The sequence below is a fragment of the Chenopodium quinoa genome, unplaced genomic scaffold (assembly GCF_001683475.1).
Source record: "Chenopodium quinoa cultivar QQ74 unplaced genomic scaffold, ASM168347v1, whole genome shotgun sequence".
Lineage (NCBI taxonomy): Eukaryota > Viridiplantae > Streptophyta > Magnoliopsida > Caryophyllales > Amaranthaceae > Chenopodium > Chenopodium quinoa.
This window is the reverse complement of record NW_018745174.1, coordinates 1730900-1800965: the sequence shown is the minus strand read 5'-3', so window position 1 is coordinate 1800965 and position 70066 is coordinate 1730900. Positions and strand designations below refer to the sequence as shown.

General features: G+C 36.2%; 10 protein-coding genes across 10 annotated transcripts; 2 read left to right on the top strand and 8 right to left on the bottom strand.

The window, feature by feature from the left end:
* Positions 1–12899: 12899 nt before the first annotated feature.
* On the bottom strand, positions 12900–13343 carry LOC110710643. Its single transcript, XM_021888967.1, has one exon. The coding sequence runs from the start codon at positions 13341–13343 to the stop codon at positions 12900–12902; it is 444 nt and encodes a 147-aa protein (XP_021744659.1).
* A 4631-nt stretch (positions 13344–17974) lies between these two features.
* LOC110710584 (thioredoxin-like 3-3) lies at positions 17975–20332 on the top strand. The gene is made up of 3 exons (XM_021888910.1): positions 17975–18702; positions 18849–18874; positions 19893–20332. Exons 1-3 carry the CDS (start codon positions 18601–18603, stop codon positions 20110–20112), a joined length of 348 nt encoding a protein of 115 aa, XP_021744602.1. The 5' UTR covers positions 17975–18600; the 3' UTR covers positions 20113–20332.
* A 1182-nt stretch (positions 20333–21514) lies between these two features.
* On the bottom strand, positions 21515–27465 carry LOC110710509 (L-galactono-1,4-lactone dehydrogenase, mitochondrial-like). The gene is made up of 6 exons (XM_021888829.1): positions 26821–27465; positions 24985–25235; positions 24085–24270; positions 22942–23344; positions 22072–22212; positions 21515–21937 (listed from the first exon to the last, which is right to left on the bottom strand). Exons 1-6 carry the CDS (start codon positions 27463–27465, stop codon positions 21779–21781), a joined length of 1785 nt encoding a protein of 594 aa, XP_021744521.1. The 3' UTR covers positions 21515–21778.
* A 7503-nt stretch (positions 27466–34968) lies between these two features.
* On the bottom strand, positions 34969–38689 carry LOC110710642 (protein NRT1/ PTR FAMILY 7.1-like). Its single transcript, XM_021888965.1, has 5 exons — positions 38678–38689; positions 38165–38348; positions 37797–38014; positions 36934–37493; positions 34969–36471 (listed from the first exon to the last, which is right to left on the bottom strand). Exons 1-5 carry the CDS (start codon positions 38687–38689, stop codon positions 35607–35609), a joined length of 1839 nt encoding a protein of 612 aa, XP_021744657.1. The 3' UTR covers positions 34969–35606.
* Positions 38690–40111: 1422 nt separating this feature from the next.
* LOC110710528 (ganglioside-induced differentiation-associated protein 2-like) lies at positions 40112–42853 on the bottom strand. Its single transcript, XM_021888849.1, has 3 exons — positions 42438–42853; positions 41492–41756; positions 40112–40684 (listed from the first exon to the last, which is right to left on the bottom strand). Exons 1-3 carry the CDS (start codon positions 42679–42681, stop codon positions 40441–40443), a joined length of 753 nt encoding a protein of 250 aa, XP_021744541.1. The 5' UTR covers positions 42682–42853; the 3' UTR covers positions 40112–40440.
* Positions 42854–43470: 617 nt separating this feature from the next.
* LOC110710641 lies at positions 43471–45473 on the bottom strand. Its single transcript, XM_021888964.1, has 3 exons — positions 44680–45473; positions 43673–44241; positions 43471–43590 (listed from the first exon to the last, which is right to left on the bottom strand). Coding segments are annotated over exons 1-3 (690 nt in total). The 5' UTR covers positions 44681–45473.
* A 786-nt stretch (positions 45474–46259) lies between these two features.
* On the bottom strand, positions 46260–48397 carry LOC110710527 (lycopene beta cyclase, chloroplastic-like). Its single transcript, XM_021888848.1, has one exon. It carries the CDS (start codon positions 47913–47915, stop codon positions 46410–46412), a length of 1506 nt encoding a protein of 501 aa, XP_021744540.1. The 5' UTR covers positions 47916–48397; the 3' UTR covers positions 46260–46409.
* Positions 48398–54781: 6384 nt separating this feature from the next.
* Positions 54782–59804, bottom strand: LOC110710563 (pyrroline-5-carboxylate reductase-like). The gene is made up of 7 exons (XM_021888891.1): positions 59440–59804; positions 59038–59086; positions 58587–58678; positions 58218–58290; positions 56340–56460; positions 56078–56183; positions 54782–55208 (listed from the first exon to the last, which is right to left on the bottom strand). The coding sequence occupies exons 1-7, from the start codon at positions 59635–59637 to the stop codon at positions 55020–55022; spliced, it is 828 nt and encodes a 275-aa protein (XP_021744583.1). The 5' UTR covers positions 59638–59804; the 3' UTR covers positions 54782–55019.
* A 2724-nt stretch (positions 59805–62528) lies between these two features.
* LOC110710557 (putative methyltransferase DDB_G0268948) lies at positions 62529–64086 on the top strand. The gene is made up of 2 exons (XM_021888884.1): positions 62529–62772; positions 63238–64086. Exons 1-2 carry the CDS (start codon positions 62623–62625, stop codon positions 63886–63888), a joined length of 801 nt encoding a protein of 266 aa, XP_021744576.1. The 5' UTR covers positions 62529–62622; the 3' UTR covers positions 63889–64086.
* A 225-nt stretch (positions 64087–64311) lies between these two features.
* LOC110710556 (sorbitol dehydrogenase-like) lies at positions 64312–66214 on the bottom strand. Its single transcript, XM_021888882.1, has 6 exons — positions 66040–66214; positions 65878–65945; positions 65525–65761; positions 65119–65409; positions 64804–64991; positions 64312–64684 (listed from the first exon to the last, which is right to left on the bottom strand). Exons 1-6 carry the CDS (start codon positions 66149–66151, stop codon positions 64492–64494), a joined length of 1089 nt encoding a protein of 362 aa, XP_021744574.1. The 5' UTR covers positions 66152–66214; the 3' UTR covers positions 64312–64491.
* Positions 66215–70066: the final 3852 nt, after the last annotated feature.

Below are 70066 nucleotides of genomic sequence, written 5' to 3'. Positions count from 1 at the left end.
TCGTCTCGGGGCGCACTGGCGGCCCTGGCAAGAATGCTTTTGTCCCGGCTCTCGTCGGTGACTTTATCGAGATTCCTCATGTCAGAATCCCGGCAGAAGTCGCTGACGAGTTGGCTGTGCCCTTTGGTGCTGCCGGTGACCCATGGCACCCCAGGATCAACGTTAATCGCGGGGAGTATGTTCTCTGTGACGACCCTGCGACTGGCGGAAGCATGGGGTGGAGGGTACTCAAGGACTTGGCGACGCCAGCCGACAGGCCTGCTAATCGCGTTGCTGCTCCCTGCGGTCAGCTGATGAACAATATACTCCGGGTAAGACAACATTCTTACCTGTAAATACATATCATTTCTATGTTATATGTGAAGGAATTGTGTCTTCGATAAGTGCAATTACTAGATATATCAAGGATCACTATTATGGAGATAATAAGTTCATCCTATTGGGGCGTCATCCTCTGTTGCTAGACTATGAGAGATGATCTTTGGGCTAGTTAAATAGTCCAAAGCCCTTTAGAATGGATCCTATAAGGTCACACACAAGGGTAATGGGTTAATCAAGTTAGAGGCCCATTAATGGGCCTCATGAGCATTTAATTAGTCATAAGTATGATTGGGCTAAGTGTAGTTTGAGTGGGATTAGGAATTGGGCTTTGACTTGGACTATTATTTAGAGATATGATCTATAAACAATAGTCATGCCTAGGGTTGATTAATTAAGTCACAATTAACATACAGTGAATTGTGAATCTAAGCAACCATCATCCAAAGTCCTCTCCCCTCTCAAACTCACGGCCCTCTCTCTCCCCTCTCACCCACGGTCGGCCACCCTAGTGGTCCTCGTGGTGTTGCCGGTGGTCCTTGGCTAGTTCGTTGTTCGTTCATCTCCGTAGAAGGTCAATTGAAGGTTTCAATTGCAACTAACTAGCATTAGTGGAGGTCTTAATCTGTGCCCGTGGACCAAGTAGAGGAATCACACTTGAGGTTCTTTATCTCCCTAGTTCTTGCTCGATCACCGGTGGAATCACGCTTCAAAGGTATTATTCTTACTCTTTATGTGTTATGCATGAGATCCTTGGTTAGGTGCTATATGAATATGATTCATGATTATTTCCGCTGCGTAGTACCTATAAACTCCTACAGTGGTATCAGTTAGCCTCTTGCAATTACATATATTGAGTAATAATTCTTTGATAATCCACAATTTTAATTCAATTAGGAGGGAGAGTAATTTAATTATGGGTCAATTGTTATTTTAAATGTGATTTAACAATATAGAATCATTAAAGGTGTTTAATTTTCTCCATATTAACCTTGAATTGATCCGAATTTTTTGCCCTAATAGCTTCGAAAATTTCGAACCCCAAGAACCCTATATTTCGAAAATTTCGAAAATTTAAACCTAATTTGTGAAATTTTGTGTTTAATTTTTGATTTATTTCTATTGTAATATGTTTGAAGAATTTAATCTATTTGATTACATGTTAAAATTATGAATTTTCATGATCAAATTATTTATTTTAAGTGTTAAATTAAGTTGGGGATTAATTTCATTAAGAACCCTAATTTCAAAATTGAATGTGATTTAGTTTTGGAATTAATTGGACCACATAAAGTTTAATTCAATTTTACAAAATCTGTTTTGTTTTATTTAATTGAAAATAAAAATAAATAAATAAATTCAGCAGCAGCAACCGCGGCTAGGTGGCGCTGCCACGGGGGCTGCTGCTTCTGGTGGTCCGGAAGGAGGGGCGGGGAGGGGCAGCAGCACGGGTCAGAACAACAGCACCGTGCACCTGCAGCGCGGCACTGCTGCTGCTGCCTTATGCCGCTGCATAGCAGCGTACACCTTATGGTGTACGGCCACCGTGGCTGGCCACACCACGGTGGCTGGCGACACTTTTTTCAAAAAAAAAAAAACTTTATTTTATTTTGGATAAAATCAGATTTTCAAATTTTAAAAGGATAAGTTTTAATTTTAAAAAGATAACTAACAAAATTAAAGTTGTTAATTTTGTTAAGTTTGGATAATTATGGAGCAAAAGATTCTATTTGAATAATGATTGATTAAATAATGTGATTATCCCATAATTTTTTATGGATAATAATTGATTTAAAATATGTGATTGGTTAGTAATTAGGATAGAATTTCCTAAATTAATTAGGATAATCATGGAAAATAAATATGATTTATCTTCCATAATTCAAATAAGATTTGATTCTATCTCATACCTAAATTAAAATATATGATATTTTATAGGAAAAATGGAAAACAAAAATCCAACCTTTGCACTTTTCATTACAAAAATCCAACCTTCATTTTATTCCTCAAAAATCCAACCTTTATACCCCTCCTTCTCCCACAGATCCGTTACCGGTTGATGACCGTTTTTTCTAAGTTATATGCCACGTGTCCGCAATTAAGAGGTTAATTATTTTTTAATTATTAAAAAACAAAAATAATTAAAAGAAAAAAAACAAAAAAAAATAAAAATCAGAAATTCCCTTTTCCACCACCTCCACCACCTTCCTCTGCCACCTTCACCACCTTCCCCTTCCACACCACTCCCTCTCTTCCTCCCTCCCCTTCACGCCCACCGCCCATCAGGACCAACGCACACACCACCAAAATGCACAACCACCGAAACCCAACTCACACCACCACCACCTTCCCCTGCCACCAACACACACACCCAACCAACAACAAAAACGCACAACCACCAACTCCACAACCCATCTACCAACACGCACGCCCAGTCACCATCTCCACCACCGAGCAACCAACAAAAACGCACACCCCGCAAACCGCCTAGCAGCCAAAAAAATTCAAAAAAAAACCCCTTTTCCGTCATGTCAGCCACCCAAATCAAACCCCCATCGATTCCTTTAACCCCGAAACCCTCCCCACCTGAAATCTAGCCCCTAAAAACCTCCCCGATCTACCTATAACACAGCCCAAAAAAAGCCCTTTTCCCGAACGACCACCACTAGCTTGCCCATCCCACCCTTCGCAAGCCCCATGGAGACGAGGGTGAGAGAGAAATAGAGAGGAAGAATGAGAGTGAGGGAAGGGAGGAGAGGTTACCACAACGGTGATGAGTGGTGGTGGTGGTGGCGGAGGTGGGGTGGGTGGTTTCAGTGTTTGAGGTGAGAGGAGGGAAAGAAGAGGAGTTAAAAGGGAAAATAAGACAATAAAAAAAAAATTAACCTGTTTATCAGGTCACAGGTAAAATGGACCTGTTGGAGAAGGAGGGGTATAAAGGTTGGATTTTTCAGGAATAAAATGAAGGTTGGATTTTTGTAAGGAAAAAGTACAAAGGTTGGATTTTTCTTTTCCATTTTTCCTATTTTATAATTGGTAATGAATAATATATGATATTATCTAATTACAGTAATAAATTAAAAATATGAGATATTTTATGTCATGTTTCCTCAATTATGATCATTCGATGTTATAGTTTAGGAAAGCATGATGAGTGATTAATTATGTGGCACTTTATAATATATGATATTATTTATTGCTATATATAAAGACAAGTATGGCCCATAGATTCTAAATACGATCTGCGCATCGTTTCATATTTTTGTAATCTAAATACGGTCTGCGTACCGTTAAGTATTTTTGTAATTTATTTTATTTATTTAAGTAGTAAATAGAATAGAATAGTATTACAGGTTGCAGTTAATCCAAGAAATCCATGGAGTGAAGGCCCAAAGGAGCAAGATGGATGAGATCCATGAAGGTTCAAGTGGGAGCCTTTTGCTTTATTAGTTTTTCTTAGGATTAAGGGGCCATACTATGTCATGTTTTATTTATGCATTAGTAGATTATGCATGTTAGATTTTATTTATGTTGATTGATGATGCGTTAGAGTTCACTAAATAATCACAACATAATAAATCTAGGTCCCAGTAATATTGAGGTAGCTTTTCCAATCAAAAACCCGATGAAACCTTCGATATTTATGATGGGTCATGCTAAAGCTGGGTGTCATATTATATCTTAGGGGGGTGGGGGTAAAACAAATTTTACACTTTTAATTGGTTATACTCAACGAGGTTACCTAAAGAGTTTAGAACCTTGAAGCTAAGGGTAATAATTAAACATGTGATGGGTAATTATTCAACCAAGAATTACAAAGAGTTGTAATCAGTAAAGAGTTTACTCACCTTGAAAATGTAATGGTTGATGGTAGGGCTAAAGTCCGGTCAATTATTGCACAATTAAAGGATCTTGGAATCATTTTATTCAATAGGGATCAATTAACATTGAATAAATGTTTTAAAGTTACCAACTATTAACATCGCTTATGGTACTTTAAGATTTTTAAACATAATTATTGAACTTTGCCTTGTTTTGTTTTTGTTTGTAGATGAATAACCATAACGACAACGCTATTTTGCCAACGAAACTTAATTTAAGGCTTAATCTCAGAAACTTCAGGGAATGGGAAAGCGAGTTGAGAAGAGTTCTTACAAGCCATAGGCTTGAATCTCGTTTATATATATCTGTTGAGAGCGATTATACTAAGGGTTATACAGCTGAAAGGCATGCTGAAATTGTTTCAGATGCAGAGAAAATCAGACAACTCATTTTAGAATCTATTCCAAGTTGTTGGAGAAGAAGATTCAGGCACTATGAGGTAACCAACTTGTATCAATGTCTTCGTGCTATCTGTCGAGGTGGCATTGGGGCATTAGGAAGTGGAGGCTTCAGAGATCATAATGTAAGAGAGATCGTTAATTCGATCCCTCAGATTTACTATTCCTGGACTGACAGCATTAGGTATGAGGCTTACAATGTTCATTGTAAGATTATGGCTAAGAAACTCATGCCTGGTCAGTTAGTGAGGACCCATGTCCTTGAAATGATTGATTTGTTCAATCAAATGGACGTCCTTGGGAAACCGTTCGATGATGACTCCGAGCATGATATAATCTTGTTCTCACTCCACAATGGTTTTGATATAGTTAGGCTCACTCATAATGATGAGGGCTCGACTGTGACATTAGTCAACCTTTTACTCAACCATGCTGAGGAGTACCTGAAGAGGAGACAAAGAGAATGCTTCTATTGTGGTGATTGGCTTCGCCACACACCAGGGTGTCCCCATTATACACCAGTGAAAATAGAAGGTAAAGAGTTACTTGATGTTTTTGTTGTAGAAATTAATCTTACTTCATCTTCCACTTGGGTATTTGATATCGGTTGTGGTGCTCACACCGTTAATAACGTGTAGGGCTTGAGAGAAAGTAAGAAGTTAGCAAAAGGGGAAGTAACGCTTCGAGTAGGAAATGGAGCAAAAGTTGCTGCACTTGCTATTGGAAGTTATCACTTGAGACTTCCCTCTGGGCTTATTTTGGTGCTTAATAACTGTTATTATGTACCAACAATAACTAAAAACATTATTTCAGTTCCTGTTTTAGATTCTGAAGGATTTTCATTTGAAATAAGAGACAAATGTTGTTTTATTTCTAAAGAAAATATGTTATATGCTAACGTAAAATTAATTAATGGTTTGTATGTCTTAGAATATACAACTCATGTCTATAGCATTGATCATAAAAAGCAAAGAACAGATGATTCAAACCCATCTTACCTATGGCATTGTAGGCTTAGTCAAATCAACCAAAAGCGCATCCAGAAATTACAAAAGGATGGACTCCTTTCTTCCTTTGATTATGAATCATTTGAAAATTGTGAGTCATGCTTGCTTGGTAAAATGACTAAGTCACCCTTTACGGATGTAGGTGAAAGAGCAAGTGACCTTTTGGGACTCATACATACGGATGTATGTGGAACAATGAGTTCAAAAGCTAGGGGTCAATATAGATACTTCATTACTTTTACTGATGATTCAAGTAGATATGGATATGTTTACTTAATGAAGCAGAAGTTGGAAGCCTTTGAAAATTTCTAAGAATTCCAGAATGAGGTACAAAACCAACTTGGGAAAACAATCAAGGCATTACGATCTGATCGTGATGGTGAATATTTAACCCAAGAATTTGATGAACATCTAATTAATTGTGGAATAATTTCACAGGATCATTATTATGGAGATAATAAGTTCATCCTATTGGGGCGTCGTCCTCTGTTTCTAGACTATGAGAGATGATCTTTGGGCTAGTTAAATAGTCCAAAGCCCTTTAGAATGGATCCTATAAGGTCACACACAAGGGTAATGGGTTAAGCAAGTTAGAGGCCCATTAATGGGCCTCATGAGCATTTAATTAGTCATAAGTATGATTGGGCTAAGTGTAGTTTGAGCGGGATTAGGAATTGGGCTTTGACTTGGACTATTATTTAGAGATATGATCTATAAATAATAGTCATGCCTAGGGTTGATTAATTAAGTCACAATTAACATACAGTGAATTGTGAATCTAAGCAACCATCATCCAAAGTCCTCTCCCCTCTCAAACTCACGGCCCTCTTTCTCCCCTCTCACCCACGGCCGGCCACCCTAGTGGTCCTCGTGGTGTTGCGCGGTGGTCCTTGGCTAGTTCGTTGTTCGTTCATCTCCGTAGAAGGTCAATTGAAGGTTTCAATTGCAACTAACTAGCATTAGTGGAGGTCTTAATCTGTGCCCGTGGACCAAGTAGAGGAATCACACTTGAGGTTCTTTATCTCCCTAGTTCTTGCTCGATCACCGGTGGAATCACGCTTCAAAGGTATTATTCTTACTCTTTATGTGTTATGCATGAGATCCTTGGTTAGGTGCTATATGAATATGATTCATGATTATTTCCGCTGCGTAGTACCTATAAACTCCTATAATATGTCCGTGTTACTTATATTGTTGTTTATATTTATTATTATTGTTATATTATTATTGTTATTATTATTATTTTTTATTATTATTATTATTATTATTATTATTATTATTATTATTATTTTACTAACGAAAATTTCTGTTTATCGTCAACTACACCGTCAACTCTACTGTCGAAGTGGTACACATGTACCAGCATTATCAGCGCGCCGCCGATAACGCCGAGACCAAGCTGAAGAAGGCTGATGACGCTTGCAAACTCGTCATCAAGGAGCGCGATAAGGTTAAATCTGATATGAAGACCTTGCAAAAGCAAGTGTCTGAGCTAAACAAGAAGCTGACGAACTAGGAGCATTTACAAAAGAAGGTAGCCAGCCTCGAGCAAAGTCTGAAGGACGAGAGGGAGGCTAAGGCGAAGCTGGTCAGCAAAGTTGAGGAAATGGAGCGTGATAAGCCGGGAATCAGGCGCCGAGCCTTTAATCGGTTCCTGCAGACCGATCTTTATGCCAACTTGTTGGTTGACCGGTACACTTCCAGTTGGGTCTCTGCGCATCGCTGTGTGTGCAAAGCTGAGGGGTGGGACTCGACGAAATGGTAGGCCGTCGAGAAAGATTTTAATGAAGAAATGAACCACTCTCCTACCAGCTATGAGAGTGAATATTTTGACGAGCTCCCACCGCATGCTGTGATAACAAAATTAGACCCACGCGAATTGCCAGAAGTAGAGTTTGATGACGGCCTTATCAGTAGCCCTGTTACCACTCATGCTGGTAAAGATGGGTCTGCCGATCCCTCCAACAATGAAACTGTGAAAGAGCCCGTTAACGCGGCTGAAACAACAAAGGAAGCCGAAAAGAATTAACAAGGAGGGCGGTCATCGTTGGACTTTTATATTTGTCTGAATCTGTATCTGTGCTTCAAACAATTATATTTGTCTGTATTATGCAACATTTTTCTTTTAACCGTTGAATACTTATCTGCGTACTTCTGTATTTAAAACAATTATCTCTTAGTACTTAGTTTATTTATTTCTTTACCATAATTCTTACTAGCGTGCGTATTTTGTTTATACAATGGTCATTGCTTACCTTTTAACTAACACTTGATGAATCGTTTTTTAGCTATTCTCTCGGTTTTTAATACAAATTTACGCTTTTCAGCATTTTAAAGTTACACCTTTCGGCATTTTATTTGTAAATAAAATTTTGAAAAACCAAATAATGCCCGTACTCAACTCTGTTATCGGTATTTTCAAGTTACACCTTACCAATAATACTCCCCGAGTTTTTCGGCAAAATTTATTCATAAATAAATTTTGGGAAAACTCTGTAATGCCTGTATTGAATATCAGATGTGAAACATAGCGAGATAAAGTATCCAACCTTTGTCAGGCTGAGCAAAGGCAGTGGATCAAATCGCACCCCCTTGAGGTCCATTATTATTTCATGTCATTATTTATCCCTCACTTGAACGACCGAGTCAGCTAGCTAGGCTGTGATCAGATCGTATTGAAAGTAGGCAGAGTTACTGTATTTCATAGGTATTAAAATAGGTTACAATGCTAGTAAATGCCATAAACATACGTATGACAACATGTCATCAAAAATTATACTACACAAAATAGAACACATTTAAACTTCACATGAAATACTTCTTTAACACACTAGCGTTCCAGACATTCTTCAGGGGTACTCCTTCAAGGGTCATAAGCCGATAAGACCCTTGCCGGAGTGCTTCATATACTTGGTAAGGCCCTTCCCAGGTTACAGTAAATTTACCCTCTACGTTCCCTTTGCCGGTTGCGGCCGTTCTACGCAGAACTAAATCACCATCTTCCATGGGTCGATAATTGACGCGCCGATTATAAGCGTGGCTCATCTGGTTTTTTTATGCCGCAGATTTTATGGTGGCCGTCAGCCTCACTTCCGGTAGAAAATCCAATTGCTGTCGAAGCAACAAATCATTTTGACTTTCGTAGAAGTGTTGTACCCGGAAAGTAGGAAGTCCCACTTCCGCCGGAAACACTGCCTCTGAGCCAAAAGAAAGGTTGAAAGGTGATTCCCTTGTAGTTTCTCTTGTTGTCGTACGGTTCGCCCACAAAATCTCAGGTATCAGATCCGCCCACAAGCCTTTGACGTCTTTTACTTTTTTCTTAACTGCCCCTAGTATCTGCTTGTTAGCGGCCTCAGCCTGGCCATTTGACTGCGGGTGACATACCGCCACATACGCAAACTTCACTTTGTATATGCTTAAAAAGTTCTTTACCGGGCTACAGTCAAATTATGATCCGTGATCAAACACCATTGTTGTCGGCAATCCGAATCGTGTAAAGATGTTCTTCCAGATGAACTTTTTTACCTCAGTCGCTGTAATGTTTGCTATCGGTTCCACTTCTATCCATTTGGTGAAGTAGTCTATCCCTACAATAAAAAACTTGCGGCCACCTGTTGCCGATGTAAACGGCCCGATAATGTCCATTCCCCACTGAGCAAACGGAATTGGGTTAAGAATAGGTGTTAAATCATTTGGAGGTTGATTAATCACCGGCCCATACTTCTGGCATTTATAACATTTTTTAACGTACTCCATGGTATCTGCATTCATTGTCGGCCAATAGTAACCCCGCTTCATTGCTTCCAAGGACATCGACCGACCCCTCGCATGATTACCGCAATCACCCTCGTGTCTTTGTTCTATCAGCCTTGCCGACTCATATGCTGTTACACACCTTCGCAACGGTAGCAAAAACCCCCGTTTATACAGCAAGCCTCGGAACATAATAAACCACACGCTATCTTTCTGGATCTTTCTTGCCTTCGTCTTATCGGCAGGAAGGACGTTATGTACCTTGTAAGCCAAGATATCATCATACCATTCTCGACCTGCAGTCGTACAATTTACATCCTTAGGAGGCTGTTCATCAATACTCCTTTCTTTCAAGACCTCTACCATAACCTTCCTCTCTAAGTCGTTGAAGATTGAACTTGCAAGTTTAGCCAGTGCGTCTGCCTGCGTGTTCATTGCTCGAGGAACCAACTTGATTTCGAAATATTCCAGACCAGATGTAACACTCTTGAGTTTTGCCAAATATGCCGTCATGCTCGGCTCTCGAGTTTCGTAAGTGCCATTGAACTGATTTGCTACTAGTTGCGAGTCAGTTGTCATCTCAATACGCTTTGTTCAGCAGATATGCATAGCTGTATCCCTGCCAACGCTGCTTCATATTCTGCCTCATTATTCAAGGCTTTGAACTTGAACTTGACAGCATACTCGAACACATCTCCCTGGGGAGAGATCATAATTACTCCAGCCCCGGAGCCGGTTGAAGCAGACGAGCCGTCAACTGATACCTTCCATATGCCAGTACCATCCTTCTCTTCATAATAAGACGTTTCTACAATGAAGTCAGACAAAGCCAGGGCTTTGATTGATACCCTTGGTTTATACGCAATAACATATTCAGAGAATTCAATCGCCCATTTAAGCAAACGTCCAGACGTTTCCATCTTCTGCAAAGACTTCTCTAACTGCTGATTCGTTAAGATATCAATTGCATGTGCATCGAAGTAAGGACGCAACTTTCGTGCGGCCACAACTACTGCGTACGCGATCTTCTCTACTAACGGGTAACGTATCTTGGCAGCATTTAAAACGTGGCTCACAAAGTAGATTGACAGTTGGGTTTTTTGTCGTTCCACTAGGAGCACCGCTGCTGCCGTCTTTGCTGACGCGGAAATATAAAGCTGCAATGTTTCTCCTTGTTCCAGCCTTGCGACGGTGGGTAAGGACCTCAAGTGATTTTTCACAGCCTGGAACGCCTTGGATTGGTCCTTCCCCCGTTCAAACAGCTTGTTCTGACGCAAGATCACGAAGAATGGTAAGGCTTTGTCAGCTGACTTGCTGATGAATCTCGTTAATGCAACCATTCGACCAGTGAGCTTTTGTACATCTTTTATGCACTTTGGTTCTGGTAAACTAAGAATCGCCTCAATCTTATCGGGGTTAGCGTCTATCCCCCTTTCGCTCACCATGAACCCGAGAAACTTTCCTGACCGGACGCCAAACACACACTTCTCCGGGTTTAACTTCATCCGGTAGCGTCGAAGAGTTTCAAAAGTTTCTCTCAAATCAGTGACGTGATCTGTAGCCAAACGGCTTTTCACAATTGAATCATCCATATACACTTCCACATTCTTTCCTTTCTGATTCGCAAACACCTTGTCGACCAGCTTCTGATACGTAGCCCCTGCATTTCTCAATCCAAACGGCAATAGCCCTGTAACAGAAAACTCCGGAATCGGTAATGAATGCCGCCTTGGTTCGATCTGGCTCATATAAGCTGACCTGATGATACCCGAAGAAAGCGTCCATAAAACTCAATAGCGTGTGACCGGAAGTTGAATCTACCAATCTATCTATCCTCGGCAAGGGATAACAATCTTTCGGGCAGGCTATGTTCAAGTCCGTAAAGTCCACACACATTCTCCATTTCTCTGACGGCTTTTTTACCATAACCACATTTGCTAACCATTCTGGGTATGTGCAGGGTTCGATAAACCCTGCCGCTAGCAATTTATTCACCTCTGACTGAATAGCCTCCATTTTCTCTGTTGAGAAGTTCCTTTTCTTCTATCGAACAGGTCTCGCTCTTCTGTCGACATTTAGCTTATGCACAATGACGTCGGGATGTATCTCGGGCATCTCGTCTGCCGAGAAAGCAAACACATCAGCATTTTCTCGTAACAATTCCACCAAATGGAAACGCGTGTCGACATCCATATCGGACCCAATACGCACTACCCTCCCGGAAACCCCGGGCTGCAATTCGATCTCTACGGTCTCGCCTCCTAAGGAAGGACGTGGCGCGGTTAACGGTCGAGTATCGAAATTTTCCATGGCCAAATCGTGTGCGGAGGGAACTCGTTCTCGCTTGGATGGTGTCTGTTCACAAGTTGGATGTCGGCTAGACTGCTTTAGTGCTGAAACATAACACTCTCTTGCCATAGTTTGACTACCTCGTACGCGCTCTGTCGTTCCCGCGTTGGACACATATACCATTGTTAAATGGTACGTCGAGACCACAGCTTGCATGTCATGAATTAAATTCCTACCGACAATGGCGTTGTAAGCGGATGGCACATCAATCACCAAAAACTCCGCCATAACATCTCTCACTGTCGGCCCCTCTCCCATTCGAACCTGAAGAGCTATACTACCCTCAGGTCTTACCGTTGATCCGTTGAAGCCTATCACGGGATAGGACACTGGCGTTAAGTATTTTCGGCCAATTCTCATGGCGTCAAAAGCTCTAGAAAATAAGATATTGGCGGAACTCCCGCCATCAACGAGAGCCCGCTTGATATCTGCTCCATTTACCGTCAATATCAGCACCAATGGATCATCATGAGGGAAGACTATTCCCTTAGCATCTTCCTTAGAAAAAGATATAGAAGACATGGGAGAAGGTCGAGGTCGTTCCTCTACGCTCAATGCGTTCACTAGATGCCGGTATTCTGACAAACTTTTCTTCGCCCCACTTACAGAACCCCTGTATACCGGTCCTCCCGAAATAACATCGATTGTTATTTGTGCCCTGTCGGATTACCTCCCTTTCTGGATGTTTCCGCATGATTCTCCCTGTAAGCATCATCTTGCGTTGATGAATCTCCCTGCTTTCGGTACTTGGTTTGCCTAGGCTGTGAATTTTGCTGTCGGCTGGGACCCGCCTGAGTACGATACTGGGACAATCGCCCCTTCCTTATGAGATCTTCAATGTTCTCCTTTAATTGAACACAATCTTCGGTTTAATGACCAACATCTCTATGAAACATGCAATATTTCTTCACGTCCCGGCCCTTCCTTATCATCGGCGCCAGTCGACTCCAATCTTCTCTATTCTGGTTTATTGAATAAATTGCCGCTCTCGGGGTGTTTAACTGCGTATAACTGCTATAACGGCCCAATCCCCTTGTCGATTTTCCAGATCTCCGCTGGCCTTGCGGCAGTACCCTGCTTATCCCACCCATCTGGCGTTTGGGCTATTATCACTTTGGCTTCTGGAGGGTTCTGCTGAAGATATCTGACGGCTCGTTTTCAGCAGTTCCTCACTTTTTATGTATTCGTGAGCCTAGGCAAATGCTACCCCTAAGTTTGGGAAAGACTTCCGCGACATATATTTTTTGAAGTCGTTGTCACCCGGTCCATTCATCAACGCCATCACGGCAATTTCTTGCTGCAATTTTGGTATGGTGTTAGCCTCGTTATTGAAGCGCCTAATGAAATCTCTAAGCGATTGCTCTTTTCGTTGCTGAATAGCCATGAGCTCGCCAGATGTCCTTTGTCTCGCACTATTACTTATGTACTGACCCGTGAACAACTCCACCAAGGTCTCAAAGTAGTCGATTGATCCCGGCTCTAAATTGGAGAACCAATCCGAAGTTGCCTCGGTAAGAGTCGTAGGGAAAACTTTACACCACACAGCATCGGTGTCGGTATATAGCAACATGTGACTCTCAAAAGCAGCTACATACCGCTTAGGGTCCCCCTTACCGTCATACGTACAGGACGACATCTTTATTTTCTCCATTTGTTGGTCAAGTACCTCTTGTGTGAACGGAGATATCCTGGGCCTGATGATCGCCCTGGCTGCCCGCCTTTCCAAGCCACTGAAAACTTCATGCCGATAGGAACCTGAATCCCCCCCTGGGCGTCTTGCGTGATTTGGCGCTCAGCCGGTATGGTCTCTCGGCCCCGGCTCCTTGACGGTTGTTGCTGTCCCGCCTGATTGAACTGACTCTCTAGGTTCACTATTAGCGGCTTTTTCGGTACATCAGCCAGTACCTCCCCTGCCGCTAACTCGGCTTCCTTTCTTTTCTTAAACATAGCCCGCATGACCCTAGCTGTTATCTCTAGTTCCTCCGGGGTAAACCCTTCCAAGGGATCTGGGGTCACTGCTTTATTGCGGTCAGGCGTTAAGGGCATGTTCGTTGTGTTGCCGTGAAGGAGATGAGTTTCATCCTCGACCACGATTTCTGGTAGGCTGTTTACAGTTTTATTCGCGTTAGCATTTAAGATACTATTATCATACTACTGGTTATCAACCTCCGGTACCGGTACAGTAGTTTCCTTACTTCCTTCCATAACTGTGAGAGGTTCTATTGGACGATAGAAATTATTACTATCCCCTCCTTCTAGCGCCAATTGTTCCTGCTGATTTCTGCTTCCGTTGATGTCCGAGGGCTGGTAATGGTTTACCGTCCAATTGCTCACCTACACACCCAATACAGATTAGCTAACCCGGGGTTATCCGGGAATAACCACTCCGATGCTAAAGTCAGTACCTTTGTGAGAAGAAAGTGAAAGAAGAGAGAGAAAGTGTTTTAGAGAGAGAGAGAGAGATTCTACCCTTGAAGTGAGGATTTGCTTGAGTATTTATAGAAACACAACCAAGCAAGTGGCACCCCGACCTTGTAAATAGCAGGTGCCTACGCGGCACCAAGCGACTCTCCACGTGTCAGAGGGACATGCCACGTTCCGAGAAGCAACTCTTCACGTGGCAGAGACTGATGCCGGTAAGGACATGAATTATTCAATGATTAACGAGGACTTTAAACTACACAACACTCTTTTACCGGCATATTATAGATGCTACCGGTATATCCCGTACACTACCTTCTCGGACTTACATTAAGGAAGTTCAAATAATATTCAACCAAGCAACAAATACAAATTAAAATTATAACTGGGTACTTGTTTCATTGGTTGTATCTTAGACTTCAAGAGCTAAGTTTGACATTAACAAAAAGGTAGCATGTCATTGTACAACATTCTTTTCTCTTTAGTTGTAATTGAATCATTGTAATAATTTTTGTACAAATACAGCCTATTGCAAATTTGCAAGTCAAGAAATAGGTAGTATTTGGTACAAGTATTATATGAATTTTATTCGACATGAGCTTATATAATCCTATTTTATCGGAATGGTTACATTTTGAGATTGAGAATTCTCTTACTCCGTATCTTTCTTTTACTTTTAAATGATCTTGCTTGCTGCATCGGGTTCTATTGGCTTATACTATATTCCATCTTAATAAGGTAGTTTTGAAAGAAGAAGGAAATAAAAGCTGACCACCCTAATTAACCAAGGTTGAACTCATAGTGCATGAGAATTTAAGAACTAGGGCAAAATCTAATATTATTGTTGCTTTAACTTTTATACGACGAACAATTGTACTATTTTGAATATTATATATTTTGTAAATTATGGCAAGATTTTTGCATAGATCAAAGACAAAGTAATGGCTAAATATTTTTAATTTGCTTGATTATATAATACTTCACTGATGTCGATATTTGTATAATACTAATATTCCAAATGTGTTAATACAATAATAACTTTTTAAGTAATAAAAAGCGGCATTAAATTTAAATGTATGCTATGTAACGCTGTCATTCTTTTGTTGGTTCTCATTTTATATCATCCACTACGGATACACATAAACAAGAAACATATAGAGGCATACATAGAAGTATACAACCCATTGCAAACAGAAATAATATATTTTGACAATATAATGTATTACTAAATGAAAGTTAATTAAATCAAGGCTCAATCATAATTTTAAAAGTAATTACTGATTGTCAATAAATCTAAACATCGCCCAAACTAATAAAAAGTTGCTTCAAAAGAGTAGTAATTACTTGGAGAAAGTTACTAATTATTACTTTGGAGACTTAGTTGTATAAACTTAATAATGCACTTTTTTAAGGGTACAATTTACACACATGTTCTTCATTTTTGGTGATTATTATTGACTTCTCCAAAATTTATAAAACTATACGATAAACCAATGAATATCACAAAAGAAAAGCCCACCAACTTTTAATATCTAATCTACCCCAAAATCCAAAGTACGAATGGAAATGAGTCAAATGACTAAAGAAGACAGCTAATATGAACATTTGCTCGTGTTATATTTTATGTTCGACGTGTTACCAAAACTAATTGACCCAAAGATAAGCTTGTGAAGATCAGTTGCTGGTCCTTTTCCAACTGTCCAAAATTACTAAAGTGATGGAAATTCCACGAGCTAGTTTTAGTCAAGACAATTAGGCAATATAAACGTAATTACTACGGCGTGTGTATATATATATATATACATAATTATATACTCGAATGTATATATATATCATTCGAGTATATAATTATGTAAGGTAATGATTAAAATGGTTGAATGACTCGAATCCTACGTTCCCATCTTATGCACGGTATGTACAGATGTATAGAATATCATGGGAGTGTTGTGGCATAACATGGACGAATGGTGAGAATAATTCCAAATTTAATTTCTAATAGTACCTTAAATGGTTTAATACGCGGCTAAACACAAGGCACTTTGGCAAGAGTTAAAGAGTTAAGTAAACATGACAAAGATATTACAAGACAAAGTCATGTGTTGTCGTGGCAACTTCGTAATGGATAAATAATGATGACACACACAATGAACTAATGTTGAAGGTTACATCTTATGTATTGAAAGAAAGATATAGATAAACACACAATTTCTCTTTTTGAGGAAAATTAAACATAGATATAGTCATAGATAAACACTAGGTGATTTAATGTTAAGGTAATATGTTATATATTAATGAGGTTTTGTCTTGTTTACAGAAAATACAAATTCTTATATGCACCTGATCATATCGTGTGGCCAGTCATATTAAGGATTATTTCGTTCACAAGGTTTCATATGTGGTTGGCCACAACGTATGGTCATGGTTATTTATTCAGGGGTTGCTCGCAAGAATGGATCTAGGATTTATACATAGGGCGGAACATACAAAATATGAAGTAATAGAAATTGAAAGAATATATATAATAGATTAATTGATCAGGACTTACTTGGTTTGTCATGAATTATTCGATCAATCAGAGTTTGCCTGTTTAGTGTTTTTAGTGTGTATCGGCCGGCCACATAAAAGCTCGTTGTTAAGAAATAGTGAAAAGAATAAATAGTGAAAAAATAGGAAAAATTGACAAAAATAATCTCAACTTTTGTCCGTTAGCTCAAAATAATCCCAACTTTGGAGGTCATTTGCTCAAAGTGGACCCAACCGGTCATCGAACCTGATATAAATAGGGGTGTTCATAAACCGGTCTGGACTGAAAAAATGGACCGGACCGAGTTAAGCGGTCCAATCCAAAACCCTATATAAATCATTTTTAGACCAGACCAATTTTTTTTTATTAAAAATATGTGTGAAACCTTAAATAATGGTTAAAATTATTCTTAATAGGATTAGAAAACTTTGACATTATAAGTTTTTTTGTACTAAACATACAAAAAAGACGTAAAAATGATGTTACAATATAGTTTTTCCTTTACTGTTTTTTGTGTTTTCCATAACTATATTAAAAATTTAGTATTTTTTAAAAAATATTCTTAATTTGGTCCAATGCAGTCCGGTCAGGGTTTTGGACCGATTTTTTCGGTCCAAACTGGTTTCGGTCCTAGCTTAATCAGTTCGGTATTCGATTTTTAAAATTCTAATTTTCAGTTTTCATTTCAATCCGGGTCGGTCCGATCTTGGTCCGATGAACAACCCTAGTCGTAACAGGTTAAGGTGACACATGTCACAACGTAATTGGTTTTAAAAAAGATCAAATAAAAAATAGAAAAACTTAAAAAAAATTAGGAAAAAAAACCACCATCCCTCCCAAAACCCCCACCACCAATTCCTCTAGGAACCCCATTCACGCCGGCGACAGACAACCAATCACCCCTGAACATCGCCGGCTTTGTTGTAACCAACACCAGCACACAAACCTAGAGGTGATCAACATTGGTGCGACCCGCTAGCCCGGCCCAAAAATAGGGTGGGTTTGGACAAGCTTAAAAACGCAATTTTAGTTAAAAAGCCCGAACCCGGCTCGACAAGCCCGCTACTTCTTAACGGGTTTGGGCACGAGAAATCGTGGTATGGCCCGGCCCGGCCCGGCCTGAATTTTAATCACCTCTACACAAACCCCATCCCTCACGTAGGTGCTGCACCAATCCCGTGCCAAATAACCGAGGCTAAAAAGACAACCGAATTGACGGTCGATAAAATTGATCCGAGAAATTCGACGAGGCCGTCTTTAGGACATTATCAGGAAGATTGAGAAATTTAAGAGGTTCCGAGGGTGGGGGAGGCATGTTGGGGGGTTTTATGTGGTGGGGGAGGGGATTTTTATGGGTTTCGGGTTGGTGTATTTGGGTTTTGAGGTGGAGTTTTGGTGGGGGTATGGGCCTATGAGGAAAGCGGCTTTGGCTCCGGCTTAGAGAAGGGGGTCTCCAGCGCCGGAGAGGGCATGAGACGGGGGACCATGGCTGGGCTTTTAGGAGGTGGTTGTTGGATTGGTGGTACTGGGGTTGTGTGGCTGGGTGGGGCTTTTTTTTTTTTTGTAATAACCTTGGTGGGGCTTTTGAAATTTGTTTATTACATTATTATTCGATCACGGAGGGATTATTTTGAGTAAATAATTATTAAAATTTGAATTATTTAAAAATAATTTACAATTGTAATTAGTTTGGACGAACAAGCAAAAATTAGATGACTTTTTTTTTTTTTTTTTTTTTTTTCAATTTTTCCGAAAAAATACGAAGTCGTAACACTCAAAATATACGGAGGGATTATATGGACGGGGATCTTAAAAGAGTGTTTATGACCCAAGCCCACCAACAAAGAAAGGAACAAAAGGCTAAAAAAAACCGAGCCTCTCAAGTCTCAACTACTCTACTTGGTTCCAGTCAACATAATCTGGCGAGCCACGTCCTACTCCGGCGAAAATGGAAGGTGGGGTTAACAAAGATTTGAGCAACTTGAAAACGCCTTCCACTGATGAAGAATTCACTGATGTTCTTCTCCAAATTCGTGCTTCCAAAACCCCAGTAATCAATCTCCGTTACTTTCCCTTTTCTTCTATTTTTCTACTTAATTTTTATTTGGGATGAAGATGAGTGCATAAATTAGAAGTGGGTTTTTGTTATTTAATCGGAAATTCTTCGTCTAAAATTCTGTCTATGTTTAATTGCAGGCAGTAATCAATTATGGTGCTTCTTGGTAAGTTTGATTTTTTTTCCAAGACTATATTTTTGCATAAATTTTTTGTATTGAACAATGTAATACAGTACAATATTCTAACTTGCCTTTGATTATATTAAATTTATTCATTTGGGAAGCTAACTTGTACTCGTATGTGATTTGGGTTGATTATCATTTTATATACAAAGCACTAATTGTATACAAGTTTTTCTTTTCTAAGTTGGTCATTGTTATAAATTGAATAATAGTTGCCTTTGATTAAATTAAATTTTTAAATTTGCAAAGTTGACTTGTATATAATTTGGAGTGATTAAGTTTGTTGTATACGAAGTACTGTATAACCCGTCTTACACAAGATTTTGCCTTGTAAGTTGGTCATTGTTATAGACGGATTAATAGGCTAGAAGAATTTGAAACCAAGGGAATAATTGTTGCTTTCAAGTTTACTTTGGTGACCAATAATTGATGTAGCCGACCCTACAAAGTGGGAGGTGAGTGAGGTTTGGTATCTTGATGCAATGAACTATGTTTGGAGTATTGGACTTGTTGGTCAAATTGAACTATTGAAGATACCATTTTCTAGGTTGGATTTGGTGTAACTAATTAGGCTTTCATTACAAGTACATGTAATTTATGTCTAATTGAATGAAAGAAAGTGATTCTGAGAATAATGTGAGCAATAATTGACTTGAATTGGATACTTAATAGTTAACATATGGATTTGGATGTGCCATTCGTGGCGGATTCCATGAACGCCTTCTCAAGGATTTGTGCTTTGAATTGGCTAGTAATTGCTTTGATTGGTTTCAATCATTTGTTGTGTTTTAATGTCTTAAGATGAATATTTACTTTAAGTATCCCATTATAACTTCAAGCTGTTTGTAGCATCATATGCTTTCGGCATGTTTGCAGTCCTGTGATTTTTTCCTGTCAACGTAAACTATACATGGTCTACTCACTGGATGATTATTTATGTGAAGTTAGACGGTTTAATTTTAAGACGTTTCAGAGTAGACTAATAATTAATCTTTTTCAGGTGCCGAGTTTGCAATCAGATCCTGCCTGCATTTCAGAAGTTCAGCAAAGAGTTCTCAAAGCTTTCCTTTGTTTATGCTGATATAGATGAGTGCCCTGAAACCACTCAACAGATACGCTACACTCCTACATTTCAGTTCTACTGCGATGGTGAGAGGGTGGACGAGATGTTTGGAGCTGGAGAAGAACGGCTTCGTGACCGTCTTTGGTTGCATTCATGATTTTAGTTTTCCCCTCTACTGTACCTATGGCAAAGGACAAGCCTAACTCTGTAACCATGTATTAGCCAAAAAAATCAGCTTTCTTGGAAAATTTGAGAAGCATGTAAATGTAGTTGGATATTTAAATGTAGATGATGATTATTTACCCTGATGTTGCTTTACTCCTATAAACACCTGTATTTTTTTAGTTGTTACAGATAGATAGCTCATAGCTTGGATACATCATTGAGTAATTGTTTTTATCACTTATTAGATCACATATTTGACTGATTGAGGATCTATTCTGATATGGAAGTTGTGAAATACTGAAATTACTTGACAACTCGATCTATGTGATCCTTGCGACTTACAGATACAATAAACCTTTAATGAATAGTCTACCATTATCACAGTGAACTAGTGGTACTCCACAAACCAGTTATTTCTTATATGAATGGCATATTAGTTTTAGGACTTTGACAAGTGGAGGGTATCTGGTTTCACTGGCTATCAGTTGGGTTGACAGAAAAATAATTAGAGACTTGGACTTCTAACACTGTTTAACTGGTTAAGGAAAATAGGAGGCCTGAGCTCTAGCTTTAGATTCTCGTTCTAGCCCAGGCCAGCATTGGCTAAATATTGATCTGCACAAAGCCTTCCCATCTGATTGGTGTTTATAACTTGTTTCAGAGTCGGCAAGGATCCTGCTCAATGAATTTCATCAAATATGAAGCAGCAGTCTGAGGTGCTGATGATCCCTTCAGTGAAACATAACTGATAGAGTATAAAACATATTCCTGGGCCTCAACCATCAGCTTAAGCTTTTGGTTGAATTGGTTCTCTAACAATAACCTCGACATTGCTACTTAAAAATTGAAAAAAAAATAATTATTTTTGTTTGTGGTGCAGTAAACTTCATGGTGCAGAAGGTGCACAATTGGCTTATTTTACGGCAGAACCTAACAATTCATGTCAGCATTTATTAGTTTAAATTCGACAGCACATTAGATGAGACCCTGCTGCGATATCTAGAGATTGATTAAGCAAGTATATAGTCATCGTGAGAAGAAGTAGGCTGCAACATAAACTTGATCCACCCAACCCACCTTGACATCAAGAAGCCTCCTGAGAATAATGGGGAATTCGGTGATAATGCAATATCTGACATAGATCTCCAGCATATCTGCAGGTAGCTGAATATAATTCCTCTTTTCAGAGAAGTTCTTGAAAGGGAAACTGTTGACATTCATTTCGTCTTATGCTCCCATTTCCTAGAGGTTTCTGTTCATTATATGCATTGTTTGCTCTTGGAAAATTGACTCAGGAACTACAAGTTTCTCTCATTTTTTTCCCCCTCTTTTGTAAAGTGTTTCTTCTGGAATGTAAAGTAATAATGAGAAGATTCAGAACAAAATATGTGTAACTGAGCATAAGGCTGTCACCACCTTTGAAAGGACTTTTATTATATAATAGATATAAAAGATTATGGAATGACTGTTACATTCAAATGTCAAAATTCATCAACTACCTTTCTATGTTGTACATGTTAAAAGAGAAAGGCATCTTTTGTGGAGCAAAAAATTAAACTTATGAGAGGGGCGATCTAATCAAACCAGAAATTGAGTCAATAATTCACATTTTGGTATAGGAACAAACACCGACGTGATTGGTGTATGCTGAATGCTTTTCATACATCTTCTGACAAAGGGAAGAGCTTTTCAAGCATGTTATTAGACAGGATCCTGTTTGGGTCCAATTCCTTTCGTGCTTTGTTGTATGCATCCACAGGGAAACGCTTCTTTAACCTTGCTTGCAAATCTGGGAGCTCTTCCTTGTTCTTTGGAATCTAAGAATCACACAAAAGATAAGAAGTAAATGCCTATTCTCTGATGGATCATGAGAATTCTTCAATAGTTTTGATTATGGAGAATATGAGATCAAGAAACTTATCATTAGACAAGGTTAAATGTGCTCAAATACCTCAATCTTTGCCCAATGTTCATAAGCAGAGTAAGGATCCCACAGCTGATTTTGTGTCAAAGATCTGTAGTGAAAGAATTCATCTGTTATTATCTTCCTCTGGCGAGGATCCATTGTTGGGAGGTACATAATGATACCAACCTGAAACACAGGTCGAAATGTTTAGGAACTGCATTCAGAATAAGAAAATATAACTTACATTTCCATTCTGCCTTACACTATACATATCCGTCCAACTAAAATGATACTCCAAAGAAACATAATTACTCCCACTATTCCCATTTAAGTGATTAGCAAGGTTATGCACACAACTTAAGAACTATTTGTTGCGATATGAAAGGTGACAGGTATTGCACTGGTAAATAGGTACATTACATGGACAGATAATTGTGTACTGGTTTTCTAAAAGGGCAAAGTTGCCTGAGAAAATAAATGGAGGGAGTATTTGGTTGTTCAGCATGCTATTCTTTGGTTCTAGATGTAATGCTACTTTAACCTTCAAAACAAATCCTCTATATCTCCTCAGTTCTCCCAAACAGTAGTCTGTGCTGGAAAAACATAAAGATGTAATGGTTTAGCTTGCAATATACATCAATAAAGGCTCCAAAAAGGTCTATTAAACAAGTGAAATTAGCTGTGTCAATCAAATAAATATCATGCATTCAACTTCAACTATGACTTCATAATTTTCAGAAGAATTTACTGATGATTTTTAAAAAGTGTCTGAATCTATAAACTTTAAGAAGCAAATTCCAATATACAAGATCAGCCTTTAATGTTTATGATGAGCATTTCCAGATTAATAAAAATTTAATTAAGCAAAACGCAATCAGAAAAAATTAAACAAAAATAACAAACCAAAGAGATTACCCAAGAAAATATATCATCATCTGATGAGCTTGATGCTGGACTCATAGGACTCTTACTCCTAGCTGTCCATCGTTGTTCAATAGGAGAGGGTGCAGGAATTCCTTCCTTCTCTATCAGCTGCTTCAGTTTCTCAACGTACTCAAGGTCCTTCATGCTAGGCTTTGCTAGGGTGCCAGCAGGAAAACATGTCTCTGAGACCCACTGCTGACCACCACAATCAAAACCTAAGATTTCATCACTCCAGCCCACTCTATAACCCTCTGATTTCTTCCAGAATTCAGCTTCAGCTTGATTCACTTTGATGACATGCTCTTCATCCACAGGATCTAAAGCAATAAGTCTGTCTCTAAGCTCCGTAAATGAAAGCTCATTTATTTCTGGATCATTCTCTGCAGGAGATACTCTGCAGAAATCATGACTTCATGAGAGCTGTTGCATTGCTTTACAAAAAATTACCAACAGAACACAATGAACTGATGTAAGGGGGAGGGGCATATTAGGTAGTGCAATATAATTCAGTTTGTAGTGTCTTGAGGAGGAAGATAAGGGAGTGATTCAGAGGAGTAATACTAAACAAGAGACGATTAGAAAGGGATTAGCATGTTGAATATTGATCAAAATTGTAGGGTAAGCATAGTAAGATAAATAAGGAGAGAATCATCTCTCAAAAGTGGATTTATCATTTACTTGGCTATATTTACAATCATCTCTCAAAAGTGGATTTATCATTTACTTGGCTATGTTTACAGTTTATAATCAATCAAACTCCACAGCCTTGCTTTAGTTGCTTAATAATGCATCGCTAAATTCAGTCCATAGCTATGCTAACAAAGATGTAGGTGTCCATAGTTTAAAGTTTTCCGGTTAAAACTTTGATGTGAAATTATACAAATATAGAAGGAATCAAAAGCTGCAATATGTATGAAAGAAGTGCCAAGCCATAAAATAACAGAAAAAATTAGTTAATTTTCATATCCTGACAGCAAGGCAAACAAGAGAGACAACTTCCTGAGACATGTTAATCTGATAGCATCAAACAAGGCACTTGATAAAACTTCTTATCTGAGTAAATTTGAAATGACAAGAGAATAGGTGGCCGCCTTCTGATAAAGACTACAGTACTATGCATATAAAAAAAAATACCTATAATTCTCCAATGAATTCTTGTACAGATCTCGTACATGTTGAAGCGCTTCATCTTTAGTATATTTAGGTTTGAAATTCTTTGGACGTCTCCACTTTGATACAGGATTGCATGTCACAACAACAACAGAATCCGTGTATGGGATATACAGGTACTTTACGTGCTTATTTTCAGAGAGTAGTTTCCTGCAATGGGAAGCAAATACAAGTTTATTTCTAGTGAATGATAACACCATAGTCACTTTTACTTCGATAATATGTCATAGGCATAACAGAGTAAGCAAAGAATATTTTCTAAACTTTACAACTACAGCCAAAGCGAGCACTACCATAAGAAAGGGGTTGAAACTTGAAACCAATCATATACATCACTGCAGTTCATTGGTCAAGGTTTGTGTCTGCGTGCTCATATCTGTCCTTCCCATACCTAGCTTTGGTAATGTGAAAAAACTTATTGTTTTTAGCAACACCCCTTAGAGGCGTTGTTGGATGCTCTTACCAGTTTAAATGTCCACACACCTAGAAAAACAGCTAACAGTTTCACTATAAGGACCCCTACAATTCTACAACTTATTATATTGTAACAAATCAATGCATGCGTTTTAAGATGATGGATAGGTAGATCTATTTATAAACAGTAAAGTAGCTTCAGGTTGAGAAGCAACTTCATAGGAAATGGCAACAGCACTAACATGAATTAAAGAAGATACATTCACATGGACACCTTGGTAAACAACACTAAAGTAGTAAATAGATACTATATTCTTATCAGAATTGGCCATTAGACTTAAGAGAGAGAGGAAATGGGAAGAAAGAAGATTTTAAATGATTATAAAGATAATGATAAAGAATTTTTCTTTAGTGCAGTTGCAATAATAAATAAAATCTCAGAGAAATTACTTGTGATTTTTCTTTATCTCATCCATATTAGAGATGTAGGTGTGCTCCACAAGCTCCTGCCTATCAACACACTGAAGGGTGACTTCAACTACTACTCCGAGTCCTCCAAGACCAACACGAGCAAGATAAAAGAGCTCCGGGTCTTTCTCTTTTGAGAGCTCTATAATTCCCTTGGCAGGAGTGACCAATTTCATGGCAATAACTTGCTCATCAATAGGTGGCAATTTTGCACCAGTACCATGTGCACCAACCTATAACCACTTAGGTGTTAGAAAGTAGAAACAAAGCTAGTTAGGAGGGGAATGCTTACACTATATTATACCGTGTTTAAATTTTTATATTCTACAAATGACACTAATGAGATGAAGCAAACCTAGAGCACCCCAATTCCCACCCCCCCAAAAAAAAAAATATCACTATGATTTCCCCCACCCCTTGTATTCCAGAAATTTTCTATTTCTGTAAACCTGAAAATAGACCAATTCCTTGCCTTGTGTTTCACAATGACAGAATACATGAGAGCTGTACCGAGCAAGAACAAGACACCAGCAAGATAAAGAGGATACAGTGATACACACATTTCACATCATGAGACAGAAACATTGTCCAATAATTCACAGCCTCCTTGCAGCCAAACACATCATAGTTTCCATCTTGGTTTGTCTCTCTCTCTCTCTTTTTTTTTTTTTTTTTTTTTTTTGAAAGGAAGAAATAGGATTTCATTAATAAGAGATAGTCAATCGGCACTTACAAACAATTACTAAGAAATCTAAAATTCTAACTCAATTATATAACACCTTAGAACTAATTATACCGCAGATTCGGTCAACAATCACCTTAATAAAAAAGTTCCATCTTGGTTCTCCCTTCTTATCGTCTCCTTTCTTCAAGGAATGCATATTCACTCAATGTTTTTTTTTTTTTCAAACTCCCTTCATACAAATACACTATTAGTTAGTTCCTACTAAATATGCTCCTTATTATGTGTCAAAAGACATACACCACAACTAGGGTTTAATTTACAGCATATAAGCTATAAAGGCGAGTGTAGATTGGTATGACAGAGGTCTAATAAGTACACTGATCTTTAAGCATCCTGTACATAAAATTTGAAGATATATGCAGGCATTTACTTTCAACGCCAAAACTGAAGGTAGCTTAATCACCATAGAATCATACAGTCATAAAAACGGTTGAACTCGAGAACTAAGCCTGGTTTTGCCACATTCTATTACTGATCAGCTAGATATTCTCCTTCTCCAAAACACAAATGTTAACAATGCTAAATTCACAAAATTTGCCAATGTAGTACCAATTAGAACCAAACACTTTAAGCTTTCTTGCACATAATCCAATATTATATTCCCAGGCTCCACTCATAGCTACAACTTCTTTCCGCTATACACCTTAAGCTATAATAAAATCCAGTAAAGTTCAAACTTGCTCCTAGAATTCCCCTAGAGATTTGTATCACAGTTTTCCTGCTAAACCTTCTGCTAAGTCATAGTTTCATCACCTTAGAGCATATGTCTCACACCTAATTCCTAAATGGTTTATTATTAGGAAAACGGAATAGATAAGAGTCTCCATTAATCACACAAGCACATTTCAAAATAAGTTCAATACATCACCCAATATCTATGATCAAAACCCGTCTACATCATTGCCCTTCAAGAAGTATAGTCTCTAGTCTCTCTACACACTAAACCCAAAAGTAGAAACAAACAAAAATCGAAATCAAGCAAACCCAAACACTCAAACATAACAACAATACAACAAAATCAAATGACATTCAAAAAATTAATCAATCAATCAACCAAAAGTAAGAAGAAAAACCTGAAGAATGCCACCAATCTGCTGCTCCCTAATAGAAGCAAAATTCTGCAAAGTAAGCCCAAAATCCTTAATCTGATCAACAAGCTGCTGAACTCTAATCCCAGCTTCAACTCTAACAGTCTTCTTCTCTTTATCAACTTCAATCACCTTATCCATCAACCCCAAATTGACCATCCCAGCCCGAGAAAGCCCAACCCCATTTGGGGAAAGACCCGACCCAACAGGCCGAATCTTCTGGGACTTTTGATGGGCTTCATTAACAAGCTTTTCAAGGTCCGAAATCGATTCGGGTTGAAGGAAATTCCGGGTATGAACTTCATGGGTACCACTCCAATTAGAGACGGTATGAAGATCATCAGGAAGAGGGGCGTATTTGAAGAGTTGGGCTTTTTTGTGCTTGGTATTTTCAGGGAGAGGGAAGGAGTAGTAAGTTCCGACGCCGCAGCCGAGGAGGAGGAGTGCGTAGCCGATGTATTTGCGGGTTTCGGCGGCGGAAGAAGAGGAGGTTGGGTCGGAGGAGAGAGAAGAGAAATGGCGGGAGGTTAAGGAGGAGAGAGAATTGGTGTTGTGCCGGTGAAGGTGGTGGTGGTGGTGGTGGTGGAGGAGGTTGGAGATTGATCGCCGGAGATTGGTTGCTCGGTGCATATTGAGGGTGACGGAGAGACAAGTAGACCACTACAATTGAGTGTTGACACAAATGGTGAAGGTTAAAAATGTAGTTTTGGAGGAGTTTGGCAAATTTGATTTTTGTTTTTAGGAGTACGGACCCGGACCCCATTAGACCTTAATGCTTGTGGTTTTCTTAGTTCGGTATTTACGGGCGGAATACGGAGGATAAGACCTTTGGTTGTGGTAATATGGGTATAAAGTGAATAGCTAGCCAATTATAACAAACCAGACTTAGTTTTGTTGACCGTTAAAATGTAAATAGCTAAATGGAAAAGTGGTGTAGTATTAATTTTAAGGTTTAATTAGAAAATAACACCTGCTAAAGACCCCGATTTTGTTTTTAACACCTGTTAAAAAAAAAGTTTAATTATAACACCTCCAAAAATCCCAAAATTTTGGTTTCACCACCCACTAACAGATTTTTGGATGGAAACCGTTAGTGGGGCCACCATGTACACGTGTCAGTTGTTAATTAGTTTAAAAAAAAATTAAAAAAAAAAAAAAAAAACCTAACCCCCTAATCGAGCCAGCCACCGCACCGGCACCACCTGCGGCCAGTCGCCTCTTCCCTTCCCCTTCCCTATTTCCTACCCTGATTCCCAATTTCCGGCGCCAATCACCAATTTCCGACACCTCCCTTGCTTCCCCCACCCCAACCTAGCCCAGAAACCTTAGTCATCGGGAGCTTGGGACCGTTTTCGAAGGTGGGAAGGGAAGAGGTCGGTTTCTGGGTTGAGGGAAAGGAAGGGGAGCCGGTTTCAGTGGTGTGGGAAGGGAGGGGGCGCCGGTTTCGGCGGTGCGGGAAGGGAGGAGGTCCATTTAAGGGGGTTGCGTTGGGGAGGGGAACCGTACTTTGGCAGCTTTGTGAAGGATGATAGCGGTTTTCGAGGTGGGTTAAGGGTGGGGGAGCCGATTTCCGGTGTTAGAGGTGGTTCGGCGGCGAAAATCGATGGCTGGTGGTCGGTGGTTGGTGGTTGGTTGGTTATGGGGTAGGCAGGGGAGAAGGCCACCGTTTGTGGTTGGCCGCAGGTGGTGCCGGTGCGGTGGCTGGCTGAGTTAGGGGGTTAGGTTTTTTTTTTTTTTTAAATATTTTTTTAAACTAATTAACAACTGACACGTGTACATGGTGGCCCCACTAACGGTTTCCATCCAAAAATCTGTTAGTGGGTGGTGAAACCAAAATTTTGGGATTTTTGGAGGTGTTATAATTAAACTTTTTTTTAACAGGTGTTAAAAACAAAATCGGGGTCTTTAGCAGGTGTTATTTTCTAATTTGGCCTAATTTTAATAATTTCTAATTGGTATTAATAATATTATCTTTTGACGAGTTATTGATTATAAAATTCCTAAATCAATATGTATTGGACTATTGGGTCTATAATTGCCCCCGTTTCTCATAACTTAAAGTTCGTTCTTTTATTCAAAAAAAAAAGTACAAAGCTCTATGTGCATTCTAAAAGCTTGAAAGGACAATGTAAAGATGAAAATAAATCATGCATATGTATTACACCCAAATCAAAATTTTGTTGACTTTTGTTGATTTTAACCTATTAACGAAAGTTTGACCAAAGTTTGACATAATCAAGGGTGGTCTCATCTCATCATAGACTGGCAAGTACAATACATGGCCCAACTAACGGCTCATAAAGTCATAATCTAGAAAGAGCGCGGCTTGATTTCCGTTAGAGTTATTTTAAAAAGAAAGTTTTGACGTCAAGAGGTGGAAAATGTCTAATTGTTGAAGGAAGACCTAGATCAAATTTCTAAGGGATTTTTGCTTGTATAGACCATGAATCACAAAAGAAAAGACATCAACGAATCAACCAACAAAAGCATTTAATTTTCTTTACGATTTCTTAGTTTTTGGCTTAGTAGCCAAGCGAAGCCAAGCGATAGGTTAGGATTTACTTAGCATGTATTGAGCATTGTTCGATTATTCCAATTGTATGAACATGGAGGTAATCTTCTCCTCTTGTGGCACAATTGTATGTAGCCCTTACTTTATCTTTCAATTAATGGTAATCATTTGCATCCTTTGTTTATGTTAATCTTTTCATTTCTTTGGTAGTTAAATTCTTGTTTAACTTCTTCAAGGATTATATCTTTATTTGTTTGTTGTTGTTATGTTAGCGAGGTTATCAAAATATAATCTATAATAGTAAGGGCATTCCCTTAATATCCAAGAATAGAAAAAAGGGTATTTAATTTGTTGGTAATGAATAATATTTACCTCAACAATGTGTTTATAAAATATAACAGAGGGTTTATTTGAAAGCAATGCAATCTAGGTTTGACATGTCACTATGAATAGATAGTTGATTCAAGGTGCCAATTCGTGTGCTCGAGTCGAGTTCAATGAAGTCAGATCGAATCAAGTTAAATCTATTTTAAAATTAGATTTATGCTAAATTTATTGTGTCCAAACATGTTGATATATCTTTATTTAACTTTTTTCAAGTCGTTTTCAAATCAAGTTAGTCGGGTAGGTTTTTAACACCTCTATAGTTGATTAACTTCTGCGTAATTATGTCAATGTTAATCGTACTTGTTTCTGCTAACAATCTTAAAATTAAATGGGTTCACTTATGAAAAATGACATTTTATTTTTCACAAAAGAATGTGTATGACAATATTTAGTATATGTATATTAACTTATTACTCTTATATATTGCACGAGGAGAGTATCTTAATGTTCCATTTTTAAACTGTATTTTTTTTTCCTATTCAAACTCCTCTAGCTTTCCTCTAAAAAATAAAAATGAAACCCCAATGATCTCCTTGGAGTTTAGGCAGCACAAACCCTATCTTTAGTAAGATCATTAATTTAGTTTTAATTACCTTTATTTCGGTGCCTAACTTTAGAACTCAATTGACACCCTAAGGCCCCGTTCTTTAGAGCTATGCTCTGCTCTGCTTCAATCTGCCTTACTCTGCTTAAAAATTAACACTTAATATTGAATTATTATAGTAATAATTAATATTTAATAATAATAATAAATAATAAATAATAAATATTTAATAATAATAATTAATATTGAATTATTATTATGATAATAATTAATAATAATAATAATATTTAAAATTAATATTTAATAATAACAACAATAAAAAATTAATATTTAATAATAATATTATTATTATAAATTAATAATTAATAATAATAATATTTAAAATTAATATTTCATAATAACAACAATAAAAAATTAATATTTAATAATAATATTATTATTATAAATTAATAATTAATAATAATAAATAAATAATATTTAATAATAATAATAATATTACTAAAAATTTATATTTAATAATAATAATAAATAAGTAATATTTAATAATTAAAATAATAATTAATATTGAATAATAATAATAAATAATTAATATTAATAATTATAATAATAATAATAATTAATATTTATTAATAATAAAAATAGTAAAAATAATAATGATAATAATATTTTATCAAAAATAATTAATGACAATAATAGTAATAATATTACTTATTATTATTATTATTAATATCAATAATAATAATAATAATAATAATTGATTTTTAATAATAATAATAATAATAATAATAAAATAATACTTACTAAATATTATTATAATAATAATATTTAATAATGCGATAATATTAATAGTTGTTGTAGTAGTAGTAGTAGTAATAATAATAATAATAATAATAATAATAAAATAATAATAATAATAATAATAATAATAAAATCTGCTCTGCTCGGTTCTGCTTCAATGTGCTCTGCTTTGCCCGAAAGCTCAAAAGAACAGGGTCTAACTGAATAATGAGCTAATGTGAATCAATTAATTATATCTAAATAATGATTTGTGAGTTTTTTTTTTTTTTAATTTCAACTACTCCTTATTATGTAAAAAGAAAGGGGCTTCGTTTTCCAATAGCATCAAGCCATCAATGGAGGAACAAAATTTTATTTCTTTAAGACATGAAATTTACTTGGATAATTGACGATTAAGGGACCAAGGCTAATCTTAGCACCAAGGATAATTGATGAATCATGTTTAGTTACCTTTTTTGGTACTTAAAGGTGGAATGTTGCTCTTGTTTATAAATTATAACTAGTGTATGAGGGAGTGGTTTAGTAGATTCTATGGTCAACTGATGTGTTGAATAATGAAGGATTAAATTTGTTTATTAGTTCTCAAATTAGATTAGATGTGGATTTTGAAATTATTGCTCTAAAAAGACCCCTATAATTTAAGAGCAGTATTTCAAAAGGAAATTTTGGTGGAACAACTATAATCTCCCGTGATAAATTAATAGTTTTGTAATTCAGAGTTCTCTCGACCCTTCTCTCTCTAACCCCATCCTTATCTTTCACCGCCCCTCCTTCTTTCTTCAGCCCTGCTCGCCGGCGACTGGCGTTTCGCCTAGCCGTCGCCGGCGAGCCCAGTCATCCCGTTAATACCCCTTTTTGCTATTTTATTTTTAGTTTTTTTGGTCTGTTTGGCGAAGAATACAGGGAGGCAGGGAGCTCCAATCCTCTTCGGTAATTCGTGGGTTTTGGTATATCATCAAGGGTTTCGGCATATCGTCAAGTGTTTTGCGACTAGTTTCAAGGACTAAAGAACCAACGGGCTACCCTTAACGCCGCCGTTGAAAGGATTAATCTAATTTCCCGACGGTAAAAGGTGAAGTTAAGGCTAGGGTTTCCTCGCGTATCTAAAGTTAGATTTAGTGAGGGGTTCTTTTTCTGTTGCCGCTGACGATTGTCCGTGGTGTTGAGTTGGTTGTTGCCGGTGAGGTCTTTCCCTTTCTTGTTGTTCCTTCCTATGTTCTTTCGTTTCTTTGTGTTCTTGTTTTATTTTAATTGTTGTTTTGTTTTGTTTGGTTTTATTATGTTGTTTTTGTGTAAGCTTCTGGTTTGGTTGGTTAAGTTGTTGTCTTTAAATAAAGTTTTTCAAGTTATAGAGGGTTATGAAGTGTGGTCGTTGTTCTCGGCGCCTTGTTGGTTGTTTTTAGGGGTTGTAAGGTTTATCAATCCCTTGTTAGTTTGGTTGGCGGTCCTTTTAGTTGCTTGTTCGGGGTGGGATTGTGTTATGGGAGGTTGTCATGTTGCATGTGTGGCTTCCCCCTTTGTCAGTTTGGGTGATGTCCTCTGTGTTTGTGCTGTTATCCAAAGGCTAGCGATATTTATGCAAGCAAAAAGTATTCCTTGCATTTGGAGTTTGCAGGGGGTTGTACATTAGCCCTGTTGCTTATTGGTTGCGGGATGATATAGGTTTTCATTCAACGACTATCATTCCAGTGTCGGTGTTGGTGTTGATGATGACAAAGACAGTCATCATTAAAAATTTCAATCTTGAAGGAGGCTCCCCATCTTTAATGTTTGGGGTAAGCAAAGTCCTCCATCTTCTTGCATTCTATATAGGTAGAATTGCAGGAAAGAAACCTACATTTTGGTGTAAGGTTTCTCTTGGTAGAGTCGTGAAAAAATTCGACTCTCATGGTTTGGCTCCCGGACTCTTAGGAGGTGAATCCTTAGGAGTGGAGTCGGGTGATGGGTCCTTTTTTCAGCAACAGGGGGCTTTTGACTTTCGAGTGTATTGTCTCTACACTTCTTCCGCCGGGATTTTTCATAGGGATTATGCTAAGTTTCGGTTCCCTTCTTTAGTGTTCGCTTGCATTATCTGTCCTTCTCCAAGGTTTTGGTTTGTTTGGCAACTTTTGGTCCAACAAAAGGTTTTGGTAAGAACCTTTTGGTTATCCGGGCTCCGAGATGTTTGGTATGATGCACATGGGTGTATTCATTCATTTCTCTTTCCCTCTAATGGTTTAGTTAAGTGGGTTTTGTTGTTTTTAATTTCTTGTTTTAGATCTCTTATTAGGTTGTAATTTGCCTTTATTTATGAAGTTCTCATTGTAAAAAAAATAAAAATAATACATAAATAAATCTCCCTTCAGTGAGACAAATAGGTATTAAATTAAGTCCTAAGTGATCATCTTTGCACATTTTAACCTTGACAATGACTTCTTACTAGACCTTTCACCTTTAGTCCTTGTGTGAAGTTCTTTGGTAACCCTTACTAAGTTTAGAAGTTTAAACTCTACATATATTAAGTATTAGTAAAAAAGATTAAGTAAAAATAAAATAAGTATTTTTTTTTTAAATTAATTTTATTCAATACTAACATCTTTTTATCCTATAAAGTTATTTTACAAAGTCTTATACGAGGTTGGCCAGCCACTTTAGAGGTTGTACTTTGCTAGTGTACGTAATGGGGGTTACTTGGTCAGTATTAAAGGGGTTACTTCGTCCTTGTTATAGAGTTACTCAATTAGTGTTATAGGGGTTACTTTGCTAGTGTAATTGGGGTTACTTGGTCAATAGTAAAGGATGGGTTACTTTGCTAGTGTAATGGGGGTTACTTGATCAGTATTAAAGGGATTAATTTATCATTGTTATAGAGTTACTCAGTCAGTGTTATTGGGGTTACTTGGTCGGTATTATAAGGGTTACTTAATCAATGTTATAGGGTCACTTTAAGTGGCTACACATTGTGATCGACCGCACACAAGACGGGCTGAAATTATTTATTCTTAAAAAATATCTTAATTTCACTTATTTGGTATTATATGTGGCATGATTATATTTAAATTGCATGATACTTGTTGAAAAGCTAGAATAACAATTGTCACTGTATCATGGTGGGATTAATATCTTAATTTCACTTATTTGGTATTATATGTGGCATGTTTATATTTAAATTGCATGATACTTGTTGAAAAGCTAGTATAACAATTGTCACTATCTCGTGGTGGGATTGTAAATATATATTGTATCAATATTTAAGAGAAACAAATGATTGAAATAATATATTATATTCATCTAATTGATTTTTTTACTTTTCGTTAGAATTTTAAGGGAGGTGACCAGGCCCGTTTTCGAGATTTTGGTGGCCTAGGGCGAATCTATACATTGGGCCCTAATTAACTCGTAATACTTTTAAAATTAAATATTAAGGGTATACACTATATATATATATATATACACACACAAAGATAATTAAGCAGCCTCAATTTTGATTTTTAATCCACATGTCACATACTCACATCTGAAATTAAAAAATACGGAAGAAGATCATTGAGTGTATCTCGAATTAATGTCTACAAAATTTTTAGAAAAAACTGGATTTCCTATTATTAATAATAAGTTGTTATTGAAAAAAAAAAATTAATAAAATAAGTAGAATCACATGATTACTGTAGATACCATTGCTATTATTCTATCTTTAAAAAAATTCTAATTCTCTGCTAGCTTGGGACAATAGTCAAACAAACTTGGTTCGTCTTATTCTAAATTAATTCAACAGATTTACATACTTTAATTTATCGAAATTGTAATTCAACTTATAAACAATGCAAAAATATAATATAATTACAATTAAAAAAAGGAAATCAGATATAAAAATTTATAACTTAAAAATTCAAGGGAAAACAAAAACAAAAACCTTTTGATCAGAGATGTTCAACAATGGAGTAATGAATTCATCATTAATTAAATAAGGATTTGATTTTAAAAGAAATTGAATATGAGTTGGATTTAGAAAGAGTAAGTAGAAATTTGAGGACAGAATTAATTTCAGTAGGCATTGGAAACTAAAAATACATTGCGAAAATTTAGGGTTGAAGAACTTGGGGAAAAGAAGAAATGCTTTAAATACACTGTATTTTTTTTTTTTTTAGGCTCCTAATTTTTATCAGTATAACCATTTTTGGGCTTTCTTACTTTGGGCCCTGGGCGGTTGCCCCACCTGCCCCGCCCCAGCGACGGCCCTGGAGGTGACAAGCTATTAGTAGATTAACTAACTGAATTAATCTATATTGTCTCTAAAATCACGAGTTTTATATATAATATAGCCTAACTCAAGACTTAATTAGTATTCATCACACTTAAATATTTTGTCAATCCTTAATCAAATATTATTTTATATGATTTAATGTCTCTAAAGTCTAATCCTAATACAATTACTCAACAGAACAAATTTGGTGCATATCATAAATAAAATTAAAACCCTTAATTAAAATAGAATGCAAACCATAATCTTATTCTAATCAAATCTAATAAAACTACTAACTAGCTTGGTGTTCATACTCTTTTAACTGACACATCTCCATCAAATGTAGTCTCTCTTTCCAATCTATGGCTAGCTTCTAAGAAAGTAGCAGGTTTGTACCACTTAGCAAATAACACATATATCACAACATCAATCGCCGTAAGTGTCATAATAAGAAAATAAAACCTATCCACATGTCCGTGATTCAAATTGGAAGGTATCCATCCTGGACTGTCACCTCTCGCTGTGATTAGCATTACCATATGAACTAATAGGCTACTAACATAATTTCCAAAAGACATGGATGCCATGCAAAGCGAGCTGCCAAAAGATTTTATCCCATCAGGAGCTTGTCCATTGAAGAACTCAAGTTGCCCAACATACATAAAAACTTCTGAGGCACCCACAAGAACATATTGTGGGATTTGCCATAACACGCTCAAAGTGCTTTTTTCCTCATGATTTACAACTCTTTTAAGACGTTCAATTTCTGTAATTCCAGCAGCTACCATAGCTAGCATACCAATGATAAGTCCTACTCCCATTCTTTGGAGCTCAGTTAATCCCTTAGGATTTCCACTTAATTTTCCAAATATAGGGACGAGGATATGACGATATATGCCCGTACAAATGAGGACACTACAAATGTCGAATACAGACATGCTTGCTGCTGGGAGGTGGAAATTGCCTATTTTTGTGTCCATGGCATCGCCTTGTTCAACAAAGAGTGAAGCCATTTGAGTGAATATGACCGAGTATATGATGGTGCAAAGCCAAAGAGGGAGGAGTTTGAGGACACATTTGGCTTCCTCAACTTGTGTGACCGTGCAAATATGCCATGCATTTTTTGGTTCCGATGTATCTTCACGAGTTATTATTGCCGCCTTATCTAAAAACCTGCCATTAGTGTATATAATTAATCTTTAATGAAATACCAAAGATAAAGAAAAGTATTTTACTTCGTATGTTATAAACACTAATAACATTACTAAAACACTAATAAGATACATTTTTTTTTAAACCAACACTAATAAGATACATTAGTATATTATTGAAAATTTCCAAGTATTTTTGTTTTATTACCCTGCTTTTTCTTTTTTTTATTAATAATCATAAACAATCCTTTATTTTTATTATTCTTTCTTTTTTTCTTTTCATAAATGGGTAGTTAATTATTACTAGCTTTTTTTAACAGGAAACACTTGTTAATTGTTATTGTACCATTAATTTAATAAGAATTTTATGCTAAAATTGACCCCTAAGTATGAAGTCCAATCTAATAGCCTCTTGAATTATTTTTTTTCCCCTACAAACATATTTATCCAAATTCTACAAAAGTAAGAGAGCTTGTATGTTTACCCAAAATATTCCGAGTGAACAATCTTCCTCGTTCCTTTGATAGCAGACTCGGAACCTCCAACTTCATAGAGCTCATTTGGATTAGAAACTTTGATATTACACTTCCTATAGGCAGCAACAAACACTTGAGCAACGCGCGGCAAAGGGTTGCCGCACGCTTTAATGAACCGGTAGCCGGGTGTTCCAACCACAAAGAGAATAACTCCCAAAAGAGCAGCAGCAAATGATACCCAAAATCCAAGAGTCCAATACCCATTATCCTCATAATACACCAAAACAGTATTGGAAAACAAAGAGCCACAATTTAGTGCAAAATAGAAGTAGCAAAAGAATGCTGCTTTAGAAGATTCTCCTTTTGGGTCAGAGTCATCAAATTGGTCTGCCCCAAATGTTGCACATGTTGGTTGATGTCCTCCGTACCCCAATGCAACCATATAAATTGATATGTAGAATATTATTTCACCAATTACTGATGTTTCTTGACACACCAATTTACCATCACCACAACCTTTTGGATCCAACAAGAATAGCCATGATGTCAATGAAAGTATCACCAACCCCTAACAAGGAAAAAAAAAAAAACATGATTTGCATGTCATTAGATTATGAAACGAATTAAGACTTTAATTTACATTTTTTTTTCGTGTAAAGAGAGCTGCAAAAGCAATGATGTAGACAGGATTTGATCTCAAGTCTTGGGTACCACCTTTAAGACTTTAACTAACTAAGCAAGCTGACATCTACACTAATACACTACATTTAATTTACTACATGCACCTGTATATATTAATGTATATACGCTAATCAAGATGATTGGTATTAGGTGAATTACAAAATAGATTAAGAAAAGTTTAGTAGCATACCAAGAGAAGAATGAGTTGGAAAACAGTGCAAGTGAGGAAACGACCCCAATAAGAGTCACTAAGAAAGGCTCCAACAAGTGAGAATAAGTAAACAGTGCCAGTCCACACACTAACATTATTAGCAGCAACAGCATTCTCTTGTCGTAGTACTCTTGTTAAGAACAATACCAAGTTCACACCAACCCCAAAGAATGCTAGTGTTGCTAATGCTTGGTTTGCTGCATACAAAAAGAAAAAAATAATATAAATTACACGAGTATGGAGTATCGATATATGTTTGTATAAATGTAGATCATACGAAGATATATATACTTCCTCTGTTCCCTATAATCAGTGAAGATATACAAAGCGAGAAAATAAATAAATACCTAAAACTAGAATTGCTGATTTCCATCCTCCTCTTTTCTTCTTGAAGGAAGGTGCAACTACATTTGGTGGACTAATAGGAGTAGCATTTTCCCTTGAATTGTTGTCATCATCATCATTGTTGTTAATACAACTTTTAAATCCATTGTCTGCCTCTTCACGTTGTTGAATTACGTCTTCACTTCTCTGTTTACAAATTTTCATAGAAAAAAATTGTTCTATAAATGACTAAAATGATAAATGAGAAAATCATTGATGAGCTGCCACGTGACATGCATAAAACATTCCAATATATCCCTATGTTGAAAATATAAATAACTACTCCGTAATTCCTTATTATATAAGCTCTTCGGACTATTCTATAGTCCAAAATTAGCAGTATATATTATAAATTTATAAATGGTATGACAACTTTTAGTTAACTTTTCCAATTTACTCTTAATATTCTAGCGAATCTTGTATAGGTAAGGTATACGATTTTGTTTCGGTACGACAAAATGAAACTACATACTAACCTTTTCAGCCATTTCATGGATGTGGCTGGGGGAACTTGTTCCTGCCATTCGGAATTAATCCTGTGAAGAAAAATTAACGACAAATAAATTAAGTCCTTAACTATGTTTCACAACTTATATGCACGCATTAAGGAAAATAAATCTATTATTAGAAAGAAAAAGTATATGCGTTCTAAATCCTAAAATGTGACCGAAAGTTTATGATAAAACTAGCTAGTTAATTACTTGGTATAAATCTAGATTTTCTATCATAGGTATAAACTAGATCCTAAAATAAATCTAGAACTTATATTTGGTGTAAATCTAGAACTTATATTTGGTGTAAATCTAGATTTGTTCATTCATATAAATGATCTTACTTTAACATCCTACATTTTATTTATTTGACAAAACATATCGAGCAACTAAACTATAGGTGGCATAAAACTAACCATAAAAAACCAAATTTTAACCAAAGGAAGTACCTATTTTTTGTTAGCGCAAAGGAAACTCGAGTATTCTCGTAATGAAGAAGAATCACTCTGGTGATGGAGATGATAATAACTCGAATTGACAACAAACTTGTTTGAATTTAATCACCCCTGCTAATATCCTCAATGCAATCACTCCACCTGCTTCGATTCCACTATGTACAGACCCAATAAATCCTATTGTCATTTATGGTTACACCTTTTATTTTTATATCAAGAAAGAAATATCCTTATAAAAATTTCTCTTACTAATTAAATATCCTAAGATTTGTTGGAAAACTTTTAACAAAAAATAGGTTTTTGTTTTGTTTGATATAATTTGTGTAAATTATGAATGAAGTTTGTTATACTTATAGAGCTAGTTTCCTTTGTATAACAAACTCTCGTAACATACTCCCAAATTTTTTCTGACTAATTTTTAGCTAAAAGAAAAGATCAAATGTTATGTAGGTGATTAATTATTTTTGGTTGGATTAAAAAAAGTACACTAGTTTCATTTATTCTGTACTTATACCTAACTTGCAAGTTTAAGTTTTGGATAAACTAGAACCATATGAATTATCTAGATTTAAAAAAAAAAAAAAATCTTATCAAATAAAAAGTTGTTATAGATTCAGTCAATCCCTCATATTAGCATGTTTAAAAAAAAAAGTTGTTATAGATTCACTCAATTTTTTTAATTATTTTTTTTTTTTTTGGAAGGAAATTCTTTATATCTTATAATAATATTTCAAAATTGCATATAATACAATCCGAAAGTAGTACTTCTTTTTAGTTCATTTTTGAAAAATTTAGTCAAACAAAATTAAATTGGTAGAAAAACAAACAAAATGTCATATCAAATGAAACCAATTATGTATTTTCTTCTAGATCTTAAGTACTTTCGGTCACATTAATCGTTCCACAATAAAGCTTAATAGGCTGTCTTTCTATAAGCCTGCATAACATAGAGACCAACAGCCATGATTATTGTCACTTGTCATGATTTCTTATAGAAACAAGTAACCATAATGTGAAGTACAAAATCACGGTAACATTTGACGAGGAAAGAAACTGATTGTCTACTATAAATGAGTCGTAAATTACAATAGTGCCAAAGGCAAAGAATGAAGAACCAAAACCACGTACTAAATATGAATACAAAATACACTTTATACTTTGCTGGAGATGATGCCTTAAGCTCTTTTACATGGGGCATTATAATACATTACACTGTATCTTATAGAGCTACATGTTCTCTAACTTTTATGACTGGTTCTTTTTTATCAAGTCTTTGGCACAACATATTGACTCTCAATACATGCGCTGCTCCCTAGATGCCCACCTTTCTTCATAATCATACCGCCCAAGAGATAAGGACATGGAAGGAAGCTCAGTCAATTTCAAAGGGTCCGGTTCGATCCCATAATCAGTTAGAGGTCTATTTTCAAGTACATCATCATGACCTTTCACAAATTCTGGGATCTCAACCTCGCCTTTTTTTACGTCATCCCAGAGGTACTGCAAGCGGCTGACATACTTGATTTTCCAATACAAGCTGAAAAACAATTCAAGTTAAGTTTTTATTGAAGCAAAGTGATACAAATAGCAAGCTGATGCAATTTAAAAGATTGATCAACATTACACAAAACATGCTATAAAAACTACTCATATAATCTCAAATAGAAAAATGTATTTAAATCAATAAGAAGTAGAATAAACAAGTAAATACGTAGTATTATACTTCGGTATATAAGATGGATGCAAGAAGCAATGCTGAGCTGAACATTTTCTTGACAAGGTATCAAGTTTAACTGTCTAAATACTTGTGCAATTCAAGGCATTCATTTGTCACTGCTCCAACAAAATATGCTATCAGCTCCATTTCACGAAATCTATAGGCTAATAGGCCAAGTCCAGTCCAGGGCACACAACTTGCAGCAATAGTACAACCCAAAACATTCCAAAAGTTGCACAAAAAATACAGAGTAGCTCTAGTATAACTTCACTACTATTCCCATTTAGATAACTTGTTACTCTCTTGTTCAATTTGGCCATCAATATCACATGAATGCAGTCAAAGACCCTAGATAATATACACTTACAACTTTACAAGCCAGAACCAACAAGCAGTAAGCAATTCAAACTACATAGAAAATATTCCATTAAATAAAAATCAAGGTCTGTAAAAAATCACAATTCAACCAGTTGACACTTGCCCCCATGCTCACAGGTGAATCGACAATATATTTCAAAGAAAACATTTAAGCCTCAATGCATATGCATTTATGCAGTGACACAAATGCAGTACATGAGCTAGTAAGCATTCTGGTAAAGTAAGCAAAGCATTAAACAGAATACTCACTTTCCGCTCAAGAACAACCGTCCAAGTGTTGCAAATGCAAGCCTTGACCGAAGACCAGGGTGAAGAAAATAAACAACTTGAAGTCTATCTTTAATTTCAGCTGGGAGGTCCTCATAAATCCATCGCAAGATGGTCATTCCTGGGGAATTATCCTCCTTTTGTACTGTAGTATGCATATAAACAATTCCAAATGGCCCCTCAGGTAATTCTGTGTAGATTTTGTAGAATACATACTTCTTCAATCGTTCCGAATCGATAACTGGAGCTGAAAAAACCATTGCACACACGAGCTAGTATCAGAATACTCGAAAATAAACCAGTGGAAGAAATTCTCCACATTGTGATTGGTAATCTATCAACACTCAGTGCAAGCAATACTAGGAGAAAAATAACAACCTTTCCTTAAACTTAGTTGTATTAGTTGAATTTTCATATAATAACTGCAAAACCAATTTTACTGCAAAAGATTTTACATATTCATGATATATAAAGCACTTCAACACCATGAAAAAATCAAATATATAAGCACAAGTAAACCAATTGGCATATCATGCTCTCGGGAGTATGATCTAAATATCGGCCAATCGTCTATCATATACCTTGAAGAACATCATTATAAGGAAACTTTAACAATCATAGACCCTAGAAATCAAGAATCATAAATTCATAATCATACAACAATCAGGAACTTTACCAAATGCAATAAAAAATCCTGCAATCAACAATAAAATGGATTTATAATAAACCCTCTAGAAGTTCATCTCAATCAATTCATAAACCCCAGAAATCAAAATTCATAATAAAAAAATATCATAAACAATACTAGATGCAATGAAAAATTATGCGATCAACAATAAATAATCCCCTGAAATTGAAAACCCCTAAAAAGTTCATCCTAATTCATCAACCCTAGAAATCAAAAATCATAAATTGAAAAAAGGATTACCAGGAAAGTATTTTCCGACGATGCGAAAGATACGATTGCCAGATTTATCGGAGCCTTGAAGACGGAAGAAATCACGAGCTTCGAAGCCGGAGAAGTCTTCATCAGCGAAGTAAGAAGGACAATCATGCCAAGTTTCAGTGGGATTTTCAGAGGAATCTAAGAAAGGTCGAGCATCAACTCCTAAGTCTGAAGCTAATACAAATACTGAGAAGTCGTCTTCTTCATTTGCTGTTGAATTCTCCATTGATGAAGGATATGAAGCTTTCTTTCTCTCTCCTCCTATTCTGTGTATAAAAAAGAGAAGGGTGGCTGATTAGTCTAAAAGCTCAAACTGTCTTGTCAAGTTTGTGATTACGGGCAACTCGTGCGTAACACACAAATTATGGTGATTAGACGACCTCTTTACTTTAACAGATTACATATAAGATACTTGTATTTCCTGTGTGGCGGATTTCAGGGCTATTTTCGATTCTTTTTCAAGCTTTTAATAAAAAAACTAGTGTGTGTCTCGGGCGATGCCCCGCCCAAATTGCTAGTTTGTACTTCTTTAACTTGATAATTATGTTCAAGTGTTGTATAGCTAGTGTGTGATTTGGGCGTTGTCCCGGACGTTACGGTTTTTTTTTACTACATATGTATTTATTTTTTAATCTTGTGAAAAATAAATAAATTAAATAAACTCTAATTTAAAAGGAATATATAATGTTAAATATGCGAAATTTAAAACACAAATAAAAGTTGGTAGAGATGGTAAGTGTGTAGCACTTATTTGTGTGAGGTTGAGGGTTCGATTCATAATAAAACCATATTTTATTAATTTTGTTAAATGAAGTCGCAAGCTTACGTGTTGCTGACGTGGCATTATGACATGTTGATCCAAAAAAATAATTATTTCAATAATAATTATATATAAAAAAAATAAAAAATAAAATAAAAAAGCAAAGCATGTTCTTCATCTTCATGAAGGCTTGCAGAGCCCTGAAATTATATATATATATATATATATATATATAAAAAGTTATGAACTGTAATCTTATATCTTATATATTTTTATCTTAAGATTTCTAATTGTGTTTGAGTGATGTACCTGAGTAGAGGTTTCCGTTGTGACTTGTGATGAAGCTAATGATTGATTTCCTCTTGTGTTAATTTGCTAAGAAATATTATGAATAAAAGGGAGTTAGTTTAATATTATATAAATGTAGTACTCGATCTAATTGTATAAATGTACATACCACTGCCTGTCTTTGATAGCCATTAGGACAAGTATAGACCCCGAATCCTCGGTTGTGCATGGGTATCGATGTCTGAGATTGTTGAGTGGCAACTTCAGGTTGATTTTGCTGGGTAGGAAGCATGGGGCAGGTAGTCTTTTTATGGCCTACTTGTTTACAATTGCTGCACTTATGTTGCATCCCCTTCTTTGACATCTTGATCCCCCCTGTGAGCTCGCCAGCAGAAGCCTTCCTCTTATAAGTTCTCCTGTGCTTGACAATTTTTACAGGAGGGGCAAATATTTGTAGGTTATGGGAGCATTCTGGCCATTCGTTAGGGCCATTTAACGGCTCTAATGGAAATTGATATGCTTGTAAGTACTTATCCTTGGTGAGCCACTCATGAACATAGTGTTCGGGGTGTTCCATAGCCTTCCATATTGCTGTCACTGCATGTCTACATGGATAACCCCTCAATTGCCACACATTGCAGCTACATGTCCTATCTAGTAGGCTCACAACATACCTGACTTGTGTTCCCCCTTCCCTTACACCATACTTGAAGTTCCCATCCAAATACTTCAAAACCACTTTGTCATTATAAACATTGACATTATAAGTACAAAATAAATTGATATATACAGCAGCAAACATTAGCATATTAGCCCATTATAGATCATGACCATCCCACTTGCATCCATTTCCATCCCCAAACATTATCACTCAATGATTCTGCTTATTTTTTTTTCGGAAAGATACCCAATGTTTCTAATAACAATGATAAAAAATTTAAAGCCCCAAAACAAGCAAAAGATACTATCACCAAATCGTATATAACAAGAATTAAAAAACAAAAACCATAATTCATCCCCATTTAAGACATAATCAAACTTTCAAAGAGTACTAATGCATGAATTTCACTAAGTACATAAACCCTACCAATTATGCTGGCAAACGAACAACCTAAAAATATACCTCAATTATGTAAATCCAAACAAATAAAACAATTAATTAGAAGAAATACGTACTTTTGATGCTCTTTGCCGCAATTTCGTTGCAAAATTTCCAAATTTGGCTTTCATCCAAACCATTAAGGACAAAAGGAGAGCAATGAAAGTGACGATGCTCTGCTTTTGTTCCCAAAAAGAGGCAGGGACTCAATTCTTTGCAAAGTAAAATATTATAAAAAAAATAAAAATATACTTTTTTATTATTGGTTAACTAAAGGGACTCAATTATTTAACCAAAGGGACTCAATTCTTTCCCTTAATTAATTAAAACTCACCGATAACCCAAGCCCTTTCTAGCCCACTTCTCTTTTCCTCTATAAAATAAATTGAGTCCCCTTTCCCCATATTTTGCAACAATTGAGTCCCCTGTTTTATACTTAACTCAAATAAATTTAGTTCTAATCAAGTGAAAAGAACGCACTTTGTTTTTAAAAAAAAAAAAAATTGAAAAGAATGCACTTTGTTTTCAAAAAAAAAAAAAATGAAAAGAACGCACTTAAAGTAATCATTTTTATTCTACTTACAAGTCCAAAGAAATAATACTTTGTCAACAATTAGCCCAATAATTTCATTATTTTTTCCACCATAACTTTAAATCCTTCAATTTTGTTCCAGCAACTGATACCAACAGTTGCTTTCTTGAAAGCTTTGGTTGCAACTTACTTTTATCTACACAAGCTATAATGTGTTATTGGTAACCATTAGAAAACTTAGTGGCTAAAAAGTAGTTCACGTACATTTGATTGAGATGGCAATGATGCATATACGATCTCTATCCATAAGAGAAAGTTGAGAAATTGTGATAAATAAAGCCTAAATAACTTCTGTCAAAGAAAGTATAGCCCTTTGTAACCCAGAATATTCAACCCAGCTATGTGAAAACTAGGAAAAAGATCGATGTTTGATGTTTCTTTGGCACATAAAATTTGTTTGATTTTACGAGGTTTGCATCAATTACATATTTACATGTAACTATAGGCATAAACAAAGGTTATGATAGGAAGAAATGGATTCAATATTAACACTCACCTTGCATCTCAATTTATACATTATACACCTTGAGGGTAAGACCTCACTACATCAGTAAATTCTGAATTCTGAATTCTAAATTAGCAGTCTCCTATAGACAATACAGAGCAATCTATAATACCACTTAGCAAAGTTTCAACAATTTCGAGGAACAGAATAACAAACTTGCAGATTTGGCACTGCAGCTACACGATAAAAGGAGAACTTGAAACTGAGATCATGATGATCAAAATATTATCACGAGCTCAACACGTCGATATAAGCTTCTAGGCAAAAGGACCAAAATTTTCTGGGAAACCCGAAAGGCGTAGCTGGCTAGCTGCATTGAGGGGCGCTTACTCATATGCATCAGCAAAAGATATCAACTTTCTTTTTGAAAAAAAAAAAGGATGAAGAAGGTAACAAGTTCTGGTTCTGCAATAAGTAATGAGAAAAAAGCTATCTGGAGGCCGGAAAGAGCATAATAAACTCTATCCTTTTGCACAAACAGTCTTTTCTTAGTGAAAAGGAAGTTTAGAATCAAACTTTCTCATCAGGTCAAATCCAATATGAACAACATAACAAACAAATAACTAGAAAACTTCACAAAAGGCATACATGTATCAAGAAGGCTATACATCCAGAAGAGTGCATTGAAAGTAATTCACAATTCATATTATACATCAACAAGCAACCTGTAGGTGTATAATCATAGAAGACTTAACAATGCCTGTTACATATTAATCCCTATCTTTAACTAAGTTGTTGACCATATTTATTAAAGGAAGAGTGCCTTTTGTCATTATTTCTAGCCTAGATGAGTTAGAGGCATGAGCAAAAAGAGACAACCCGAAAACAAAAAGCTCTGGAAGATATAGCCGAGAAGACAAGAATCCATGCCAATGACGTGGTTCAAGATCGAAAAATGCATCAAAAAATTTTCTTGTGCCTGGCAAATCAAGTTTGAGCAGAATATCCATGCCAAAGCAAAAGAACTCCCTTTGCCGCCTCCTCTCTATTGGCCATAAGTCTTTCCACACTCCTGCAGACAGCTCACTTCCAGCATGATTGCTTCCTGAACCAAGATACTGAACAATTGCATTGGCCACGATTGGAGCGGCTGCCAAAGTCCTTGCTACCATATACCCAGTCGAAGGATGCACCATACCAGCAGTTCCACCAATTCCCACAACTCTTTGAGGGATTACAGGAAGAGGGCCACCCATAGGGATCACACAACGTTCATCCTCCTCAATGCGTGTCACTCTTATGCCAAGGTGCCTTAATCGAGCTTCCATTCTTTGTTGAATGTCTTCCATAGGAAGTCCAGGCCGAGCAACAAGTGAGGTTTCCTCCAAGAATATCCTGTTTGAAGAAAAAGGCATGGCATACAGGAAGGTTGGAATCTTGCTATTTCTTTCTTTTAATTCCTTATTACCATCCAAGTGCGAGTCTCTCCAATCCATGAATAACATCTTATCCAAATCAAAAGGGTGCCCTTCAACTTCAGCCACAATGCCATAAGCAACTTGGTAACCAGGGTTGTATGGTTTATCATACTCAACAAGACATCGAGCAAACCCTGTTGCATCCAAAACCACAGAAGCTTGAATTTTGACACCATCATTGCATATAATTAGAGATTTAGATTCTTCATGTATGACTTTTGTAACTTTTGCTTGATGGAATTTCACCCCATTTGTTATACATTTCTGCATCATTTTCGACTTCAATAGCTTTCTATTTACCCTTCCATACGGCCTATCAAGATTCTTCTTCAAACCCTCATCAATGTAAACAACAGCGCCCGACCAAGTAGTATCAAGGCAATCAAGCAAATCCATGGCTTCAAACTCATCCACCCAAACACCATAGTTATTAGGCCATATCAACCTAGGGGATGGATCAATCGAGCACACCGAGAGACCCGCCTCGGAAACTTGCTGAGCAACAGCAAGCCCAGCAGGGCCACCTCCTACAACTACAAGGTCTACCACCATGCCCTTTGATGTATCATACAAGGGTAACTCAAATTCAAGGTTTTCCTTCTTAGTCTCAGGGACAAGCTCCAAAAGGGCACTACTACCTGCTCTAACAAACCCAGTTTTGCACCAATTTTTATGGGGTTTTCTATTAAAATGCTGATTTCCTTTTGAAACAGTCAAATTAGACCATTTTTCAGAAAACCCATAAATTACTGGGTTCCAAAGTTCAAGCTTGGTATGAATCTTAAGGAAAGAACCCATTTATTCTCCAATAAAATTGAAATTAATTCCCAATTGGGTATCTCCAAATCTCACAAAGTTGCTTTAAAATTCTCCAAAAATTGCATAAAAGAAAATTCAACAATTACCAATCATATATAAACAGATCCCTATTACATGCAAACAGATAATTGAAGCAAAAATAGGAATAAAAGTGCAATTATGAAGAATAATTACCAGCTAATGAAGATTAGAGCATTAAATTATCCTTTTTATAAGTGGAATTTGGGCGGTTGAGGAATTGCGCAGTTTTCCACCATGAGAAGGCAATGAAGGAGTAGTGTGAGGAAGTGGGTGACTCTGTACATTGTGTGGCAGAACAAGTGGATTTTATGATGTCTCCAAATTTATTTTGTTATTGAAAACTTAAAAATGTACAAGGGCGGATGGCCTCAGGACCAATCAAAATAGGGATTTGTTAAACATCGCCCACAAATTACTACATAAAGCCCATAAAATTCACTTGGTTTGTCAAAATTGCCCTTGACCTTAAAAAAAAAACACTCACACTCTCATCACTCACACTCTCATTGCTCATCTTCTTTCAACCTCTCTAAAAAAAAAAAATTTCAAATAACGGCAATGTCGAGGCGGCAAGGCAAAGGAATTGGCGGCGGCGGCGGAGGGAAGGATGTCCCAAGGAGGAAAGGTACATTTTGTTTAAAAAAAAAAGGGAAAAACCGTCGTGACCGCGGTGGGGCGCCCTGGCTGGACGCCCAGCCAGCGGTGGTGGCGCCAGCTGCAGACGCCGCCACCAGTTGGCTGGCGTCTGGGCTGGACGACATAGCCACGGTTGTGGCGTTTATTCAAGGCGCCGCAGCCGTGGCTGTGGCGTCCAGCCCAGGCGCCAGCCAACTGGTGGCGGCGTCTGCAGCTGGCGCCACCACCGCTGGCTGGGCGTCCAGCCAGGGCGCCCCCCCCCCTATTTTTTTTTTTTTTTAAAAAAATTGTTTTTAATTTTTTTTTTTTTTGTGTAATATAATTTTGAATTGTTTTTATATTTTGTTGTTTATTTTTATAATTTTTTTCAATTTCGTTGTATTTTTTCTACGTTTATATTTTGTTTACAATTATTTGTATGTTTTTAGTTTATTTGATTTGCGATGATGATTATTTATCGTATAAATTTTTGTATGTTTATATATTTTAAAATTTTGTGTAGAATTCACTGGGTCGTCATGGTGCGGGGAAAAATATAGAGCTTCTTAGTAGAAGTTATTCAGTGGAGAGGTCGGGGCATAGACACGTCAGATCCCGTGGTATTTCGGCCTCAGTTCGTAGAGAACGGATCCACCGTCGGGATGAGGATGACGATGACGATGACGATGATGATGCTGAGGAGGGTGACCAGGAGGAGGAGCAGGAGGAGGGCGCAGATGAGGATGAGGATGTGGACGATGGCAGTGGACCGTATGATGATTACGGTCCATTCAGTCAGAGGGTTGATGACATGTACGAGACGCATATGGTGGAGGTGCGTAAGGGTAGGGGTGGTAGGTTTGTTAGTAGATTTGGCACATCATCTGCGTCCACTGTATCTGGGGCAAGCAGGAAACGGTCGAGGGCCGGTAATGATTCTTGGGTTGTTAGGAGTGAGGTGCCCGGTGGGCCTGTTGACGGGAGTGTGATTCCTAGCTTTCTAGGACACATAGCTGCTCGTATTTGGGAACACCCTAGCCACAATGCACGATAAGATTGACAGTACGCTGATCACGGCTTTCATTGAGCGATGGCAGCCGGATACAAACTCTTTCCACCTTCCGTTCGGTGAGATGACGATCATGTTACATGACGTCGAGGCCATTGGGAGTCGTCGTCGAGGAGGGATTACTGATGGTTATTGTATTTTATTTATAGAGCATTATGTTGGACATTATGTTGTAAAATTGTAACATTTTAGATTGTTCTTTTAGCTTCCAACTTAAACATATTATCAGTGCTGTTTTTAAATTTTGATATAACCGTTCGTGGATCCGCGCAACTTACCCATGCAACATATAGAATGCAGTAAGCAATACAATATAAAATATTAATGTTCTCATTAAAAGAGCAACGTACAAATAAGATTACAAATAAAGAATGTAAACATGAAAAACTAAAATGCAGCTAGGGTGTTCCATTCGTGGATCCGGTCATTATATAGCGCATCCCAACCCTCTACGCTCGCTGTGCGAATGTTGTACCACCGAGGTATAATCGGTGGCACTGGAAAATCGGTTGACATGTCTAGTCGGATGAAATGTCTGTATGACGACCCAAGAAACGCAATAGCTAGCTCTCTGACCGGTGTGGTGACAGTCTCACGCGACCGCCAAGGGAGAACCGTGGTACAAGGATAATAAGCTTGACTATGCACTCCCAGGCCGAAATGCATGACTGCGCATTTGTAAATGTTTGCAACAGCAAACAGATCTAGGGGCGCGTCAAAATAATGATTTTCGCCGCAAGGTCCACCTCCCCACCGGATACGCCGCAGAGCGCCATCCAAGTCATCCTGGTACACATGACGATAAACATTTCGGTTAGAGGCAATTTCGCTGTACATCAACTCACGCACCAAACCGTAGTTGTCTTCGCCCATTTGAAAAACATCATGTCCAAATATCCCACTGTAATCATTTCCGTCTCCACCATATTCCTGCATCAATTATATATTACAATAAATACATTTAACGGATAATACATTTAATTTCTATATTTACAGAGATTTAACACAAAAAAAAGCATAATTATATATAATCAAACTTAATTTTTATAAAAACCCAATTCGAATTTTCAAACTAAATTTAAAAATATACCATTTCGAATTTTCAAATTTAATTTTAAAAAAACCTATTTCGAATTTTCAAATTTAATTTAAAAAAAACCCATTTCGAATTTTTTTAAAAAATCATTTTCGATTTTTTTTTTTTACAAAAAATTAAATAAAAAACAACAACAAAATCAAAAAAGAAAAAAAAAATAATTATTAAAGGTGGCGTCTGCCAGGGCTGCCACAGCCACTGGACTGGCGCCTGGCAGGGCCGCCTCACCCAGTGGAGTGGCGTCTGCCCAGGACGCCAGTCTGGTGGTCTGGGCGTCTGGGCTGGACGCCACTCTGGTGGTTCTGGCGTCTGGCTTGGACGTCCAGGCTACGGTTTGGGCGTCCACCCTAGGCGCCGGAGCCACTCCGACGGTAAACCGTGAATTTTAACGGTGACTTACCTCGTTTTCCGTCGACGACGACGTACCTCCGGCGTCCCCCGCATCTCCGGCCTGCCCTCCGGTCTCCCCCGGCGAGCCAGTACGGCTCCACATTTTTTACACCGAGATTATTTCAATTTTAGAAAAAGGGCATAATGGTCAAACCATATCATATTTGTGGGCTTTATATGGTAATTTGCGGGCGATGTTTAGCGTTTCACTAAAAATAATACCCCTTTGTCCTTATTTGATTGCCTCATTGTCAAAATATGGGTCAAATTTTGATAACTTTGACTTTCTACCAAAGAAAATATAATCATGTTGAATCTTGTTTGGTTCGTCTCATTATAAATTAAAATAATACGGAAATTTCACCAAATGCCCATGAGTTATTTTTTTATTCACCAAATACCCATTAAAATATTTAAATCACCAAATACTCCTGCGTTTAAGAAAATGTCACCAAATGCCCTTAATGACTAATATGCGACGTGGCAGTCTCTAATTGGTTGTTGGAATATTAGTTAATTAATTATTTTAAAAATAAAAAAAATTTAAAAAATAAATAAAAAAATTTAAAAAAAAAACCCCACCACCAGCCACCACTGCCACCACGCTAGATCCCACCCCCCCCCTGCGCCGGTGGTCCTAAATCGCCGGCGAGGCCAACCCCCCACCTCTCCGACACCCCTTCCCCTACCCCCAGCCCCTTCTCCCTCCTTTTCCCCTCCCCTTAAACCCCTCCCCAACCTCAAAAATCCCCCCTCCTTCGCGGCCAGCGTCCAAACCCCCTCCCCGGCGCCGGCGAACCTCTTTCGCCCCACCCCCCGCCATCCCCACCCCCTTTCCCCTCTAAACCAACACCCAAAAAAACCCGAAAAACCCCTTGATCGAAAAAACCCCAATTCGAAATCTAGGGTTTCGATTTGGGGGTTTTTGGTTTTTTTGGGTGGTGGTTTAGGGGGAAAGGGGGTGGGGATAGCGGGGATAGGGCGACGCCGGGGAGGGGGTTTGGACGTCGGACGTGAAGAAGGGGGGTTTTTCGAGGTTGGGGAGGAGTTTAGGGGGGGAAACGAAGGGAGAAGGGGGCTGGGGGTAGGGGAGGGGGTGTCGGAGGGTGGGGGGCTGGCCTCGCCGGCGATTATGGACCATCGGCGCAGGGGGAGGGGTGGGATCTGGCGTGGTGGCTGGTGGTGGGCCGCTGGCAGGGGGATGATAGGGGAGGGGGTGGCTGGGGGTGGGTTTAATTTTTTTTTTATTATTAATTAAGTAATTAATTCATTAACTAATTAAAAGGGAACCAATTGCAGCATGCCACGTGGCCTAATTCCGTTAGTTATTAAGGGCGTTTGGTGACATTTTTTTGAAACTCAAGTGTATACGGTGAATTTGAAAATTTGCATGGGTATATGGTGAATAAAAATATAACTCAGGGGCATTTGGTGAAATTTCCGAAAATAATATCTACTTTTGATAATTTTAGTGCATATAGAAATTAAAATATAAATGATATAATACGAGAAACCGCGTAAACTCAAATAGGGAAAAAATAAAGTGACAGAGTAACGTGTGGTTGTAGGCTTCGTTTGAAGCACACCTACATAAGCATGTTGTAAATATGCTTGACACTTATAGGAAGTGGGAATTGACATATATAATTAGAGACAACGATTAGGGACAAAGAAAATAGGGATCCGCCAACAAGTTTTTATTGAACTTGTAAACCGTTCACGTATCATTTAAGGCAACCACGAATAAGGGATAACTATAGGCAACAATGATTGAACCGTGAAGGTTACACCCCATTGATAATCCATGAGATTACTAACTCCATATGGTTCGGAATCCCGAAATAAGGATCGGAGATGATGGTACGAAGTGGGTCATTAACTCCATATGTATTCGATTCTTATAGTGAAAAATATTCCTGCGATCTCAAAGTCACACAAACAATGATTCAATTTGCTCCAAACTATAATTAAAATTGGTTGTATATTAATGCAACATATAATTATAAAATATCGTGATCACTTGATTAAACAACAAGATTAGAGAACCTAACCCGGTTTTCTAAATTATTTTATTAGGCGTGATTTTCAATTACATATTCCCTTTAACATTCAATATGTGATCAACAATAAACAATAGGTACAATATTAATATTAGAAGCAATTTAACAATAATGTCGTAAGTCAAATCAAATCATAAAAATAACCATAATCATGATACTAGCAATAAGAGTAATTAAGTGATTAATGACTCATTTTCCGCGTTTTTTTTAATAAACTGTTAGGAAATTCAATAAAGATATAAATCAAATTGAAACGATTAAATTAAATAAAATAAAAAAGAATTGATTTGGTCTAAACCCTTAGTTAATTCTACCTTTCACGCCTTGGTTTAAGTATAGAACTTCGGGTCAAATATGGACTCCTTGGAGTGCTTAAGGGATATGTTGTGGAAGAATAGGGAGGCTAGTATTTAGGCTGAAGAGAGAAGAGAATGATTGTTGGTGTAGGAAGAAAGAGAATGATTTTTGGTGCCCCGAAACTGGAAGAAATCAGGTTCGTATTTATAGAGAAAAAAAAATAGGGTGAAGCACGTAACCCTAGAAGTGAAAAGGTGTCGCGAAAAAACCCTAATTGAACGCCGCGTGATGGCGTGTTTGCGTGACACAGTGTTCTAATCCATCTAGCAATAAAGCAATTTTTTATTTCTCAAGCCTGTTTGAAAGCACATCACCATCACGCGATGTGCATATCGTGGCGTGATATTTCCCTGTTTTCACACGTTTTTAAAACTATGATAACTTTTGATCCATAACTCGGAATAAGTCATATAATATACCGTTGGAAAGTCTATCAAGTCTAATTTCCATCCCAATTTAGAATCAGGTCAAAATATTTTGTAGATTTTAAGATATGGCCATTTTAGTGAAAGGGTGTCGGTTTTGGGCCGAGTTTAGTGTTTTGCTTATATCTTCTTCGTATTAAATCAGAATTGGGCTTATGATATATTTTTAGAAAGCCTATTGAAAGGCCTATCCAACGAATATTTTGATCAAAATTTTAAGGCCATAAAATCAAATTAGCTCGGTTTGTGTGTTGTGGACACGAAAAGAGGAAAATAAGTTATAGTTTGGGAAAATGGGCTAAGAATTGAGTTGATTTGAAATGTATTGAGATTGAATATGGATTTAAGCACTTCAAAGATTAAATACTCAACACGACTAATAATGGTGGTGAAAGGTTGTTCATCATCGGGTTTGGTTTTGGGAGACATTTTTAGATTGAGACAGAGAATGATTTAAGACGTTATGTGATCCTAAATCACTCTGCATACGTCGATAGTTCCGCAGATAATAGAATGAAGAGTACAGAATGCGTATCTGACACCAGTGTTTCGGTGGCAAATAAGTTTATAATATGATGTTCGTTATTCATTTTTCATTTTAACTTGAATTTGAATTTGGTTAATGATGATGAAAGGAAGTATTTTGAGGAGGAAAGTAATTCTCTCGTCTTTATTATTGTACAAAATCGCAAAACAGGTTATTCTGGTCAGTCTCAAATCCACAAGGATCAAGAATTCCAGTCCCAATCCATTGTGGTTCCAATCCGATTATAGATTGGTGCACAATGCAACATTATAGAACAATCATCAAATGTAGCATTTGGTTCTGCTGTACTCTGTAGAACTTTTTTCACCAACTCATATTATTAGATTCACATTTCAAAACACAATATAATTTGCTTCTCCTTGCAACTTTCTAAGAGATTATATGAACTTCCAGAATGTAGACTTCTACTAAAGAGACAGTAAGAAAATTTCTATAACATTGTTGGAGTCCCTAGATACACTAGCTGCATCTCTAAAGAATATTATAGATGTTTCATGATGAAGTTAACTCTGTGAAAGTTCGTGACCACGTTTTGCAGCTGCCACCACAGCATTAATCAAGGTGCCACGAAATCCACCTTTCTCTAACTCATGAATACCAGCAATTGTAGTGCCTCCAGGTGATGCAACATCGTCTTTGAGCTGAGCAGGATGTTTCCCACTGTTAACAGCCATGGATGCTGCTCCGAGAACCTGCAAGATAACCACCAAACCTGGTCACATATATAACAGAAATTATAAGAAAATGCAAGAGTGAAAAATAAAGAATCTTGCTATTCCTGGTGATCCTCCCCATTCCTTTTCCTACCCCAAAGGTATCTTATGGGATTTTGTTCAGTGATTATTTTGTCAGCTAGCCTGAGGTTCCATCAGTTGTCAATCACTGCTGATTTCTCTGTTTTGATATTTTTGAAGCCTATTTGATGCCAAAGCACAAACTTATCCCAGTATAGGAAAATCACAGATGTGTAGATGGGCTTTATGGGAATCCCTTGATGAGTAGACTTTCAATTACACCTTTTTTTTTTTTTTTTTGACTTTCAATTACACCTGAGGTGCCAATCAGTCTCGCTTTTGTGCTTGTAGCACCTTCTACCTGCATCTAAAAAATGATGCACAGCATTTCCATCCATCGTAATAAGGTTTATGGTAGATATCATCCATATGTAACAATATTACTCAGTTCACTACAATGAGAGTGGATATTAAAAGGTGCAGCTTGCAATCTAAGGGAAAATGGACAGTCCAGTGTTCACATATAACTATCCAAAGTGGAACAAAGCAATGAATGGAGATACCTTACTACTATGAAAAGAGCACAAGAGAACAGTAACTAAACCAGAAACATACAATTTGGGGTTATGATACTTACTTTTTAGAAAGAAATATAAAGGAACAGTGCAGTGACTAAAACAAAAACATTACTCGTAGTTTTCTGGTACATATAGAATTGAAAACTACACAAGATTCAGTAAAATCACATGCTAATGCAGACACTGTTAATGAAACATTGACACCAATAACAAGGTCAAGATATTGCAGAAAAAAGGAATGAAACTTACAGTTTGAGCAGCTAAACCCTTGGCAAGTTCTCGTGGCAGACCTGCAGCAACTCCTCCATCAGCCAAGGCTTCAATAGCCAAGAATATATATGCTGGCCCACTTCCACTACACATATCAGGAACAATTAAGTTCAATTAGTAGAGATTTGATCTGATGCACCTTTATCTATTACAGATATAAAAACATTAACTCAAGCCGTCATGATATTAATGGGATGCATTGGTATTGGTAAGTCACAAGGATCAATTACTTCTTACATACCTGAGGCCAGTAATTGCGTCAAACAACTTTTCATTGGCTCTCCAAGCCTTGCCAATTGCTCCAAATAATTTTTCTATAAGCTCGCCATCCTCTTCAGTTGCTGTCCCTCCCAAACTTATCACTACAAAATTGTCAGCATATATACAAAAAAAAAAAGATCAGATGCAATCATGCACAATAGTATGGGGCAAGAGAAAACAAACCAAAGATGGTCTCAGGAATCAGACTACTTTTATAAGATTGGACTTTCCAAATTTGCAAACAAAAGCAAAGAGCTCAAACAGGATTTGTTTGAGCTCACCCACAAGCCAGTTACCCCACATTAGAGGAAAGGAGAGACAATGACAATTAAAAAAACACAGCAACTTACTTATGGCTCACTGATTTTAGATGGATATTGGGCAAATAAGTGATTAGCTCTTCTCCTTAGGCCCTTCATATCAGTGGTCCAGACCCACTTTTGATCCAACAGAATCAGATTTACCATTGGAGAAAAAAAAACCATTTAGCTGGGTTCGTTAGGTCAATTTGGTAGGTGGTGAAAGATTCAGATTGCTTGACAGATCAAATCACAATTTTTTTTCCTTGCATTATTAATGAAATATGATTGGACTTAATTTATAATGCCTAGCTGTCTATTTAGGGGTTCAACCCACACCCAAAAAAAAAAAAAACACGAAGATAGGAAAATACACATCCCTGAACTATCCTTTATATGAAAAGATTGTCACAACAGCAATTGAGAAGTGCTCAGTAGATCAACCATCAAGGATCAATTGGTTCAGTCTCAAGACTACAGAGCTGAGGTGTGGATCCCATTTACTGTTTCCAGGACACTTAAGGAGGTTCATCAGCCCATCAACTTTTTACTTAAAAGAAAGCAACTATTGTACCTTGGAAGTTTTAGCAAGGAATATTAAGTCAACAAATTAATAATGTTGTTAACACTTTACAATGTGCAGTGCGTAAAAAAAAAAAAAAAAAAAAAAAACACAATGTGCAGGCGCCAATCAGCTACTGAACTTAGATGAGTCACCTTACCCATTTTACTTCGTATCTGTCCTAGATAGTTTACCTTTCCTTGATATTATGAATCCAACATGGCCACAAATAAATTAGATACAAGCAGTCTAATTTACTAATTTAAAGCAGGTCCTCCCCTAATCAGTAGACTAGGTTTTAAAGTAAGTGTCTGTTAAACTTGAATATGATTTGTCACTTAATATCATGCATCATTACTTATAGTACAAAATACAAATGCAATACTACTTGCCATTTAACAATGATGCAATAATCAACAATTTCTTAAGGGTTGTTGGTTCACTAATGTGGAATGGATTGGTATGGATTCTCATACTTGGGTGGTATGGATTATATATCCCATACCAAGTCCAACCTAAAGTTGTTTGGATTAACAATGGAATGGATTCTCATACTTGAGTGGTAGTATGGATTATGAATCCTTAGGGGGGAGGTGGGTATGAGATTCCAATAGAATGGGGTGGAGTTAGAATCCCCGAGGTATGAGATTCCATACTTAAATAGCCCAACCAAACAAATAAAACCATGGAAAGGATTCTAAATCCATTCCAACCCATTCCAACATAGTGAACCAAACAACCCCTTAGTCTGTGAGAATATTAAAAAAAAAAAAAAGAAAAAAAGAAAAAACAAAAAAAAAGGTTCACAATGTACTATTCAGCAATCAGTAAAAAAACAATTGTATGATGTTGATGCATTGAGTAAATGAGCATGAAGGCCACAAGCCCACAGGGCATAAAATCTAATAAAGTCTTACCATCACTCTGGAAATTATTGAAAAAGTAATCACGAGTTTCAAATGTAGCAGAATAATACTATTAAAAGATGGAAACAAACCTGATGCTGCCATTCCCACAGCAGCAGGAGTATTAGGCATTACCCTAATAAAACGGCTCTGTCCAGCCCATTCCTAGCAATGACACAACAGCAAACAGATTAACAAGTGTCAAAGCTCAATGCAATGGTTTAACAGATAACGACCAGAAATAATTAAGAAACAGACTGCATGTTTTCTTCTACTTCCCCACTTCTTGATTATTTAGTTGTACGTTTGAGATTGAAATTGTATAAGATCACTAATAGCAAAATATGCTATGTAAAGAAATCAATTAACAACAGTCAAAAGAAAGGATACTTATCACTTAACCAATAAAGACTAAAGAGCCTAACATATCCATTTTTCCCACTGCCAAATACTCCGAATACCTGTAAATCCTTCAATTTTGTTCCAGCGACCACTGATACTAGCAGCTGCTTCTCTGTAAGCTTTGGTCTCAACTGTAACACCACATCCTTGACTGCACCACGTAACAAAAGATAACGAGGTTAAATTACAAAGTTGTTCTTCAAATAAATGGTATTATGCATAACTCAGCAATGCAATACAAAATCTGCCGATTACATACTACTCCCTCCGTCCCATTTTATAGTAAAACAAAAATATCCTTTTTTTTTTTTTTTTTTCAAAGTCACATTACGCTATCAAATCAAAGTTTCTTCAACCATGTTAGACAAGCCAAATCCCAAATGTATTACTTCCAAATGTTGTCGAATTCGATGAGGACGGAGGAAGTATTAAAATCAAACGAACAATCTACAATCTTCAACAAAAATAAAACTTAAAAATATGATTCATTAGAGAATGTAGTAAGAGTACCAATTTGAGGTTTTACAGAGAAAATAACCACGTCACATTCTTCAACAACCTGTAGATACCACACATTTACTCCTCTCAATAATAATGATCAGAATCGATTCGTATAACTCAAAACACTACGTCAACATACTCCAAAACCAATCGTATTAGAAATTTCCAACAAAATTCATCAATTCTCATCTTGTACAACTCAAATTCGCTAGCATAATCAATCCAAATTAATCAATAAACATAGTATATTATAATAATCAAGCATATAAAATGGAAATATTCTACAAATTCAAGCACAAATGCAATGAAATTCAAAATCAATTCATACAAAAAATACAGAAATTGATAATAATATTTATAAAAATAAAAAATAAAAAAAAAAGCAGTTAATCGTGAATAAAAGGAAGAAACCTGGTGATTGTGATCGACGACGGAAACGCCGAAAGATTGAAAAGCTTCGCGACGTTGGGCGCCAAGGTGGGCAGTAAAAATCCGGGAAGGAGGCAAAACGCCGGAGTTGACGACACCTCTGGCAATGCTTTCCGCCATTTTTCCAGCTCCGATGAAACCTAGCTTGAATGTGTCACTTGGAATTGGTGTTGTCGCCATTGTTGATCCTTTCTACTGTCTCTCGTCTTTGGTTTCTGGTTCTGGTTATAGTAGTAGCTGTAGAGTAGTAGGGTTCAACAACTTCCACTGAATACTGGATTACTCACGCAAAATAACTACGGAGTACTCTTAAATCCTGATTGCAACATACGGATTCTGTTTCGTAGAGAGGTCAATTTTTCTAACAAGGTCGGGTTTGATGAATTTGGGTCAGGGTTTTATTTTAAAGTTTAATCATGCTAAATTTAAATTGGATTATTTGGGTTGGATCAGATTAAATTTATCGGATTAGTTTTTGACATCTTTTAAATACATGTATTTAAAGCGCATTATTAATGGATTCATACTACGGAGTGATACACATTACGGAGGATTAACAAGGCCAACACTTACATTAATCATTACACAATCATATTCATAATCCTAGGGTTACATTCTTAATATTACTATTAAAGGGAACCTCACCCAATAAGGACCCTATTGAGACGGCACCTCTCACTGGTTTAGCCAGCCCAACTCCGCTAGTCATCACTTGAGAGTAGAGGGGGGGGGGGGAGGAAATCTCCAACTCCCTACTTGCAAGCATTTTGTAGTTGGTGGGGCTCGAATTTGTGACATCAAAGTCACAACTCACAAGGTGAGTTCCCCACCAATTCCACCAAACTTTGTTTGGCAATAGTTACAAAATACTATAATTTAGGAAATTTTGACAATTACCACCTTCTATTATGTCCATTTTAGCAATTATCACCTTGTATTTTTTTTTAAAATTACTACCTTCTATTTTCAAATATATCAAAAGTTACCACCTTCTCCACCACATGACGTCATGTGGGCCCCACCCTTTACCTTTCCCTCCCATTTCTTTGATTCTCATTTCTCCTCTCACTTTTTTCCCCCAAAAAAAATCAGAACACTTCAATTTACTCCTCTAAATCCAAATTGACGAATAATTATTGGTGGTTGCTGCAACATGACAATGATTCCCAAAAGAAAGGTATGTTGTTCATCTTAATTTCTTAATTTAGGGGTTTTCAATGCATTTTAGGGTTAATGATTGTAATTTTGCGAATCAAATTAACAACAAATTAGGGTTGAAATTAGGGTTTTGCGAATCAAATTAGGGGTGAGGGTGTTCAATTGCTGAACTAATTGAGATATCCTAGCTTGGTCCCCCCTTCAACAATGACGTTTCCAACCCAATTGTAATATGATACTGCGCCTGGAACAAGGTACAATTTTGGGCAATTTAGCAACTATTTTGACCAAGAATTATGAGGGAGAGAGAGGATGTGACAATATATAGGGAGTAAATTTTCAGAAAGTATTAGGTAGGTGAGGAAGAATTGATTGCCATTAATAGTGAAGGAAAGAGAAGAGAGACAGGGGATATGAGAATCGAAGTGAGGAAGGGGAAATAGGAGGGAAAGATAAAGGGTGGGGCCCACATACATGACGTCATGTGGTGGAGAAGGTGGTAACTTTTAGGGGTCGTTTGGTTCGCACGGGGGAATCGGAATGGAATGAACAAAGAGAATGACAAGGAATGAAATGAAAATCCCCCAATTTTGGGGTGTTGTTTGTTTTGAATAACAAAGGAATGGAATGAATGAAAGGTCACCCATCCAACCACCTTCACACCACCACACCACCACCTTCACACCTACCAACACCACCGGAAAACCAGCCCAGAACACCGCCGCCCCTCCCCGACCACCGCCAACCCTCCCCCGAGCCTCGCCGCCCTCCCCTCCCCCGTAAAAACCACCCATAGCCCCGATCTCCCTTGACCCAGAAAATCGCCGCCCAACACCACCTCACTCCTTCACACAATAAAAGCTTACACATCAATCCAATTCAATAGCCTAACAATTTCTTGGATTAAATCAATTAATTCACCAATTATACATTTTAATTCCAAGTTGATTTTCCAACTTTTCGTGATATTACGTTAATTGGTCAATCAATTAAATTGATTAGTTTTCCGAAAAATTAAACTAAAAATGCCTCTGAATTCAAACAATAATGGCAGGAAATAAAACTAATAAATTGAATATGAATTTCTAGATGAATTTAGATATTGAGGGTTACCAGTGGAATTGGAGTGAAGGAATCCTTGGAATTTGTTAACGGAGGGGCTGAACTGAACAGGTTCGCCGGAATTTTATCGGGGGAGGGGAGGGCGGCGAGGCTCGGGGGAGGGTCGGCGCTGGTCGGGGGAGGGGCGGCGGTGGTTAGGGCTGGTTTTCCGGTGGTGTTGGTAGGTGTAAAGGTGGTGATGTGGTGGTGTGAAGGTGGGTAGGGAAAGGGAATGGAAAAGTCTAGGGAGGGGTGGGGAATGAAGTTGGAAGGATTTGGGGTAATGGAGAGGGTAAAGGGAATGATTAAAAGTGCTTAACAAACAACAACAAAGAGAATCGGGGCAGTTGATTCCCTTTCCCTTTCTTGAATACCCCCAACCAAACGACCCCTTAATGTTTTTAAAAATAAAAGGTGGTAACTTTCGAAAAAAATAAAATACAAGGTGATAATTGTTAAAATGGACATAATAGAATGTGGTAATTATCAAAATTTCCTATAATTTACAACAAACTTCAAATAAAAATAACTACGGGTACAATTAGATTAACCATTGGTAAGATGACAATTATTGTTCACATGACTACATGAGATTCTCTTTGTCAAAAGAAAAAAAAAAGACTACATGAGATTTTAAGAATACTAAGAAGAAGAGCATCACGTAAGTCCAAAAACTAGCATCTTATCTCGTGAGTATTTTTTTTTTTCGTGTCTATTTTTGCTAACATGTACAAGACTAAACTTGATTAAAAAAAAACATCATGGATGACGTTTGACGGCCAAGTTTAGAAAGAAAGAGTTGGAAACGCTTTTTCTTCCACTATCTTAATAATATCTCAATCCTATTAATTTCCATCATATAAAACTAATCAAAAGCATTAAAATAAGAGAGCATAAAACAAAAGTATGGCGGATTTGTTTATAAAGCAGGCTGAACAATATGCAAATGCGAGGCCAACATATTCAACGGATCTCTTTGAGTTCATTGCCTCCAAAACTCCATCTCATTATCTTGTTTGGGATGTTGGCACTGGCAGCGGTCAAGCCATTCCCCCTGTTAGTTCTTTTCCTCTTTTATTACATGCTTCAATTTTAAATCATTTGTTAATTTAATTTATTGGACCAATTTATTCATTCAAATTAACATTCAATAGTTTTTTTTATTATAAATATCTGGATTCATTGATTAAAATTGATTTTTATAAAGTCAATACAAATTACAATTCGGGGTGAAGAGAATCGAGATATGACTTATCGACTTGTTGTACACATACTTTGTGGAAGAACCTAATCGATTTGTGTGGTAATTTGTATGGCATGTTGAGTTGTTGATTACTAAAGATAGTTTGTAAATATTCAAATCATGGGAAATTGTACTTAATTCATAATTTAATCTTTTCTAGTGTGTTACCTCATTCAGATCATTTTCTAAGAAATTCCGATTATTTCCTATGTTTCGAGGTAACTTTTATTCCGAAGAAAATTAATGCTTAATGATCTATACACTTTTTTTTTTTCCAGCTAGCAAAGATCTACAAGAATGTGATAGGCACAGACACAAGCCAAAAACAGCTAGAGTTTGCACCAAAACTTCCTAATGTCAAGTACCAACATACTTCCCCTACTATGTCTATTGAGGAGCTCCAACAAAAAGTTGCATCTCAATCAACCTTAGACGTAGTCACAATAGCACAAGCAATGCATTGGTTTGACCTCCCCAAATTCTTTGACTTGGTGAAATGGGCCTTAAAAAAGCCCAATGGGGTCATTGCGGCCTGGTGCTACACTGTTCCTGAGATCAACGATGAAGTGGACGCAGTATTTGGGCCATTTTACAAAGATAATTCAGGTCCACATTGGGAGGAGGCCCGAAAGCTCGTGGATAATAAGTATATGGATATTTATTTCCCGTTTGAGCCGGTTAATGGGCTGGATCATACGGGTCCATTTGAGTTCAAGGCTGAGAAGGTTATGACTTTGGAAGATTTTTTGATGTATATTAGGTCTTGGTCTGCCTATAATACTGCTAAGGAGAAAGGTGTTGAATTGTTAACAGATGAAGTCATAGAGAAATTCAAGCATGCTTGGAGTAAAGGCGATGGAGCGAACGAAAAAGTTCTGAAATTTCCAATTTATTTGAGGATTGGTAAAGTCGGGAATCTTGATCACTAAAAAATGATTTGGAAAAAAGATCGGAGGGAGTAATATATTATGATGTATTCTAATAAAAACTAAACTTCACATATAAGAGTTGAGAGCGATGAAGTGAGCTCAACAAGTGGATATGTATTCACCGTGTCTTGGAAGTCTTCAAAATAGACTTGTACCTACGAGTTTTTTAATAAGTAATGAAGCGTCAATTTTTCTTTAGTTGGCTTAGGTTTGATTACTTTTTCCGCATCACAAATCTATAGAAATAGAAGTGAACATAACTATAGTGTTAGTACATAAGTATAAACAATCTTAGTGGTGTTAGTTGCAACTACCACACTTACAAATAGATCATCAGATATTCAGATTGATCACCATGTTTCTGTCAGTGATTAGGTGCATAGATCATTCAACAGAAAGCTTGACAAAAGAGATAAACTTAAATAAACTCATAAGTAATACTGTATTAAAAACTAATTAATTCTAAGAATATGTAATGTGCAATATAAGTATATAACCTTATAATAAGGTTAATTATTAAAAATGTCTATGCCTAATAACCTAAGACATAATTATATTTAAGCTTGAAAGTGTCTTCAAATCTTCATAATCAAATCAAATTCCTTAAAGATTGAACATGACTTTGATTGCATTACCACCACGAGCACTGGTCTCAAATGCTTCCACCACCTCCTCTTCGGTGAATCCAAACCTATGAGTTATTAGAGGCTTCACATCAATTTTTCCGCTACTCAAAAACTCTAAACATTGTGGCCAAGTGTTCTTGTACCGAAAAACTCCTAACACATCTACCTCCCTGTAATGTTACAAACAAAATCAATTAGTAAACACGGATGACAATATATTTCGTAACTATGTCAATATGATGTTTATTACAATATGTGTGAAAAAAAAAAATCTCCTAAGAATGTTTACCTTGAGGCAGCCGGGGTTAAAGGAACGGTCATGATACAATGACCCATCCCAATTAGGCAAACTTTGCCTCCGTTTCGAGTAGCACCCAAAGCAGTTGATACGGTTTTATCAAAACCGGCACAATCAAGGGTAACATCTACGTCTTTTCCCATAGCTTTCTTAATTTTCTCAACTTCTACGGCCACATCCTATAAAATAATACACATAACACAATTTTTACTAAAATTCAAGTACGTCCAGTATATAATAATACTTGTAATTTAAAGATATTAATCGTCAAAGATATACAATCTTGGAAATTGAAAACTAACAAACCTCCTTGTTAGTAGAAACTTGGACAACATCATAAGCACCAAGACTCTTAGCAACAGAGAGACGATGTTCATCAACATCAGCCACCACAATCCTAGGGGCTCCAAAAGCCTTGGCTGAAAGCAGAGTAACAAGACCAATAGGTCCTGCTCCAATGATCAAAACTGTAGTCTCAGCCCCAACCTTAGTGCGACGACAACCGTAAACACCAACACTTAGAGGCTCACACATTGCTCCTTCTTCCAAACTTACATTATCAGGTAGTTTAAAGCATAAAGTTGCAGGGTGCACAATCTACATGTAACAAAATAATTAAAACACATTAAACCTTATAGTATAATATATAAGGTATGATTATGTAACAATATACAAACTATTTTAGGAAATTGAATTAAAGTTGATAAATTACCTGATTTGCAAGAGAACCATGAATAGGAGGAGTTGCAAAAAACTTCATATCAGGGCAAAGATTGTAGCTTCCTTCCTTGCAGCGATTACACCTCCAACAGCCGATCCCCGGCTCGAGTGCTACCCGATCACCGGGAGCTAGGTCAGTCACCTCGCTACCGACTTCTTCAATGATACCAGCACATTCATGGCCGATTACCATCGGTTCTTTGACTTGGTAATCTCCACAACTCATTGTCTAATATACCACAACAATACATAACATGTTTAATTTTAAGTTTACATACGTACAAAAACAATTATTAACGTGACAACTAAATTGAGACAGATCGAGATTATTGTAAAATAACGTACCTTCAAGTAGTGAACATCACTACCACAAATTCCAACTGCCTTCATCCGAACCCTTACATCATTAGGCCCTAAACAAGATTACACAACTTTTATTAGTATCTAATCTATAGAGACGAACCCATCAAAAGTTTTCAAAAAATATACGAAAACTCGAAAATTTACCAAGATTAGGAAGTTTGAAAGGTTGAATCTTGAGATTATTAACTCCAAGAAGCCATGCTGCCATGTTTTCAGAAGAACCAGAAACATCATTAGCGTTTCCACCTTTTCCCATTGTTAATTTTTTTTTTCTAGCTTATGAAAAAACTCGAGAATATTGTGATGGTTGAGAAGGGGAGATGTACGTTGTTTATATATAGAAGATCGGTATGTATAATTCTTTAAAAAAAAATGGATAAATTAGATGTCTAGGATATTATTCTATCTAGAAATTTACCCTTAAGAGAATATTTGACCGGTGGATAAATTGGTTTAAAATTCATCTTTTTCCAAAAACTAAAAGTTACCTTAGTAGATGATACTTCGTATACAACGATGGATATCTACTTATACTTTGCTATTGCCATAATTATATCATATCACAAATCACTAATATAAATACTCAAACTTTTTAAAAAATCGGGTGTGCAATAATTATTGTACATCCATTATAAAGATAACCTAAAGTGATTAAAAGTTATCCCTGAAATGAATAAAAATTATCCCAATATACGCTTTATTAGTAAAGAATTACATTTTAAATGACTGAAAATCAATTATTAGTGATTGAATGTAATTAAATTGCCTTTATAAAACTTTTCTTGTTGTTGATTTATATAAAAAATTGATCAATTATGCCACGCTAATGTCATAGAGACTTATTATCGATAAACTTCTAATATTTCGTATATACAAAATTAATCTTAATTTTTAATAAACATACCATAAGGGCCTGTTTCGATTGACTGAACTCAGCTGAACTGAATTGAACTGAACTGAATTGAATTGAGCTTAACTGAACTGAACTGAACTTATTAATTAGTGATTTTTAACTACGGATTAGTGATATTTGATTATTTATTGATTATTTATTACTATATATATGTGTATATACAAATGTACATATTATTATTATTAATTATTGATGATTATTATTATTATTATTATTTATTGATTATTATTATGATTATTATTATTATTATTATTATTATTATTATTATTATTATTATTGTTATTGTTATTGTTATTGTTATTTTATTATTATTATTATTATTATTATTATTATTATTATTATTATTTATTGATGATTATTATTATTTATTGATTATTATTATTATTATTATTTATTACTTATTGATTATTATTATTATTATTGTTAATATTATTATTATTATTATTGTTGTTGTTGTTGTTGTTGTTGTCGTTGTCGTTGTCGTTGTCGTTGTCGTTGTTGTTGTCGTTGTAATAAGAGCTTAAAAGAATGAAATTTGGCTTTATATCATTAGCAATATCATTAGATGTAAATTAAGAGCTGAATTGAACTGAACTGAGCTGAACTGAACTGAACTGAATTTCAACGGAAGAGAACAGGCCCTAACTCGGTTTTATTTCCATACTAAAATTCATTTTAAAAAGTTCTTTAAAATAAGAACAATTTATAATATTTTTTTAATGTATTTAAAAAATTATAGAGAATCATTAAAAATAATTTTTAAATAGTAAAAATAATTTTAGTATGGTAGAATACTTTAGTTCAGTTAAAATATTTTAATTTCATTAAAAATAATTTCGAGTTAATAATAACATGAACAACTATCAACAAACAAAAACTACAAAAATACACTATTATATAAAAAGTGATACGATATCATATGTCTAAATATTTTGAATTAAGAGATCATATGACAGTGTTTAACATTCATGCCAAAAAAGTGGACAATGTTTAACATTGAAGCCAAAAAAGTTCCTCCTAAAGTTTTATCAACAATATAATCCGAATATCGCCCAGACACAAAACAAATTTTATTTAATTTTTTTTTTTCAAAATATTAGTTATCATAATTTTTAGTTATAATTTTTTTTAAAATAATTTTTAGTTGTAATTTGTACATACTTAAAATCTATTATTTCTCAAAAATAAAACCCTAGTCTATGATGCCAAAAAAAAACATATCCTTTTATTTGTAAGTGTTTTAAAAAAATAAAAATAAAAATAAAAAAATAAAAATCAATTTTAACTCTTCTAAAATTTTATATTGTGACAAATATAATATGTATGTATAAATACCTAATCTATTTTTGCATAATACGAGTAATTAGGAATTCTTACGAATTCTTATCTGAAATGTAAAAGGATATAGGGCCAATTAGCCAAATTGGTATAAAAGGTAGCACCCTTGTGACATATTAGTATAAAAGTTATCGCCGGTGACAGATTGGTATAAAAGTTAGCAAATTGTGACAGATAAGTATAAAAATTAGTCACCGGTGACATATTGGTATAAAAGTAACCATGTGATGACATATTGGTATAAAAGTGATGATATTTAACCCTCTTTCTTGTTAGAAGAATAAGCGTATATTGTACAAATGATTATTCTTATTCTTGCTTGTAGCTTAAATCTATTGTCTTTCTTTACTTTTTTATTTTTATTTTTTTTTATTTTATTTTTTTGGCTTCAAATATTTAATTAAAATTTTTTTGGACACTATTAAAAGGCCCTTACAAAGTTAAAGAATAAAAAAAAGGGGGGAAATAGGAAAATATAGAGAAATATTCTTAATTATGCAGAAAAATTAATCAAGAAAAATTACAAGATCAAACTCTTTGATTAAATATTTTCAAGATTATATCAAGCTTTTTTTTTTCCCAATATTCAATTTGTATAAATATATTTGCTTTCGACTTCTTAAATATTACAACTTATTACATGTCAATTTTAATTTTTGAGACATTAAATTATATAAATTTCTAATTCCATTCATTTGAGATTTTTTTTTGAACTCACATTTTTTTTTGTTACTATTTGCCAATTATCTTAGGTGAACGAGCATGGAGGAGAGAATTATTTAGCATAAAATGAGAATTAACAAAAAATAAAAATAAAATTAAAATAAATAAAATTATTCGGCAAGAAAAGAAGGGTGAAATGTTACAACTTATTAATTTTTATACCAATTTATCGCAGTTTGTTAACTTTTATAATAATATGTCGCCGGTGACTAACTTTTATACCGATATGTCGCTGGTGATAACTTTTATACCAATATGTCACACGGTGCTAACTTTTATACCAATTTGGCTAATTGGCCAAGGATATAGGTGGTGATTTTATCGCATTCTAATTAATACAACCTTATCTAAATATACTAAGACAATTTAAAATTCAATATTTCATAAAAACTTGTTAGGCTTATTTTTACTATTTTATCTAAAGTTATATGAACTTATCCAGATTCATTTCACCTTCTAAGTTGAGATCCTATATAGTTAATTGATTGTGGCATAAGCCATTGAATTGTTTTTATAAAGAAAGAATTAACCTTATACTATTATTGGATCGTGAGAAAAATAATTTCTCTTTATTAGATAATTGATGGAATGATGGGAGGTGTTTAACGATTCACTGAATGGATCCATCAAATTTTATTAAAAACTTTAATACTACATCTGTTTCATACAAAGTATGTGTAGTATTTATTTGCAATGATTTGAAATTTTTACGAACATAATACAATACTTAAAAAAAAATAAAAAAATGGATGTCATCTTGAACTGGGCCAGACAATGCCAAATAAGGCCCATATCATTAGGGAGTAGTGAAATTTTCGTGTCACGCAAAAATTTGCACCAAATTTACACTTTGGAGTTTGGATGGTTTAAAACTTTAAATCCCAAATTTTAATTAGGTCTACATAGGTTGAAAGGCCCAAATTTATCTCTCTATCTCTTTTTAAAAGTTTAACCAAATGCTTATAAATAGTGTTACTTTCTCAGTATTTTTTTAAGTATTATACTTATCAAATCCGGCCGTGTTGTAATAAATATTACACTTCCTTTTTTTTTTGGCAAAAAACTACATTAAAATATTATTATCTCCGTTTCTTTTTAGTTGACAAATATTCTTTTTTAGGAAATTTTTTTTAGTTGACACGTTTCCTTTTGAGGTAAAATTTTTACCTTACATTTACAAGCTACCTCACTTGTTTT

Bases quoted from the DNA above. Each gene is read 5' to 3' on its own strand.
- LOC110710643 (XM_021888967.1), bottom strand. From the start codon at position 13,343: ATGTCGTCCTGTACGTATGACGGTAAGGGGGACCCTAAGCGGTATGTA.
- LOC110710527 (XM_021888848.1), bottom strand. From the start codon at position 47,915: ATGGGTTCTTTCCTTAAGATTCATACCAAGCTTGAACTTTGGAACCCA.
- LOC110710563 (XM_021888891.1), bottom strand. From the start codon at position 59,637: ATGGCGACAACACCAATTCCAAGTGACACATTCAAGCTAGGTTTCATC. The intron at 58,679-59,037 runs GTACTCTTACTA...TACGTGGTGCAG, and splicing joins CTCTGTAAAACCTCAAATTG to TCAAGGATGTGGTGTTACAG. The intron at 56,184-56,339 runs GTATGTAAGAAG...TGATATGTGTAG, and splicing joins GACGCAATTACTGGCCTCAG to TGGAAGTGGGCCAGCATATA.
- LOC110710642 (XM_021888965.1), bottom strand. The intron at 38,015-38,164 runs GTATTTATTTAT...TTTTGTATGCAG, and splicing joins ATCAGCAATTCTAGTTTTAG to CAAACCAAGCATTAGCAACA. The intron at 36,472-36,933 runs GTAAACATACAA...CACTAATGGCAG, and splicing joins GTTCACTCGGAATATTTTGG to GTTTTTAGATAAGGCGGCAA.
- LOC110710641 (XM_021888964.1), bottom strand. The intron at 43,591-43,672 runs GTATGTACATTT...AATATTTCTTAG, and splicing joins GCTATCAAAGACAGGCAGTG to CAAATTAACACAAGAGGAAA.
- LOC110710557 (XM_021888884.1), top strand. From the start codon at position 62,623: ATGGCGGATTTGTTTATAAAGCAGGCTGAACAATATGCAAATGCGAGG. The intron at 62,773-63,237 runs GTTAGTTCTTTT...TTTTTTTTCCAG, and splicing joins GCGGTCAAGCCATTCCCCCT to CTAGCAAAGATCTACAAGAA.
- LOC110710556 (XM_021888882.1), bottom strand. From the start codon at position 66,151: ATGGGAAAAGGTGGAAACGCTAATGATGTTTCTGGTTCTTCTGAAAAC. The intron at 65,946-66,039 runs GTAAATTTTCGA...AATCTTGTTTAG, and splicing joins TTTCAAACTTCCTAATCTTG to GGCCTAATGATGTAAGGGTT. The intron at 65,410-65,524 runs GTAATTTATCAA...TGTTACATGTAG, and splicing joins ATGGTTCTCTTGCAAATCAG to ATTGTGCACCCTGCAACTTT.
- LOC110710509 (XM_021888829.1), bottom strand. From the start codon at position 27,465: ATGCACCGAGCAACCAATCTCCGGCGATCAATCTCCAACCTCCTCCAC. The intron at 23,345-24,084 runs GTATTTTTTTTT...TGATTTCTGCAG, and splicing joins AATTCATTGGAGAATTATAG to AGTATCTCCTGCAGAGAATG. The intron at 22,213-22,941 runs GTAATCTCTTTG...CCTGTGTTTCAG, and splicing joins ATGATGATATATTTTCTTGG to GTTGGTATCATTATGTACCT.
- LOC110710584 (XM_021888910.1), top strand. From the start codon at position 18,601: ATGGAAGGTGGGGTTAACAAAGATTTGAGCAACTTGAAAACGCCTTCC. The intron at 18,703-18,848 runs GTAATCAATCTC...GTTTAATTGCAG, and splicing joins TTCGTGCTTCCAAAACCCCA to GCAGTAATCAATTATGGTGC. The intron at 18,875-19,892 runs GTAAGTTTGATT...AATCTTTTTCAG, and splicing joins ATCAATTATGGTGCTTCTTG to GTGCCGAGTTTGCAATCAGA.
- LOC110710528 (XM_021888849.1), bottom strand. From the start codon at position 42,681: ATGGAGAATTCAACAGCAAATGAAGAAGACGACTTCTCAGTATTTGTA. The intron at 41,757-42,437 runs GTAATCCTTTTT...TGGTTTTTTCAG, and splicing joins CGTCGGAAAATACTTTCCTG to CTCCAGTTATCGATTCGGAA. The intron at 40,685-41,491 runs GTGAGTATTCTG...ATTGTTTTTCAG, and splicing joins CGGTTGTTCTTGAGCGGAAA to CTTGTATTGGAAAATCAAGT.